At 35.5% G+C, this 72089-nt stretch overlaps 3 protein-coding genes across 3 annotated transcripts; 1 reads left to right on the forward strand and 2 right to left on the reverse strand.

The window, feature by feature from the left end:
- Positions 1 to 11811: 11811 nt before the first annotated feature.
- Positions 11812 to 12570, reverse strand: LOC109149443 (uncharacterized mitochondrial protein AtMg00810-like). The gene is made up of 2 exons (XM_019297253.1): positions 12265 to 12570; positions 11812 to 12180 (listed from the first exon to the last, which is right to left on the reverse strand). Exons 1-2 carry the CDS (start codon positions 12568 to 12570, stop codon positions 11812 to 11814), a joined length of 675 nt encoding a protein of 224 aa, XP_019152798.1.
- Positions 12571 to 18263: 5693 nt separating this feature from the next.
- Positions 18264 to 19082, reverse strand: LOC109149527. Its single transcript, XM_019297373.1, has one exon. The coding sequence runs from the start codon at positions 19080 to 19082 to the stop codon at positions 18264 to 18266; it is 819 nt and encodes a 272-aa protein (XP_019152918.1).
- Positions 19083 to 51407: 32325 nt separating this feature from the next.
- LOC109149605 lies at positions 51408 to 53855 on the forward strand. The gene is made up of 2 exons (XM_019297494.1): positions 51408 to 52631; positions 53664 to 53855. Exons 1-2 carry the CDS (start codon positions 51408 to 51410, stop codon positions 53853 to 53855), a joined length of 1416 nt encoding a protein of 471 aa, XP_019153039.1.
- The last annotated feature ends 18234 nt before the right edge of the window (positions 53856 to 72089 follow it).

Below are 72089 nucleotides of genomic sequence, written 5' to 3' on the forward strand. Positions count from 1 at the left end.
ATATATATATATATATATATATATATATATATCAGCTTCTGTGCGGTTGGGTGTGTCCAGTGCGGTTGTGCGATTAAAATTAAAAAATGGATCTTGTCTAAATCAACGTCCAGGATTAACAAAATTGTTAAAAAAAAAAAAATACAGTGGCAATTTAGTAATTTTTGCATATAGGTCAATTTTAAGGTGTGCGGTTTTCCTTTTTAAGGTGTGTGGTTTTCTTTCTTAAAGTGCATAGTTTTGGTCCTTAAGGTACGTGGTTTGTGTGCTTAAGGTGAGTAAGTTGTTAAAACTTAAGGTGTGTTGGGCTAAGCTTTAGGTGCGTGGTTTTCCTTCTTAAAGTGGGTTGTTTTACTTCTTAAGGTGCGTGATTTGTATGCTTAAGGTGCATCAAATGTTGAAACTTAAGGTGAGCCATTTTAAAACTTTAGGTGCGTGTATTATATTTCTTAAGGTGCTTTGTTTGTGTGCTTAAGGTGCTCTATTTGTGTACTTAAGGTCAACCATTTTAATGCTTAAGGTGCGTCTTTTTGAGTTAACCGCACTGGAAGTTATACCAGCACCTGAACCCACCATATATATATATATATATATATATATATATATATATATATATATATATATATATATATATATATATATATATATATATATATATATATATATATATATATATATATATATATATATATATATATATAGAGAGAGAGAGAGAGAGAGAGAGAGAGTTAATTTCAATTTTGGTTCTAGATTTATATGTGACAATCTACTTTTAGTCATTTTTCATTATAACATCCCTATTGGTCCTAATATTATTGTGGCATGACCATTTTTAATCATTCATCAACAAAAACATTGAAATATCATTAAATACAAAGACATTTCAATCCTTTTTATACAAAGAAGGTTGAACCGCTATATTTTTTATGTTTATTTTTTTTAAAACACCCATAATTGAAGACCAAAATGTCCTTGTATTTAACTATATTTAAACTATTTTGTTGATAAAAGGATAAAAAAGGGTCATGTCACGATAATACTAGAACCAAACGTGGATATTCTACTAAAAAAAGACTTAAAGTGAACTGTCACCTATAAATTTAAGAGCATAAATGGAATTAACTCATAAATAATTTTTATTTTTTTTGAAATATTCATTTAATTTTTTATCACATAGTAAATCTGTTATATAGTTACTGGATTCAATCTATGATTACGCATTTTTTTTTTTGAAGAGATAATTACGCATTTAGAATAGTTGGTAATCAGAATGACATCACATTATATGGTAATTGGCATATAATTTGTTTATAAGGGAGGATGAGCAGAATACTACAATAAAAGACTAAAAATAAAATTCCTCTTCTTCCCAAAAAATTTGGGAAATATGTTAAATATATATAGGGAAAAAAGCTATTTTTTCCCTAAGACCATTTGATCTCCAACCATCTGCATCAAACTCTGCACCAAATTCTACACCAAAAAAGAATATTTTCAGTATATTCTTACGATAAATTTTTTTAATCTCCAACCCATTACACCAAATTCTGCACCAAATTTTATTCCTACAATAAAATAATTTATATATTCATAAATTTAAATTTTATATTTATACTTTTATTATTTTAACAAAACTAATAGTTGTAATTTAATAAATTAAACTTTAATTATATTTTTAATTAAATTATATTTAATATTAGTTTTGTTTTAATCGTTTTGATAAGATCTTTCAAATGATATAATTTTATTTTAATAATATACAATTTGTGTTTAATATTTAACGAAATATGTAAATATATAAAAACCAAAAAGGATATAATATAATTATAATGTAAATATTATTTTATTTCACAATAATTAATCTATGTTCAATGTAATTTGCTTTAATTTTGTTATAATTAAGCTTTATGTGTTTTCATTTTTAATTAATATATGTTCAATATTAGACTTGTTTTAATCATCTTGATGAGATCTTTCAAATGATATAATTTATTTTTAATTATTCAAATTGTATGTTTATGTATTTAATAAAATATATAAATTCATAAAAATAAAATAATGATACAAAAGAAATTAAGGAAAAAAAAAAGACAAAGGACAAACTTGGTATTTATGCTTTTACACCATTTTGCCATTCCATCTACAGTTCAGCATCAAATATGACGCTGCATTGTAAACCAACGCTAAAATTGTAGAGCATTTAGCGCCTTCCTTGGAGAAGGATTAGCACCAAATTCTCTACCAAAATGACGTTTGGCGCCTTCGCCGGAGAAGGCCTAATTAATTATATGACCAAATCATTCATTTTGCTAAATTAAAGAAAGATGGTAATGACTAATGGGTTTGACTTTGCCATATCTTCATTAATGTAATGACACATTTGGTTCACGGAATAAGCTTGGAATTGAATAGCATTCCCAGTAATAGGTCTATTCCTTTGTTTGGTAAAACTTTTTATTCCCATGAACAATGTTCCTGGGAATGACCTATTCCCCTTGAAAGGGGAATAGAGATTCCTGGCACCCCCCCCCCAACCCCGCCCCCCGGTATTAGGCCTAATTAATTATATGACCAAATCATTCATTTTGCTAAATTAAAGAAAGATGGTAATGACTAATGGGTTTGACTTTGCCATATCTTCATTAATGTAATGACACATATGGATGTCGAAGGATTGGGAACTGCGGCTAGACCACACCCCTCGCGAGTTCAACCAAGTTGCGGACTGGGTAGCTAAGATTGCTCTGAGAAAACACTGTGGCTGGATTGAGATTCATACTCCCCCGGAGGAAGTGAGCAGCTTACTGAGAGATGAGTGTGTGAGGTTTGTTGCGAAAGGCAACTGATTCCTAGGGTTACCCCCTCCCCTTATTCCCAAAAAAATGATATAATTTATTTTTAATAATATAAAATTTATATTTAACAATTTAACAAAATATACAAATATGTTAAAACTAAAACAAGACAAAAAAGGAATTACAAAAAGAGCATGGGCCAAAATGAAAAAATAAAAATAAAAATATAGCACCAGATTTGGCGCAAGGTGAACAGTGCAGCGCGAAATATGGCGCTGCATTGTTCACCTTGTGCCAAATCTTTGGTGATTTGGCGACAAGGTTGGAGAGGGTTCCACACCAAATCTTATGGCGAAATGGTGTTTTGGCGACAAGGTTGGAGATGGCCTAAGGCCATTTCCAACCCATTAAACCAAACTTTGGGCCACATTTTACATCAAAATGAATATTCTTAACATATTTTTACACCAAATTTTATTCATCCCCAACCCATTACATCAAATTCTATTTCTACATACACTAAAATAAATTGTTTTCTCATAAATTAAAACTTTAATTTTTAATACAAAATTTAATTGTAATACAAATAATATATTTATTCCACAATAATATAACATATAACAACTATTACATTTAATTTTTAAAATTACCATATTGTACCCACAAATGCTCAATCAATTCATTACAAAGTGCATAATGCGCTTCTCTATCTTTTATTTGTCTATGTTGAGCAATAAATTTTTGAAAGAGAGCTAATGAGCAAACATATAGAGGATGGGTTGAATCAAGTAGTCAATTTAATCAATATTTTGCTAATTTGGGGGGATGGGGGGGAATGGGGGTGGTCTTGGAGACTATTAATTCTAAGTATGTTTTGTTTCAGATGTATTCTGTTTAATTTTATGAAAATTATGTTTTATGTAGTTTAATTTTTAATTAATCTATATATAATATTAGGCTTGTTTTAATCGTCTTGATGAGATCTTTTAAATGATATAATTTATTTTTAATTATTCAAATTGTATGTTTATGTATTTAATAAAATATATAAATTCATAAAAATAAAATAATGATACAAAAGAAATTAAGGAAAAAAAAAAGACAAAGGGCAAACTTGGTATTTATGCTTTTACACCGTTTTGCCATTCCATCTACAGTTCAGCATCAAATATGACGCTGCACTGTAAACCAACGCTAAAATGGTAGAGCATTTAGCGCCTTCCTTGGAGAAGGATTAGCACCAAATTCTCTACCAAAATGACGTTTGGCGCCTTCGCCGGAGAAGGCCTAATTAATTATATGACCAAATCATTCATTTTGCTAAATTAAAGAAAGATGGTAATGACTAATGGGTTTGACTTTGCCATATCTTCATTAATGTAATGACACGTTTGGTTCATGGAATAAGCTTGGAATTGAATAGCATTCCCAGTAATAGGTCTATTCCTTTGTTTGGTAAAACTTTTTATTCCCATGAACAATGTTCCTGGGAATGACCTATTCCCCTTGTAAGGGGAATAGAGATTCCTGGCACCCCCCCCCCCAACCCCGCCCCCCGGTATTAGGCCTAATTAATTATATGACCAAATCATTCATTTTGCTAAATTAAAGAAAGATGGTAATGACTAATGGGTTTGACTTTGCCATATCTTCATTAATGTAATGACACGTATGGTTCACGGAATAAGCTTGGAATTGAATAGCATTCCCAGTAATAGGTCTATTCCTTTGTTTGGTAAAACTTTTTATTCCCATGAACAATGTTCCTGGGAATGACCTATCCCCCTTGCAAGGGGAATAGAGATTCCTGGCACCCCCCTCCCCCTCACCCCGCCCCCCGGTATTAGGCTATTCCTGAGTTCTCAGGAATAGCCTAAAATTACTATTTCCTATTTTACCCCAACAAAATCTAAAACATGTCACACAACCATTGCCGCCATCATTAATCTTTAATCTTCATCTTAAACATTCAAAATCATTAGTCCAAAGCATCATCATCAAATCAATAGCCATAATCAACATCTAAGCTTCATCAACAACAACTCATATAATTTTATCATCAAAACTAAGCTCACCTACGCACTCCAACATGGTAAGCCGCCCAAGCTACAACCGCCGGAAGTTCGACTCACTGCCGGAGGAAGAAAGACGTTGCCCAACCACTGCCACTACCATTGTTGAAGGAGACCCAACCACCACTGCTTCTTCATCAACACACACACTGCCGTCGGTAAAGGAGAGAGAAGGACCGAGTCGTCGGATAAGCGCGTCGGAGACTACCTATGCCGAAAGGCGAGGGAAGACGCCACTTCTCTGCCATTCGTCGGATGCTGTTGCTCACCGTCTGCCCTGCCTTCATCGAAAATAAAGGATGGCGTTGCCAACCGCCTTCACTGATCTGATGGTCCAGTCCGCCTTCGCTGATCTGATCTTGATTCCGATCAGTGGAAACCGGCCTAGACACCTCTCTGATTCCATCTCTGCCACCTGATTGTTGATCCGCCGGTTGGATTGCCTTCAAAGGGGTGAGAGATAAAGACACCGGTTGGATTGCCTACAAAGGGGTGAGAGACAAAGACATAGATCTCTATTGTCTGCTAAGCTCCGCCGCTGCCAGTCGAGAAAAGGAGAGACGGAGGACCACCGCTTCGCCGGAGCTGCACTCTTACTGCCGTCGCTTGCTGTCCACACCTCTACCACTGGTTGTTCCGAGAGAGAGAGAGAGACGAGAGGGGAGGGGAGAATATCTATTGTTTGCCGAGGAAAATGAAGGTGGTGTGGCGGCGTAGGGTTAGGTGATATTTTGGATTTGGGAGTCTGGGACGAATGCTTGGGAGGGTAATTTATATTGAATAATATTATTTTAATTATAATTTATTTAATAATAATAATAAAATTGTGTAGAAGGGCATTTATGTCTTTTAAACATATATTCCATTTCTATTCTTTTAACTAACCAAACATTGGAATATAATTCCTAAAGTCTATTCCTCCAGCGAACCAAACATTAGAATACAATTTATATTCTATTCCTTGCCTATTCCATTCTCTATGGAATAACATTCATATTCCCTCCAAAATCATTTCGTGAACCAAACGGGCTGTAAAAGGTTAATCCCAATCAATCAATCAATTCTAAATATCAAAACTTTAAAATGAGTTATCTCAAAAAAAAAAAAAAAAAAAAACTTTAAAATGAGCAAAAATCCATACTCATATTATGTTAGGAAAATACTACATGTATTTCCATTTTCTACTCCTAACTTGTACTCTCACATTTAAAATATTAATGTAAACATTTTTACAAGGGCCCACTTGAAGAAAATAACCTATCAGAACTCACCACATCAGAGAGTAAATTTGAGGGAGTAAGATTTGGGAGTACATTAGAACTCATTATTTATGATGATATTAAATTATATAAATAAACTAACTAAAATTATTATGTTAGAATTTTTTGCACTTTTGATCCCACAACTATGGTGTCACTAACAATTTTGATCCACGACTTTCAAAACTTGTAGAATTGGTCCACGACTATTACGTTCATAGCTAATTTGGTCCTTCCGATGCATTATCCGTTCAATTTTAGCCGGAATTTTTTTTTACCTTTTTAACATGGGTAATATTGTCTTTTTTTCCGTCTCACCATCAGTAATAGTGTATTTTACTCTTTCATCTTTTTTTTTTTTTAATTTCTTCTTATATTTAACAATATTACAAAACTGATTACTTAAATGCATTTGGCGATTTATTTATTTTTTGTAGCGGTCATAATTGAATAAACAACATGCAATGTTCACTTTCACATCTCTATCGCCCGTTAGCATGTTCAACATAAAATATACTTAAACACATAGTACACAAATTACGTATACAATTTAACTACTAATTTAAACATTTAATCAACGTCGAACACACTGACTAATTCACTTGCTAAATCATAAGAACCTCTAATTTATACTGATTTTTAATTAATATTAAATTTTGAAATTTATTTCCCATTGAATATTTTACTACTTATATTTATAATGTGTCTTAATTTGTGAGATTTATAGTTTGTTACATATTAGTACGTATATTTATAATGTGCATTAATTTGTGTGATTTATAATATGTTATATGTGATAATAATTATTTGAAATGGATTTATTAATTGATATAAATATATATTTTGTGATTTAGTCATGACTATTAGGACTATATTCTTCATATTAGACTAGGGCTCTATCTAACATCTCTATATATTTGCTCCCTGTACTCTCAGACATTATTATTGAATACAACACAATTATATTCTCATATGGTATTAGTTAGCTAGGGTTTTCCTTTCCAACATCTATGTTCCACCGCACACGGCGAATTTGGAGAAATTTCAAAATTGCATGAAAAGAGATTAATGGAAGCTATGAATGCACATACAGGCATATTAACTTAATATATGTTTGATTCTTCGAGCTCGCAACACGTGGGCCAAAATAACGTGAAACACAGACCAAACTAATTTCTTGTAAAGACACGGCGTCACCTTGCTTCGTAATAGTAGCCGATGGCATCGAACCAAGATACACTGTATGAGAAGCGGTCCAGTCAATGACGTGGCGTTGATTATCCGTGTCAAATTTGTAAACGTTTTGGTCACACGGGAGCCAATTGTTTTTGGCGCTATGATGATCCTTGTCAAATTGGTAAACATTTTGGTCACACGGGAGCCAATTGTTTTTGGCGCTATGATGATCCTTGTCAAATTTGTAAATGTTTTGGTCACACGGGAGCCAACTGTTTTCAGCGTTATTCAGGGGCTCCGGGTTTTCAGGCTAATGCGGCCGTCTCTGGTGATAATGGTGATTCCAACAGTCCTCATCAGTGGTTCCCTGACACTGGTGCTACAAATCATGCTACGCCTGATTCTTCTTTGATGACTTCTGCGACACGTTATGATGGCCCGGAGACTCTGCGAGTCGGTAGTGGTACAGGTTTGCCTATTGTTAATGTTGGTTCCGCTTCGTTAGCTACTGATTCTAGGTCTTTTAAGTTACATGATGTTTTACATGTCCCTGGTCTTTCTTCTTCTCTATTGTCTGTCCAACGTTTTGCAAAAGACAATAATATTTTCTTTGAGTTTCACCCCCTTTGTTTCTATGTGAAGGACATTTTGACCAGGAAGGTTCTTTTTAAGGGACATGCGTCTGGGGGTCTCTACACATGGCCCACATCCTCCTCAGCTCTTGTTGCGTTTGTTGATGCGCGATCCTCTTACGTTTGGCACATGCGGTTGGGGCATCCTCATTCTCGAGTCTTACGTAAAATTTTAATGTCTTCGTCTATTGGTACATTTAATTCTAGTGATCTTCCCAATTTCTGTTCCTCTTGTCAATTGGGAAAATCCTCTCGTTTTCCTTTGACTTGTGTCGAAACTACTAATACGCATCCTTTGGAATTAATTTATTAAGATATTTGGGGCCCGGCGCCATTACTTTCTACATCTAGCTATAAATATTTTGTGTGTTTGTGGATGATTACACTGGTTATATATGGTATTATCCCATGCGTGCTAAATTTGATTTGTATGCTATATTTGATAAGTTTCGATCACTCATTGAACGTTCTTTTTCTCGCAAGATTATTTCCTTTCAATCTGATTTAGGGGGAGAATATAAAAAGCTTGGTTCCACTCTTGCTCCGCTGTGTATTCGCCACAGGCAATCCTGTGCGTATACTCACGAGCAAAATGGTCGAGTGGAACGCAGACATCGTCATGTTGTTGAGACAGGGTTGTCTTTAATGGCTCTAGCATCTGTCCCGTCTCGTTTTCGGGACTATGCTTTTGAAACTGCTGTGTATCTAATTAATAAAATGCCTACTCGTGTTCTTCTAATGAGTCCCATCACTTCCGTTTACATCGATCTACCCCGTCCTACTCTTACTTGCGAGTGTTTGGCTGTTTGTGCTTTCCTGTCCTACGTTCTTATAATCACAATAAACTCCAGTTTCGTTCATCTCCCTATGTCCTTCTAGGCTATCCTCCATCTTATCGTGGTGATATGAACCTTGTCCAAGATTCAAATAAGATGGAATATTGTCCCAAGGATGCTCTCAAAAGTAATGATAGAGATGGATCAAAATACCTTAAACCTCACGAGAAACCCTTTGTCTCGAATCCTCAAAGACTTAGAAGAATCCCATTGTAGCTTCAAGTACCTCGATGCTGCAATCTTCAATCAACTAGAGTCGGATCTAGTTTCCTTCGATTCAAGAACGAGTCCACAAACCTAAATCTAAGGCTGAAGAAAGGAAGATTGATTTGAGTCCACGAATCAATTTGTTAGTCGAGTCCACGAGTAGCCACTAATTGAGTCCACAATTAGCCATAAGGTTTCTTACACAAGTGTAAAGAAAAACGTAAGAATTTTATTGAATTAAAGCCTGCTTGAAACTGATATTGCTGGGCCCTATTTATATGTATAGGGGCAGCATTATAATCCTAAATACAATGGGAAAAAGAGTCCTAAACCTAATCTAGAAAACAAGTAAATATAGTCCTATTTAGAAAGGGATTTAAGGAATCCTTTCTAAATACAAACTAGTGTTTTCTCTTTTATGCCAAACAATTTAAATTAATGATGACAAAAAATAATAGGGCTGATTTGGGCCAAATTTAATCACCAAAATCAGCACTTAAACAATTATAAAAAGCCTTGAGTTCTTTTCCATCATTTGCAATTGGGCTTGAATTAGATTTCTACCATTTTTGAACATAACCAATGAAGAGTTGTCTTAATTGTTTGGACTTAGACCTTGTGATTGGCCCAACTGGTACTCTTAATGGATCTTCAGCAGTTTGGGTTGCATTACGTTGCTATCGTTGTTTGGACACTAACACTAACAAGGTTTTTATATGTCGTCACGTGCGATTCGATGAGACTGTGTTTCTCTTTGTTTCTCCTATTGCCTCGCAGGTTACTACACCGCATTCCGAACCGTGGGCTACTGCACCATAGGTGACGGGCCAAGGAAGTGATGTCTCAACCACGGTTACTGATGGCGCTTGGCAGATTTACGAGCCGTGGCGGCTTCTGGCGGTGATGTCGGTCGGTCACGAGCAGTCCGCATCGAGTGAGCAGACTGTCTCGGACCAGCAGGTTGAGCACCGCGGAAGACCACGCAGACGTCCTCGACGTGCTACTCCACCACTTCGGTCGCATAGCATGAACACTCGCAGCTCCGGCTCGCATCAACATGTTGCCTTAACCACTATTTCCACTATATTGCCTGAGTCTACCTGTTAATCTCAGGCGGTCAAGTTTCCTGAGTGGCGTGATGCGATGGATGCGGAGTTCAATGCCTTGGTCCATAATCATACGTGGCGTCTCGTTCCATCTCAACCAGGTATGAATGTTGTTGGTTACAAGTGGGTTTTCAGAACCAAACGGAAGGCCGATGGTTCAATAGACCGTCATAAAGCAAGGTTAGTAGCCAAGGGTTTTAATCAGGTTGTTGGAGAGGAATTTTTTGAGACCTATAGTCCTGTGGTTAAACCCACTACGGTTTGTCTTCTCTTATCTTTAGCCGTATCTCGTGGGTGGTCTATTCGCCAGTTGGATATTCACAACGCCTTTGTAAATGGCAAGCTAGCTGAAATTGTTTACATGCGACAGCCACCTGGTTATGAGGATAAGTCGTTACCTAATCATGTATGTTTGCTTAAAAAATCTCTATACGGTCTCAAACAGGCTCCACGTGCATGGTTCACAAAGCTACATGATTTTCTTGTCTCTATGGGCTTCTCGCCTTCTAAGACGGATGTGTCTCTTTTTATCTATTCTCGTGACAATATTCGTCTTTATTTCTTGGTGTATATTGATGACATTTTAATTGTGGGTTCTGACTCAGATCGTGTTACTGCTCTTATTGATAAATTAGCACTTGAATTTAAGGTTCGTGATATGGGTGTGCCTTCTTTCTTCTTGGGAATAGAAACTGTCCCGTTATCTGGCGGTATGCTTTTATCCCAACAACGGTACATGAAGGATATTCTCAAACGTGCTAGCATGGTGGACTGCAAGCCAGTAATCACGCCTGTCTTTTCTGCGAAAATCACAAACGACGTGGTTGTTCCCTATGCCGATCCAACACAATACAGGAGTCTGGCTGGTGCTCTCCAGTATCTTATGGTAACTCGTCCGGATCTATCTTATGCTATTAATCTTTTGTGTAAACATATGCATGCTCCCACTACTACAGACTGGGCCTCTCTAAAGAGAGTCCTACGGTATGTCAAAGGCACCCTGAATCTTGGCCTGCGTATTTCTCGATCTACATCTATGGATATTCACGCTTATTCTGACTCAGATTGGGCTGGCGATCCGAATGACCGCAAATCTACTAGTGGTTTTGTTGTGTTCTTGGGCAGTAATCTTATATCTTGGGTTTTTCGGAAGCAACGTGCTGTGGCACGTTCTTCCACTGAAGCAGAATACAAGGGACTCGCTGATGTATCTGCAGAAGTTACATGGCTCGTTTTTCTGTTACATGAAATCGGCATCCCGCCTGCGTCTCCTCCTCGACTATGGTGTGATAATTTGGGAGCTATTTATTTATGCGCCAATCCAGTGTTTTATGCCCGCACAAAGCACATTGAGATTGACTATCATTTTGTTCGCGATAAAGTAGCCAAAAAGGAGTTAGAAGTGCACTTTATTTCAACCAAGGATCAACTAGCGGATATTTCCACAAAGTGTCTGTCGTCTCTTCGTTTTAACTCTCTCCGTGACAAGCTCAATGTTTTGGCTAGCCAACCTTGTGCTTGAGGGGGAGTATTAGGATGAGACGATATGATTTCAAATTCAAAAAAATAGTTTCAATCAGATTACAGAGCATGAGATTACTAGAGTCCTATAGGAGAAATAACTGATAGTCTCCTACTATTCAGGCTAGGACTATTGACTACATTACAACCAATAATATTAAAGCATACAATATACACATGAAATATTAATATTCCTAACACACCCCCTCAAGCACAAGGGTGGATGCTGTCCACATTAAGCTTGTCCCTCAGAGTATGAAAATGTGGAGCTGGTAGGGGTTTGGTGAAGATGTCAGCAACCTGGTCCTTGGTTGAAACAAAGTTGACGACGAACTCCCCTGAAGCAACTTTATCACGGACAAAGTGAAAATCAATCTCGACGTGCTTCGTTCTGGCGTGGAGCACGGGATTAGTGGCTAAGTATGTTGCCCCCAGATTATCACACCATAGTGTAGCGGGATCGCCAGTATGTAGACCCAACTCCCGGAGTAAGGAGATGACCCAGGTAACTTCAGCAGCTACGTCGGCAAGACCTTTGTACTCGGCCTCTGTTGAGGAGCGTGCAACGGTGCGTTGCTTCCGAGACAGCCAGGAGATGAGGTTAGACCCAAAGAAGACCGCATAACCACTAGTGGATTTTCAGTCTATAGGACACCCGACCCAATCTGAGTCTGAGAAGGCATGTATAGCGGAAGACGACGACAGAGATAAACGTAGCCCGGAGTTGAGAGTGCCTTTGACATACCGAAGAACACGTTTGAGAAGCCCCCAATGATCCTGCGTGGGGGAATGCATGAACTGACAAAGCCTGTTAACTGAAAAAGAAAGATCCGGCCGAGTAATAGTCAAATACTGCAGAGCCCCAACTATCCTGCGGTATTGAGTCGGATTATCGAAAGGGTCTAGTGTCGGTGTAGCCGGTTGAGTGACTGCGGCCGGAGTAGCCAAGGGTTTACAGTCTGTCATACCTGCACGTGAGAGGATATCTGCTATATACCTCCGTTGAGACAACAAGAAGTTAACATCAACAGATAAAGTCTCAATGCCTAGGAAGAAGGTAGGCTTGCCCAAGTCCCGGATGAATGTAGACGATAGACGCCGTAGGAGGGAATCAATTAACACTTAGTCGTTGCCGAACATAATAATGTCGTCTACATAGACGAGTAAGAACACCCTGGAGTCACTGTCGGTGTAGTGGAATAACGACACATCAGTTTTGGAGGCGAGGAACTCTGTTGATATTAGAAACTCATGTAGGCGCTTGAACCATGCCCTAGGTGCCTGCTTCAAGCCATAAAGTGAACGCTGTAAGTGTCACACGTGATCCGGATGTGCAGGATCCTCGTATCCCGGGGGTTGCTTCATGTAAACTGTCTCAGATAGATGCCCATTAAGAAAGGCATTGTGGACATCTAGCTGCCGCATGGTCCATTTGTGAGACACGGCAAGAGAAAATAATATCCGAACAGTGGTTGGTTTAACAACCGGACTGAACGTGTCAAAAAAGTCTTCACCAGCTACTTGGTTGAACCCTTTGGCAACCAGACGCGCTTTGTAGCGCTCTATTGAGCCATCAGCTTTACGCTTAGTGTGGAACACCCACTTGCAGCCAATGACATTCATGTGCGGTGTTGCTGGGACTAGATTCCAAGTGTTGTTATGTAGTAGCGCATTAAACTCCTCGTCCATGGCATCCCGCCATTGCGGATGTCCCACTGCTTGGGAGTAACATGTGGGATCTGTGGTGACGGTGAGCGCATGAAACTGCTCATCCGTTCCACGAGTCTTACGCCGAGTGCGCATGACGTGCCCTTCGCTTTGGGATGATTTAGTAGCGGCCTTCCGTTGTCTCCGAGTTGGAGCTGGGGCAGCCTCTATAGCCATTTGAGGCGGTTCCTGGGTCAAGGGTAACTCCATTGGCGGTGGTGGAGCCGGGGTATTAACAACCACATGACTAGAACCCCAGGGTGTAGGGATGTCAAATGGGCCAGCCCATTGGGTTATGGACTGGCCCTGCAGGGTTGTTGGGCTTGTTGGATTGGGCTAAATGGTTTTTTATTTTTTTCTTTTTGAGCTGGGTTGGTCCTAACCCTAAACAGCGGGTTGTTGGGCTAATCCAACGGGCTCAATCACTAAACAAAAATTTACAAATAAGAGTGGATGTCCACATTCGATGGAGAGGCCGTGATGAGTTTTGAAAAATCTACCTAACACACACACACACACACACACACACACACACACACACACACACACACACACACACACACACACACACACACACACACACACACACACACACACACACACACACACACACATATATATATATATATATATATATATATATATATATATATATATATATATATATATATAATTCACATGCCACAAATCCATAATCAACATTAAAGTTCAAAACAAAAAATGTCACAAATCCACAATAAATACTAAAGTTCAAAACAAAAATGCCACAAATCCACAATCAACATTAAAGTTCAAAACAAAAAACAAATCAAATGTAAAATAACAATCTTCTTTTTCCTTATTCTTCGCCCGCAACATTTGAAGCTCCAACACTAACTTCACCAACATAATCTTCATCTTCACCTTCATCTCCATCTTCATCTTCATCTTCATCTTCATCTTCATCTAAAAACAATAACATTTATTTAATAGTACAAAAAAATAAATCAAACTTGATAAATACACTAATATTACCATTTGTAGGAAATCCATGCAACCAATTTCGTGCACAAATAAGAGCTTGTACTTTTTTTGGAAGGAGTCTATTTCTATATTTGTTCAAAATATGGGCTCCAATACTAAAGGCGGATTCTGATGCTACACTTGTAATAGGAATAGAAAGCACATCACATGCCATTTTAGCAAGCTGCCCATAACTTTGCTTTTTTCCTTTCCAATACAAAAGGACATCTATATCATCCAATTGATTCATTTGCACTTCTTCCAAGTATTTGTCTAAATTAGACTTTAAATCTTGATTGCCACTTTCAGCTTTGCTTCGATAATCAATATAACCCTACATAATTTAAGCATATACAAATATTAACCAATAACAAAGAAACAACATAAGCAACATATGATTAACAACATAAAGAAATTAACTTACAGAAATAAGAGTTTCATCCAATTTTCCATGTCCTCCTCTACTTCTCAATCCTCCTCTCCTTACTCCACAAATCTTTGGTGCCAAAGATTCTTGTGATTGAGAAGTAAAAGCTCCAGAAGATGAAGAACCAACACTCCTTTTCGTATACTCATTGTACAACATATATAATTTGTTCTTTATCCATTCAACCTTGACTTGATAAGTATGTGGATTAAGCATCTTATAACAATATTCCACAAATTGCAATTTCAATCTTGGATCAAAAATAGCCCCCATTGCAAGTATTACACTGTACTCATCCCAATACTTGTCAAACTTCAATTTCATATTCTTAGCCATATCCTTTACTACTTCATCCTCATTTTCTAAATTTTCAAGCAACAAACATTCAATCTTCCAAACTTGCAAAAAATACAAATTTGAAGTAGGATAGGATGAACCAGAAATCAAGTTGGTGATGGCATAAAATGGATACAAAAATGCACACATCCTTTCCCCTCTTGACCACTCTTCATCTGAAGGACAACACTTATAATTTCTATCCTTTAATCCAAGAGAGCAAAAAACACGACGATACTGTATAGCACTATCAAGCATCACATAAGTTGAATTCCAACGAGTTGGCACATCCAAAGCAAGTCCACAAGTTATATCAATACCAACACGTTGAGCACATTCTTGAAATGATATCATTCTTGCTTCAGACATTTTTACATACTTAATGCTCTCTCTAATTTTTCCTAATGCAACACTAGCAACTTTCAATCCATCTTGCACAATCAAATTCAAGATATGTGCACAACACCTTACATGAAAAAATTCACCACCACAAAGCAAACTATTTTGTAACGAAAGTTGCTGCTTTAGAAGTCTCACCATCACATCATTAGCAGAAACATTATCCAAAGTAATGGAAAACACTTTACTATCTATCCCCCAATCTACCAAGCAGTCATAAACTTTCCTAGACAATTCAAAGCCAGAATGTGGAGGAGGCATATCACAGAATGAAAGTATTTTATTATTTAACACCCAATTTTCGTCCACATAATGCACAGTCAAGCATATATAACCGGCATTTGTACAAGCAGTCCACACATCACATGTTAAACAAAGCATACCGGGAATATTTTTCAATATCAACTTCAACCTTTCTTTTTGTCTTTCATACAATTGCAAAACATCCGATGCCACAGTATTTCTAGAAATGAATTGAAAATCAGGATTCAAATACTGACAAAGCAACCTCACACTCCTATATTCAACCCATTTAAATGGAAGATTATGTTCAATTGTACACTGGGCAATTAACTCACGACAAACTTTTTGATCAATGACTCTATTATTCAATTTCCCCTCTTGATCAATTAACATAGCACCCGCATCTCCAAGTTCTGGTTTCTTTTTACATATCAACATATGCCGACTTAAAGTTGATGTTCCACTTCCAACATCATGCAAATATGATTTTTTACAATAATTACATGTAACCCTCCCTCTACCATCTTCACCTTTTTGAACATCTGAAAAATGATTCCAAACTTCCGATGATTTTCTTCTTTTTTGAGTAGATAAACTATCACTATCAATTGAATCAGTTTCATTCAAACTAGACATTTCTTCTATACCTAAAAATAAAATAAAAATATAGAAATTAAACAATATACTGAAAACATGTAATTTTCAAATAAATAAATTCAATGCATATAATAATTCATCATTTAAATTCATAAATGAATAAACATATAGCTGCAAAATCAAATAAACCAAATATTTAAATTATATAATAATTGCATTAAACCTATTGCAGTATAAATTATAGTATAACAGTATAAGAAATTGAAATTGAATAACAGTATTAATTAACAGTATAAGACATTGTAATTGAATAAGAAATTGTAATTGAATAAGAAATTGAAAATTGAATATGAAATTGAATAACACTATAAGAAATTGAAATTGAATAACAGTATAAATTAACACAACAGCAAATTCTAGAATAAGAAATTGAAATTACTTTGGGAGAAGAAATTGAAATTACTTGCAGAGATTCAGTTTGCAGTCGGAGATGTCGCGGTTGACCGGTGGACGTCGACGACTTTACTGCTTGTCAGATTCCAACGGGCGGAGATGCCGCGGTTGACCGGTGGACGTCGCAAACTGGGTTCGCCGCCGGTGGACGTCGCAGACTGGGTTCGCCGCCGGTGGACGTCGCAGACTGGGTTCGCCGGAGACGCAATCGTAGATGAGCAAACTGGGTTCTCGGCTTCTCGCTTCTCAGTCGCAACTCGCAATTCTCAAATTTCTCTGTTCAAAGTCGCGATTCTCAGACTTACACGGTAGATCGGCCCTACAGGGTTCAATGAATGTGAACATTTGGATATTACATGGGCCGGCTCAACAATCCAATGAGTTGGCCCAACTCAATCCAATAACCCTATAGGGCCAACCCAATGAGCTTACTTTTTTATTGGATTGATTTTTGCGGATTTTAGCCCTGCAATTTTTAGGGCTTATTGGGCCAGCCCATTGGTTCAGGGCTAAATTGACATCCCTACCAGGGTGCAGTGATAGGTTGCTCATCAGTAACCTGTACAGATGCCTGCATAGAAAAGGGGAAAGTGGACTCATCAAACCTGACATGATGGCAGATAAAGATCTTCCCCGTGGATAAGTCTAGACAGCGGTATCCCCCTGCATAGAAAAGGGGAAAGTGGACTCATCAAACCTGACATGATGGCAGATAAAGATCTTCCTCGTGGATAAGTCTAGACAGCGGTATCCCCTATAAGAGACTGGGTAACCTAAGAAGACACATGGTGCCGACCGATATTCCATTTTATGGCGATTGTAGGGCCGCAAATAGGGATAACAGCGGCAATCGAAGACACGGAAAAAGTTATATGTTGGTTGGGTGTTATATAGACGGGAATATGGTGTTTGAAACTGTATGGTTGAAGATGGTAAGTAGTTGATTAAATGGGCAGTTGTTTCAAAAGCATAGTCCCAATATTGGAGGGGGGTTGAGCTTTCAGCTAATAAAGCTAAGCCAGTTTCGACAATGTGCCGATTCCGGCGCTCAACACGACCATTTTGTTCGTGTGTATAGGCACAAGATTGCCTATGAGTTATGCCAAGAGACTCGAAAACAGTGTGTAATCGGCGATATTCACCGCCCAAGTCAGACTGGATAGCTTTGATAGAACGGGAAAATCGCCGTTCTACCATTGCCCGAAATAAATTGAACGTTTTATATATGTCTGACTTTAATCTTAGCGGATAAAACCAGCAAAACCGCGAGTAATCGTCTACAAAAAGAACAAAGTAACGGAAACCCGAATTACTAATAACAGAAGACGGACCCCAGATGTCCGTGTACAATAAATCTAAAATATTGTGACTAGTGTTTGAAACTCTATATAGTGGAAAACGTGCTGATTTTCCAAGTTGGCATGCGGTGCACATTCTTGACGAACTAGTTTTATTTGGCAAAACCAAGCAACTTTTTAAGACATGCTGGAGGACTTCATGTGAGGGTGACCCAATGCAACCGTTGATGCCACACCTGTGACAATGCCTGGGTGGACAGAAACGCAAAGTGAGCTCGGGGAACCAATAGCTTGTATAACCCGGCCGAGGTTGACCCTTTAAGCAGGGCCGTTTGAGTGTTGGAATCCTTCACAAGAAACAAATCTTTATGAAATTCGAAAAACACATTGTTTTCGTTAGCAAAACGATAAACAGAAAGCAATGGTAAAGTCAAATTCGGAACATGTAAGATATTTGACATTTGTAGATTTTTAGACCGGGATGGGATTACTGCATGACCCACACAGGAAATATCCAAACCTGCGTCGTTGCCAACTTTGAGTACGTCCCCGCCAGTGTAAGCCTCGGAATGGTGCAACATCTGTTCATCCGGAGTCACATGAGACGAGGCACCCGTGTCCGGGTACCATGCATCGGCTACCTGAGGTTCACCTGTGACCGCAACATTGGCTTGACCTGCATGCGGCTGTGGACGCTCAGCATAACGCTTAAAACAATTCACGGCCGTATGGCCGTGTGATTTGCAGATTTGGCAACGGGGTGTGCCGCCGCGCCCTCGGCCATTGTTGTTCCCCCTGCCACGACCGTGCCGTCCACGACCGCCGGAAGCAGTGCGACCACCGGATCCTTGGTCTCCGTTATTTCTGCCGTGCCCCGCAAAGAACGCCGACGGGCTGCCACCTGCGCTGGACTCCACTGCAAAGTCATCAGAGTGTATGAACTCTTGCGCCTGTAGATGATCAGCAAGTTGCGACAGGGAGACGGGACTACCGGAGACGGTGAGCGAGCTGGCCATCGCTCGAAATTCATGCCGTAGCCCACGCAGAACATACAATATTTGTTCATCCGGAGATAGAGGACGTCCGGCCAGCGCGAGTGCTTCAACAATGGTCTGGGCTTTGCCGAGATATTCCGCCGGTGAGCTTCCTCCCTGGCGCAATGTTTGAAACTGTCCGAGCAGACTCAGACAGCGGGCGCGAGTGGTTTACGCCAATGCCGATGTGACCAACTCCCAGACCTCTCTGGCGATGTTCCGACCAAGAGCGTGATGCATAACTTCGTCGGAGAATGAGGAAATCAGCAGTGATAAAATTGACTGGTCCTGCTGGACCCAGGCGGTATGCGCGGGATTAGGAGCCGTGGTGGTTGTCGTTGCCGCAGCATCACCGGAAGCCAAGGTGACGGAGATAGTCTCCGGAGGGCACGGGAGACTGTCGTCGATGTATCCCAGTAGCCCTTAGCCACGGAGAAAGGGGAGGAGTTGTGTCCTCCAGAAGAGATAATTGCGCGTGGTTAACTTCATAGAAACAAAATGATCCGCGACTGAAAAGGGGTTTGGAGTCGCCAGCATAGTGGGTGCGGCGGGGATGATTGGTTGCTCAGATGAATTCGAAGTCATCGGGAGTTTTGGTGAGAGAGCGGAAACGGAAAACGAATAGGAAAGAGACTCGCAGTCCTATCGCAACTGATACCAGATGAGACGATATGATTTCAAATTCAAAAAAATAGTTTCAATCAGATTATAGAGTATGAGAATACTAGAGTCCTATAGGAGAAATAACATGATAGTCTCCTACTATTCAGGCTAGGACTATTGACTACATTACAACCAATAATATTAAAGCATACAATGTACACATGAAATATTAATATTGCTAACAATTAGGACTATATTATTCATATTAGACTAGGATTATATTATTCGTGTTAGACTAGGATTCTATCTAGCATCTCTATATATTCGCTCCCTGTACTCTCAGACATTATTATTGAATACAACACTATTATATTCTCATCATGAAAAATATTTTTTTAAAATCTAGTTTTTAAGAATCATTTAGTCAATGTAGTCTACAAGTTTATTCAATATTTTATCGTATTCAAATTAATTTAGAAGAAAAAACATTTATGAATATAATAATATCAATAGAGAATTAGAGATGATTGGCGTGGTTTATAATGTATTTTTTATTCAAACTATTTTATCTAATTGATTGTGTTTCACATTTTATCATGAATATTTCTATAGCATTTTCAAAGTGCTTTAAAATTTCGCCCCCAAGTCAATTATATTTATGGCTCCACCCCTAGAAAAAAGACAATATTTTTTGTATATTCGTAATAAATTTGTTTTTTCTTTTATTTACATTAGGTTTCTTATCTTATGCTAGAATAATCCTAAGTCCAAAGAACCTCTTTGTGCTTCAGTTGGTTGAGGAAGTAGTTTATGAACAGATACTACATTGTAATAGAGTAAGTAGCATTCAAAAAAAAAGTCCAAAGACCTCTATTATTAGGCACTGGAAGAGGTAAAACGTGTTTTTAAAAAAATTGTTTTTGTGATATAATTAGACTTGGTGTTGGTATTTAAAAAAAAAGAAAAAAAAAAAGAGAGATAGTGATTTGATTTTAGTCAAAATATAATATTTATTATTTTTGCTTGAAATGATGAGGTGTCGAGAGGATAATGAGTAGGAAGAAAATTGGTCGTGAACCAATTTTGCAGCCACAGTGAGATGGAAAAGACAATATTATTCATGCAAAAAAGGGGGAAAAAATTTTCCGGCTAAAATTGAACGGAGAATGTACCGGAAGGACCAAATTCGCTAAGAACGTAATAATCGTGGACCAATTCTACAAGTTTTGAAAGTCGTGGATTAATTTTATTAGTGACACTACAGTCGTGGAACCAAAAGTGCAAAAAAATTCTAACATAATAATTTTAGTTAGTTTATTTATATAATTTCATATCATAACATAATGTGAGTAGGGATTTTTGCTCATTTTAAAGTTTTGATATCTAGAATTGATTGATTGAGATTAACCTTTTACCTATAATTGTTAAGCACCTTGTGCTCAGATGGCATCTGAGTTGGGTTCTCATATAGGAGGTTGTGAGTTCAAGTCTCAATAGAGGCATATTATTGGTTCTTTGTGCTTTAATAGATTGAGAAAGTAGTTATGAACAGATGTTACATTGTAATAGAGTTAGTAGCATTAAAAAAAAAAAAAAAAAACCTTTTACCTATAGTCGTGTATTCTCAATAATAAAATTTAAAAAATATTAAACTTGCTTTAGAATTAATTATATTAATTAATCACAAAAAAAAATGAGAGAATTAGAATGATTCATTACAATTGCAATTATAAATACATTGAACTAAAGATTGACGGGTGAATGAGCACATCAAGAAAAACACAAATGAGTCATCACAATAAATAGTGGAGAAAATGGTGATTGATTCCAAAAGATTTGATCTTTGATTGTTTGGATCTAATCAATTATTCTTAGGGTCCCAAATATATTTTAGGTAATTTGAAACTTTAAAGATGCCCCCTCTTCAACGGACATAATTATAGACTTAGACATGTAGTACACATGGGGCTTGCTTTATGAGTATTATTAGTGAAATTATTTATGAAAGGGCCAAATTATATATATATATATATATATATATAGGTTTAGATCAAGTGCACATGCCACTTCACGTACGAAAATGTGATTTGTGTACTTGAAGGCTTAAAACCATGCACTTGAAGGTGAAAAATGTGCACTTAAAGGTGAAAAAGTTGTATTCGAAGGCAAATAGATGTGCAATTGATGCAATTTCTGGTGCCAAAAAAGGAGGTTATTCAACTTAAGTGTTATTAAACCAATTACCCATACAAATCGTTTGTAAATCTTGCAAATTTCAGTAAAAATTTAGTTATATGTTATTGAAAAGAATGCACAAGATATAACAAATAAATACTGCCCAGAAGTTGTGCACTTGAAAGCAAAAAAACATGCACTTGAAGGCAAAATGGTTCACTTGAATGTTAAGTTTTTTTTTTTTTGTTTTTTTTTTTTGTTTTTTTTTTTATTTACACAATAGTAAGACACACATACACTTTTAGGCATTAAATTGAGCATTGAAAGCATAAAGAGGATCACTAGAAGGCAAGTGAGAAAAAAAAGGACACTAAAAGGGAAAATTCGAATGAAATTAATTATGCACTCTTAGAAAGGAAAATATGCACTTGAAGGCTACAAAACGTGCACTTGAAGGCCAAAAGATGTGCACTCAAAGGCACAAAGATGTGCATTCAAAATAGAAACTAAGAGTCCGTTTGGCAAGCAGGGAAATGACTTCTGGAAAATGTTTTCCGAAAAATGAGTCATTTTCCAGAAAACATTTTCATTTCCAGTGTTTGGTTACATTCCAGAAAACTGTCTTGATGTGTTTGTTTTATTTTTTGAAAAATGAGCAGAATTGTTTTTAATGATTTATTATTATTATTATTATTATTATTATTATTATTATTATTATTATTATTATTATTATTATTATTATTATTAAAAGATAAAAAGAAAAAAAATAAATAAAACAAGGAATTTGGTTTCTGCTCGCGGAAACCAGTGCCCACTGGTTTACGCGAGCGAAAACCAAAACAGAAACTAACTGGTTTCCACAGTCGGAAACCGCTGGTTTTCGGTGATTTCCGCAGCTGGAATTATGGTTTATGGTGGTTTTCGCAGTTATAGATCAGATCTGGAAAGATGTGGAAGAAGATGAAAAAGAAGTCTTGGAGAAGACAGTGAAAGAAGACGAAAACCAGCTGGTTTCCAGTGGTTTCTGCGGCCAGAAACTATGGTTTCTAGTGGTTTCTGCAGCCGTAGATCAGATATGGAAAGACGTAGAAGAAGTCTTGGAGAAGACGGTGGAAAAAGATGAAAATATTTTCTGCTAGTTGCCTCACTAGTTCTGCTGAAGAGGGAGTGGAAAATGACTTCCCCCAAAAATAAGGGGAAGTCATTTTCCGAAAAAGATGTGTTGTTTTCCATTGACTAAGTGCCATTTTCTTTTGACTTCCCTTTTCTTTGCCTAGACAAACACCAAAAACCCGAAAAATGATTTTCAGAAATCATTTTCCAAAGAGAAAATTACACTTTTGGTCCTATGACTATAGGGGGAGTAGTAATTTCAATTCGTGACTTTTAAAAGTAACAGATTTAGTCCTTTTAGTATTTTTTTTTTTACACATTAAGTCCTTCCGGCTAATTTGCCGGTAGATTTTCGCCGGAAAAACAAATTCATTTGTTTATTAATTTTTTTGGGGGGGTAAAATGGTCACTTTTGGTCTGAGAAAAAAGGGGATTATCAGTGGTTTCTCCTGGTGATGAAACTACCTAGAAATGCTAAGAAGCTAAACAAGATGTCCGCCATAAACATTGCAATTTTGGTTGTTCACGCTACAAAATTTATCCGAATCTGAAGAAGATGATATTCTTGGACACTGCTAAAGGAGTGACTTCTACATTTAGACCATATTGGATGGAAGCAACCTGGGAATATGCTTCTATTATAGCATCTGATTAAAAATAATTTTAAAAATAAAGAAAAAGAAATGCTCAAGAATGGAAGTATTCAAAAATGAATTTGTTGAGTGGTGCAAAGATAAATTGATTTATTTGAAGCTCATTTTTTTTATCATGGTTATATAGATAATCGCGATTGGTGATGGGGAAAACGATATGGAGATGCTTATGTGATTGGTTCCAGCAACGATGAAGATGGAGCACCGTTTATCCCCTTTTTTCTCAGGTCGGGGATTCTCATTGCACGAGGCGAATTTCGCTGAGTTTCGGGAGAATTTTCTGTGTTTTCGGTGAAATCGTGTCGAGGATCCGTTTTATTAATGTTGGAAGTTAAGGTTTCGCGGCGATAGCCATGGAAGTACAGCATACAAGCTCCCAAATTCTTCGTCTTTCCGCCAACCACAAGAAGGATCATCTCTACTGCGGCTCTTGCGTGTGCTGATTTCATATAGCTTCGCCTTTTTCTTTTTGTCGCTAAATGGATTTCAATTTATAACATTTCTTCCCATTTTATTCTTCTGATTTTGTTCTATCTTTGTGTTAGTTTTCATTCTGCACTTCCCCAGGAGATGCCCAGGAGGACGAAGAAGACCATTTTATCCCCCCCCCCCCCCAAAAAAAAAAAAATTAATAAACAAATGAATGTGTTTTCCGGCCAAAATCTACCGGCAAATTGGCCGCAAGGACTAAATGTGTGAAAAAAGCATACTAAAAGGACTAAATTTGTTAGTTTTAAAAGTCACGAACTGAAATTACCACCCACCCAATAGTCATAGGACCAAAAGTGTAATTTTCTCTTTTCCAAATTTCCAAACACACCCTAAGTACTGAAATAAAAGTGATGCACTCGAAGAAGAAAAAGTATGCACTTAAAGAAGGGAAAATGTGCACTTGAAGAATGAGTGCACTCAATTACAAAAGACAAGCTGACTTATTTGCTCAAAATTACAAGAATGCCATTGCACATTTTTTTAATTATCTTCAATCTGGACTGTTAATTTGGACTACATCTATGATTGAGACTTAACCCTATTTTTTACCTAAAGACCTCTTGCGCATTTGATCCGCATCATATATATATATATATATATATATATATATATACCCCTCCCCCTCCCAGTACTTTTGTTTTCTTCAATCACACTTCATACTTAGATAGACTAGAAAAATGTATGTAGAAAATTAAATTGTGTATTTGATTGTGTTGGAAATTAGTGAATAAATCGATACACAAAATATATATAAAATATATATTTGTCCCGAAAAATGGAATTTAATTTATAGAAAAATTAATTCCAACCAATTTTGGTACGAAACCAAAATTACACACACACACACACACACACACACACTCACACACACACACACACACACACATATATATATATATATATATATATATATATATATATATATATATATATATAACGTATATATATTAACCAAATAGGGATTTATTTTATCAAAATAATCCCACCACAACTAGTACGGGACTAGTACATGGGACTTAATTTCCACAAAATTAATCCCACCACAACTAGTACGAAACTAGTACAAGGATTTAATCTCTCCGAGATTAATCCCACCACTTGGTCCGAAACCAAGAACAAAATAAAAGCAAGAACGGGTTTCTAACCTGAGGTTTTAACCCAACGCGAAGAAAGAAGAAGCAGAGGAAGCCCGAGTCGTGTGTACACACACTCTCCTTAAAACCGATTCGCCACCTCCCGAGGGTGCTAGGATCGTTGTGGCGTCAGTCTCCCAGGATAAAACAGACTACGACTTTGGCGTTCGAGCACTCCAACCCAAAGCCCGGCGAACTAGAACACAAGCTGAGCACTCCGATGTTTTACGGAAGATGATGGCAGAATTTTTTTTTCCCCTTTGTAATCGAGCAGGAGAGTTTGAGAGAAAATAAAACAAAAATTTTGAGAGTTTCAAAACGAAGTGAAAAAACATTCTGCCAACATCCACAACTATTTGTAAGGGAAAAGGAATTAAAACATTATAATGACCATTAATCCAATCATAAATCCAAGATTTAATAATTGGATAATAACGTTTGAAACGGTCGTAATTATTATCGTAATAATTCCAACGGTCACGAACTTAATACGCGATTAATTCGTACTGACCATAACGACCCGTTTCAAAATATCTGAATGACCGAGAAGTCCATACCAACCCGAAGGTTTAACGAATTGGGACCGAAAACCACACGCGAGTGGTTCACACGTACCGAAACAGTGCAGCACGAATCAATGCATATAGCATTGACTCGTGCTCACCGAATCCATAGCACGAAAGGAGCTCACACGAAATGAACTCATAACTCAATTCACTAATTAAGCTTTAGTTCCATTTCTCAAATTAAGCTCCCAAAGCTTAATTACACAACTTTCGTGTAGCACTGAATGCTAAGCACGAAAGGAGCTCCATTCCCAATTCACTAATTAAGCAAACAATGCTTAATTACTTAAGCTTAATCAAGCTTATTTCGTGTACAACGAATCAAAGCTTAATAACAAGTTGCTAACTTAATTAGCAATTAGCTTAAGATTTTGACTTCTCCCAAATAGGTTCACTTTGAGAATCAATTTCTCATTCACCTATTACCCATTTTGAGCGTACATTATATCAAATTCTTCATCTCACTACGAAGAACCCGAATCCACTTTGACCCGACCCAAATTGGAAGTGGACCCACATATATTTGTACCACAAAATAATCACTCAAAATGCCATTTTTAGCTAAAAATTCCAACAGATTGCATCTTTTTTTTTTTTTTTTTGGGTGTAACACTGTAACCCATGGTTTCCACCGTCGGACACAGTGACTAATTCCATCGCTGAATTGTAGGCTCCTCTATTGGGTGGGACAACTGGCTTGGAGATTTAAAACTGATCTATATTCAAAGTCAAGAATCAATTCATTAACGTTTGATTAAAGATGGATGAATCCTTTCCACTTAACCACACCCCTCAGGTTATTGGATTACAAATTATGGGGTGGACCAAGCGTCACCATATGTATTTCAGATCTTGGTACTGGTTATATACTTATAATTAGCATATTATGTATATTCAATTAATATATTATGTACTTATAAATAAACTAATGTACATAATATGGACATCATCTACAATACATATGGTGAACTCTAATCCACTATAATAAACTAATGTATATAATAATGGCAAATTATGCCCTGGACCCGTGTCCACATTGAATTGTGGACACGGGCCCAAAACGACGTTGTTTTTAAAAAAAAAAACGCGTTATTTAGTTTAAAAATAAAAATTCGCGCGCGTTTTGCCGTTAACGGCGTTATTTTTTTTTGGATTATGAATGTACAGTTATGCCGTTATGAATGTACAGTTATGCCGTTATGAATATACAGTTATGCAATTATGAAATTATGAACACAGAGCTCTAACATTATGAACTTACAATTATGAACATATATAGTGATAAAATTATGACCATGAAGCTTTAAAATTGTGAATATAGAGCTTCGAAGATTATGAATGTACAGTTATGGAGTTATGAATGTACAGTTATAGAGTTATGAATCTACAGTTATGGAGTTATGAGTCTACAGTTATGAGATTATGAATCTACAGTATGGAATTATGAATGTACAGTTATTGATCGAATTATGAACAAAGAGCTCTAACATTATGAACTTACAATTATGAACATATAGTGATAAAATTATGAACATAGAGCTCTAAAATTGTGAACATAGAGCTTCGAAAATTATGAATGTACAATTATGGAGTTATGAATGTACAGTTATGGAGTTATGAATGTACAATTATGGAGTTATGAATGTACAGTTATAGAGTTATGAACGTACAGTTATGGAGTTATGAATGTATAGTTATTAACATATATTAATAAAATTATGAACATATACTCTTACAATGAAGTGGTCTGAAATTAAAAAAAAAAAAAAAAGGAAATAACAGTGCCTAACGGCACTGTTACCCGTGTCCAGCAAGCATGCTGGACACGGGTCCAACGCATAACGATTGTATAATAATCGCTATTGGATACAATAAATTGGATTTTTCCAATCAAATCTAATAAGTATTTAAAATGATTTTTATATTATATAATGTTGTCCAATTTTTATTTTTTATTTTTTAAAGCAATGTTGTCCAATTTAATTATTGTATTTGAATATTAATTAATATGATTTTTTTTTATTTTTTAAATTGAAATTGATAAATAAATAAATAAATAAAGACTTAAATAATTAACTCAAACATGTAATCATTTGTTTGGTCTCGTAACACTAAGATATCAAAGTCTACTCATATGTGTCATTGACTTTTGAATATATGAATTCTACATCCTATTTTCAACTTTAACTTTGAACTAAATTTTAAACCAAGTTTCACTCTTGTATTTTTAAAAAATATAATTATTGTGTGATTTGTTTTTTAAGTTTGTTATTAACTTAAATAAGAAACCGAAGATATAAAACATAATTTTTGAGTTAACTCCCTATCCTACTTTGTATGGTGCTACTTTTAGTCCACACCCTAAATAATTTTTATATTTGATCTTATTATTGTGGTAATGCTATTTTTGGTCTTCCGTAAATAATAATAATAATAATAATAATAATAATAATAATAGTATAATAAATCATTAATTATAGAACAACTACAAAGGTAAATCGTGAGTCGCCAATTAGCCCACATGTCATACACTAGTCTTCATGTGCACACAAGATATCTAATCCACACCTTCCATCATCCTATCTTTTTTCCCATTCATATCTTCATGTAGTCATGTAGTCAATAGAGATAACCCATATTGTGAGAAATTATTTAATGGTATTATGTCTACGACTTATAAGTCTAGACTTACCATTCCACATCTAGCTCTACACTTAACCAATTTTGGCTTGACTATCACAACGCACACAAATTGGAAATACGAGTTTATCTCTAGGAACATTCCCGAAAAATGGCATAGCCAATCGGCCTACTCGCTCGCGACACGAGTGTAAGACTCTCAGCTTTGATCCCGTCATGGATCTTAGCTATCACAAATCGTTTCGAGAATTTCAATACAACCAACTGCACTGGCCTACGTAAACACGTAGCCTTTAGCGTCCTTTGATATCTTTTTAACGTGCTATACTTTCCAAATACAGCTAGATATCCCACGTAGTGCAGTCCAATGTCACGAGCATACCTTAAGTATCTCATAACTTCCATTATTGCCTTCTAGTGCGTATCACTAGGGTTACTCGTATGTCAACCGAGTTTGTTAACCGCAAGGCAATATCCGGCGTAGTACCACCCATTTGATACAGTTAAACTACCAATAATCTGAATTTATTCTCCATGAGAAATACAATCTCCATGATTATTGGCTAGTTGTACGTTAGTATCTAACGGTGTCCAAGCCACTTGATTATCATCCTTTGCAAGGATTCAATCAACACAATGAGATTGGCTTAACACGAGACCGTACGATCTTCTCACGATTTTAATCTCGAAGATTAAATCTGCCAAACTCATATCATTCATGTCAAATCTCAAATTTAACATGTTCCTGGTAGAATTGATCCTTTGATCGTTACTACCCACGATGAGTTTATCGTGTATAAACAAATAATGATATCACCGTCTATCGTATCCATTACGTAGACACACTTTTCACTTTCGTTTATACTAAACTCGTTGGTTATCATTGCATGATCAAACTTCACGTGCCAATGCTTAGGCAATTGTTTTAAACCATACAACGATTTCACCAATCACACACTTTCTTTCTATAGCGCGGAACCACAAAACCCTCAGGTCGTTCCATGTCTATTAAGAAAGTGATTTTCCACATCCATTTGATGAACTTCCAAGTCTCGCTAAGCAGCTATGGCAAGTGTCACTCTAATGGATTTCATTCTCATCACAAGAGAATACATATCGAAGTAACCGTAGCTCTCGCGTTGCATGTAATCTACAATTACACGCCCGGCCATTTACTTCAATGTAACCAACCAGTTTTTATCTTCCGACACATGATCCAGAGGTTTTACAACCCGGAGGAAGAACAACCAGTTTCAAGTATGATTCTTTAAGATAGAATCTACTTCACCTCGGTAGCCTCTCTCGTGTTGGTCCATCTGTAGAAGTCACCCCTTCTACATATGTTCGAGGCTCATTTTCTAACAACCATGTCAGAAAATCTGGTTCATTTTCTTGTAAACAAGTTAGAATATGCGCATCACATTCTAACATGTACGTCAGAAAATATGGACCAAAGGATTTTTCAATCCTTGCTCTCTTGCTACGTCTAGCTTCGAGCTCGGGTTCTCTTTCATACCCTTCAACCATAGCTACGCCAAAAGTTCCTTTCAACGTGCTAGGTCCTTTATTGAACCTTCAAAAATACATCTTCCAAGAACGATGAATTTCTTGATTCAATTTATCGTGTTCTTATGTACGTCCAGAACATAGGACTCGTGTACTAAGAACCAAAAACCGCCTTTGGCAAGACACCCCCACATTTCAGGTATTGGTAGGAAAGCTTCCTACGTACCCATAACCCATAAGAAGCCTTATCGAGTTTCGTGCGGGTAACCTTATTTTAAAGGTACTTACTTGTCCAAAGTCTTGTCTCACCCCACACACTTTGAGGTAGACCCGAACTTATCAACGTCTTGATATTTATGTTCGGCAACAACGTTCGATTGAGGTGAATACTGTGCCGTACGCTCGAGTACGATACCAACACTTGCGCAGAATCACCAATAGGTGTTTCATATTCACTACATCGATCGTTTCTAACCGCCTTAATTCCACGATTAAGTTGGTCTTCCATTTTATTCTTATAAAGAATAAATTTATCAACGACATCGTTTTTGCTCTCAAGCAAAATTCACTTAGCACTATCGAGTGCTATCGTTGATACTCCGAGAAGTACATCCAAGATGTCACCCGAAGGTACCCAAAAGGTTACGTACCTCCACTTCTCGATAACTCGCCTATGACCGAAATGTACGTTTACTTCTCGATCACATGGCCTAGAGGTGCTTCTAGCACTTCTCAGACCCGAGATGTGCACTTTACTTCTCGGTGGTTTTGCCACATCACAAATATCATATTTGTGCTTATCATAAAATTTGGAATATGGTCCATGCTAATTAATCTACATATAGATTCAAAATTACCATGACCTTGTCTACCGTGCCACAAACACGAAGACCCAACCAGGCAAGACCAATTAATAATGTTCTTATTAATTACGGTTATTACACCGAGCTTATAGCCCAATTAGTAATTGACCATAGCCTTCATTCCAAAATTAGACAAACCCTTGTCTTAATCCACAATAGTGACAACTTTATAAATCATTACACCATTACTCGCAAGTTAGGTGGTTCAAGATTTATTTTGTTGTCCCAACACTTCCGTCATTTGTCACAAATTAATTTCATACTAGTACAATTTGGTATCTTTAATCAAGTTAATTTTCACACAATTAACAAGATTATATCAACCAAATTTTCCAACTAGTTGAATCAAGCTTATATAATCGTATTAAGAATATTATTTAAAATATTCAACACATTTGAGCTTTGACGCTCACGATTATATAGCCATCCCAATTTTGACAAATTGACTATACTTGAAATCTAGAACCGAAGTCCTTTACGAGATTTCAACCATGCAACACGTTTGTTACATACCACTATGGCCGTTAAGCCATTTAAGCATTTTCCGTGGAATTGCTTCTTGAAGTCCTTTCTGCCCAAAGGCAACAAATGGATACCAGATTCCACTTGAAAGGCTTCACTCACGATCATTCCTTCGTCAACTTGACTTAGGACGATCTCGGAATCCACCATCTTGTATTCAAGTAATCGGCTAACGACAAACACTTTTGCCTTAGCGTCATCACTCTTATACTTCAGGTCCAAAGATTCCCACAACGAGTCACACAAGCCATTAAAACATAGTTTAGGCATAGGAAAAACCAAAATTTTCCAAATCCTTACTATGCTAACGGTTTGAGCGTTAGACTCATGTTCCTTTCCACTAGGAACCATCTCGGTCAAGAACCATGACATGCCGAGAACCACTAGGCTGAACAACACTTTAAGTTGCCACCATTCAAAATTCAACTTCTTTGAATTTCCATGGTCTTTCGACCAATCCACAAGGCACCGTCCCATGTACCTTCATCGTAGGGATATACCCATTGATGCCACCACCGGTCTCCGAACCAAAGTTCACCGAGGTTTCGGATTGTGCAACTACGTTGCCAATCCGACCAATTGAATGTGCAGCACGAGCAACATTCACAGTTCCACCACTCGTGGAATCCATCGACTTTATTCACCAAAAAATATTAATCGGTTTTAAGATTGTTGGAAATTATTGAATAAATCGATACACAAAATATATATAAAATATATATTTGTCCCGAAAAATGGAATTTAATTTATAGAAAAATTAATTCCAAACAATTTTGGTACGAAACCAAAATTACACACACACACACACACACACACACACACACACACACACACACACACACACACACACACACACACACACACACACACACACACACACACATATATATATATATATATATATATATATATATATATATATATATATATATATATATATATATATAACGTATATATATTAACCAAATAGGGATTTATTTTATAAAAATAATTCCACCACAACTAGTACAGGACTAGTACATGAGACTTAATTTCAACGAAATTAATTCCACCACAACTAGTACGAAACTAGTACAAGGATTTAATCTCTCCGAGATTAATCCCACCACTTGGTCCGAAACCAAGAACAAAATAAAAGCAAGAACGGGTTTCTAACCTGAGGTTTTAACCCAACGCGAAGAAAGAAGAAGCAGAGGAAGCCCGAGTCGTGTGTACACACACTCTCCTTAAAATCGATTCGCCACCTCCCGAGGGTGCTAGGATCGTTGTGGCGTCAGTCTCCCAGGATAAAACGGACTACGACTTTGGCGTTCGAGCACTCCAACCCAAAGCCCGGCGAACTAGAACACAAGCTGAGCACTCCGATGTTTTACGGAAGATGATGACAGAATTTTTTTTTCCCCTTTGTAATCGAGCAGGAGAGTTTGAGAGAAAATAAAACAAAAATTTTGAGAGTTTCAAAACGAAGTGAAAAAACATTCTGCCAACATCCACAACTATTTGTAAGGGAAAAGGAATTAAAACATTATAATGGCCATTAATCCAATCATAAATCCAAGATTTAATAATTGGATAATAACGTTTGAAACGGTCGTAATTATTATCGTAATAATTCCAACGGTCACGAACTTAATACGCGATTAATTCGTACTGACCATAACGACCCGTTTCAAAATATCTGAGTGACCGAGAAATCCATACCAACCCGAAGGTTTAACGAATTGGGACCAAAAACCACACGCGAGTAGTTCACACGTACCGAAACAGTGCAGCACGAATCAATGCATATAGCATTGACTCGTGCTCACCGAATCCATAGCACAAAAGGAGCTCACACGAAATGAACTCATAACTCAATTCACTAATTAAGCTTTAGTTCCATTTCTCAAATTAAGCTCCCAAAGCTTAATTACACAACTTTCGTGTAGCACTGAATGCTAAGCACGAAAGGAGCTCCATTCCCAATTCACTAATTAAGCAAACAATGCTTAATTACTTAAGCTTAATCAAGCTTATTTCGTGTACAACGAATCAAAGCTTAATAACAAGTTGCTAACTTAATTAGCAATTAGCTTAAGATTTTGACTTCTCCCAAATAGGTTCACTTTGAGAATCAATTTCTCATTCACCTATTACCCATTTTGAGCGTACATTATATCAAATTCTTCATCTCACTACGAAGAACCCGAATCCACTTTGACCCGACCCAAATTGGAAGTGGACCCACATATATTTGTACCACAAAATAATCACTCAAAATGCCATTTTTAGCTAAAAATTCCAACAGATTGCATCTTTTTTTTTTTTTTTTTTTTTTTTTTTGGATGTAACACTGTAACCCATGGTTTCCACCGTCGGACACAGTGACTAATTCCATCGCTGAATTGTAGGCTCCTCTATTGGGTGGGACAACTGGCTTTGAGATTTAAAACTGATCTATATTCAAAGTCAAGAATCAATTCATTAACGTTTGATTAAAGATGGATGAATCCTTTCCACTTAACCACACCCCTCAGGTTATTGGATTACAAATTATGGGGTGGACCAAGCGTCACCATATGTATTTCAGATCTTGGTACTGGTTATATACTTATAATTAGCATATTATGTATATTCAATTAATATATTATGTACTTATAAATAAACTAATGTACATAATATGGACATCATCTACAATACATATGGTGAACTCTAATCCACTATAATAAACTAATGTATATAATAATGGCAAATTATGCCCTGGACCCGTGTCCACATTGAATTGTGGACACGGGCCCAAAACGACGTTGTTTTTTAAAAAAAAACGCGTTATTTAGTTTAAAAATAAAAATTCGCGCGCGTTTTGCCGTTAACGGCGTTATTTTTTTTTGGATTATGAATGTACAGTTATGCCGTTATGAATGTACAGTTATGCCGTTATGAATATACAGTTATGCAATTATGAAATTATGAACACAGAGCTCTAACATTATGAACTTACAATTATGAACATATATAGTGATAAAATTATGACCATGAAGCTTTAAAATTGTGAATATAGAGCTTCGAAGATTATGAATGTACAGTTATGGAGTTATGAATGTACAGTTATAGAGTTATGAATCTACAGTTATGGAGTTATGAATCTACAGTTATGAGATTATGAATCTACAGTATGGAATTATGAATGTACAGTTATTGATCGAATTATGAACAAAGAGCTCTAACATTATGAACTTACAATTATGAACATATAGTGATAAAATTATGAACATAGAGCTCTAAAATTGTGAACATAGAGCTTCGAAAATTATGAATGTACAATTATGGAGTTATGAATGTACAGTTATGGAGTTATGAATGTACAATTATGGAGTTATGAATGTACAGTTATAGAGTTATGAACGTACAGTTATGGAGTTATGAATGTATAGTTATTAACATATATTAATAAAATTATGAACATATACTCTTACAATGAAGTGGTTTGAAATTAAAAAAAAAAAAAAAAAAAAAAAAAAAGGAGATAACAGTGCCTAACGGCACTGTTACCCGTGTCCAGCAAGCATGCTGGACACGGGTCCAACGCATAACGATTGTATAATAATCGCTATTGGATACAATAAATTGGATTTTTCCAATCAAATCTAATAAGTATTTAAAATGATTTTTATATTATATAATGTTGTCCAATTTTTATTTTTTATTTTTTAAAACAATGTTGTCCAATTTAATTATTGTATTTGAATATTAATTAATATGCTTTTTTTTTTATTTTTTAAATTGAAATTGATAAATAAATAAATAAATAAAGACTTACCAGGACTATGTGGTCCAATGGTACCCGGGTTGGACTTCCATTTGGAAGATTATGAGTTCGAGCCTCTGTGGAGGCGTTATTGGTTCTTTGTGTAGGTTGAGAAAGTATATGAACAGATACTACAATGTAATAGAGTCAGTAACTTTCAAAAAAAAAAAATAAATAAATAAAGACTTAAATAATTAACTCAAACATGTAATCATTTGTTTGGTCTCGTAACACTAAGATATCAAAGTCTACTCATATGTGTCATTGACTTTTGAATATATGAATTCTACATCCTATTTTCAACTTTAACTTTGAACTAAATTTTAAACCAATTTTCACTCTTGTATTTTTAAAAAATATAATTATTAAGTGTGATTTGTTTTTTAAGTTTGTTATTAACTTAAATGAGCAGAATTGTTTTTAATGATTTATTATTATTATTATTATTATTATTATTATTATTATTATTATTAAAAGATAAAAAGAAAAAAAATAAATAAAACAAGGAATTTGGTTTCTGCTCGCGGAAACCAGTGCCCACTGGTTTACGCGAGCGAAAACCAAAACAGAAACTAACTGGTTTCCACAGTCGGAAACCGCTGGTTTTCGGTGATTTCCGCAGCTGGAATTATGGTTTATGGTGGTTTTTGCAGTTATAGATCAGATCTGGAAAGATGTGGAAGAAGATGAAAAAGAAGTCTTGGAGAAGACAGTGAAAGAAGACGAAAACCAGCTGGTTTCCAGTGGTTTCTGCGGCCAGAAACTATGGTTTCTAGTGGTTTCTGCAGCCGTAGATCAGATATGGAAAGACGTAGAAGAAGTCTTGGAGAAGACGGTGGAAAAAGATGAAAATATTTTCTGCTAGTTGCCTCACTAGTTCTGCTGAAGAGGGAGTGGAAAATGACTTCCCCCAAAAATAAGGGGAAGTCATTTTCCGAAAAAGATGTGTTGTTTTCCATTGACTAAGTGCCATTTTCTTTTGACTTCCCTTTTCTTTGCCTAGACAAACACCAAAAACCCGAAAAATGATTTTCAGAAATCATTTTCCAAAGAGAAAATTACACTTTTGGTCCTATGACTATAGGGGGAGTAGTAATTTCAATTCGTGACTTTTAAAAGTAACAGATTTAGTCCTTTTAGTATTTTTTGTTTTACACATTAAGTCCTTCCGGCTAATTTGCCGGTAGATTTTCGCCGGAAAAACAAATTCATTTGTTTATTAATTTTTTTGGGGGGGTAAAATGGTCACTTTTGGTCTGAGAAAAAAGGGGATTATCAGTGGTTTCTCCTGGTGATGAAACTACCTAGAAATGCTAAGAAGCTAAACAAGATGTCCGCCATAAACATTGCAATTTTGGTTGTTCACGCTACAAAATTTATCCGAATCTGAAGAAGATGATATTCTTGGACACTGCTAAAGGAGTGACTTCTACATTTAGACCATATTGGATGGAAGCAACCTGGGAATATGCTTCTATTATAGCATCTGATTAAAAATAATTTTAAAAATAAAGAAAAAGAAATGCTCAAGAATGGAAGTATTCAAAAATGAATTTGTTGAGTGGTGCAAAGATAAATTGATTTATTTGAAGCTCATTTTTTTTATCATGGTTATATAGATAATCGCGATTGGTGATGGGGAAAACGATATGGAGATGCTTATGTGATTGGTTCCAGCAACGATGAAGATGGAGCACCGTTTATCCCCTTTTTTCTCAGGTCGGGGATTCTCATTGCACGAGGCGAATTTCGCTGAGTTTCGGGAGAATTTTCTGTGTTTTCGGTGAAATCGTGTCGAGGATCCGTTTTATTAATGTTGGAAGTTAAGGTTTCGCGGCGATAGCCATGGAAGTACAGCATACAAGCTCCCAAATTCTTCGTCTTTCCGCCAACCACAAGAAGGATCATCTCTACTGCGGCTCTTGCGTGTGCTGATTTCATATAGCTTCGCCTTTTTCTTTTTGTCGCTAAATGGATTTCAATTTATAACATTTCTTCCCATTTTATTCTTCTGATTTTGTTCTATCTTTGTGTTAGTTTTCATTCTGCACTTCCCCAGGAGATGCCCAGGAGGACGAAGAAGACCATTTTATCCCCCCCCCCCCCCCCAAAAAAAAAAAAATTAATAAACAAATGAATGTGTTTTCCGGCCAAAATCTACCGGCAAATTGGCCGCAAGGACTAAATGTGTGAAAAAAGCATACTAAAAGGACTAAATTTGTTAGTTTTAAAAGTCACGAACTGAAATTACCACCCACCCAATAGTCATAGGACCAAAAGTGTAATTTTCTCTTTTCCAAATTTCCAAACACACCCTAAGTACTGAAATAAAAGTGATGCACTCGAAGAAGAAAAAGTATGCACTTAAAGAAGGGAAAATGTGCACTTGAAGAATGAGTGCACTCAATTACAAAAGACAAGCTGACTTATTTGCTCAAAATTACAAGAATGCCATTGCACATTTTTTTAATTATCTTCAATCTGGACTGTTAATTTGGACTACATCTATGATTGAGACTTAACCCTATTTTTTACCTAAAGACCTCTTGCGCATTTGATCCGCATCATATATATATATATATATATATATATATATATATATATATATATATATATATATATATATATATACCCCTCCCCCTCCCAGTACTTTTGTTTTCTTCAATCACACTTCATACTTAGATAGACTAGAAAAATGTATGCAGAAAATTAAATTGTGTATTTGATTGTGTTGGAAATTAGTGAATAAATCGATACACAAAATATATATAAAATATATATTTGTCCCGAAAAATGGAATTTAATTTATAGAAAAATTAATTCCAACCAATTTTGGTACGAAACCAAAATTACACACACACACACACACACACACACACACACACACACACACACACACACACACACACACACACACACACACACACACACACACACACACATATATATATATATATATATATATATATATATATATATATATATATATATATATATATAACGTATATATATTAACCAAATAGGGATTTATTTTATCAAAATAATCCCACCACAACTAGTACGGGACTAGTACATGGGACTTAATTTCCACAAAATTAATCCCACCACAACTAGTACGAAACTAGTACAAGGATTTAATCTCTCCGAGATTAATCCCACCACTTGGTCCGAAACCAAGAACAAAATAAAAGCAAGAACGGGTTTCTAACCTGAGGTTTTAACCCAACGCGAAGAAAGAAGAAGCAGAGGAAGCCCGAGTCGTGTGTACACACACTCTCCTTAAAACCGATTCGCCACCTCCCGAGGGTGCTAGGATCGTTGTGGCGTCAGTCTCCCAGGATAAAACGGACTACGACTTTGGCGTTCGAGCACTCCAACCCAAAGCCCGGCGAACTAGAACACAAGCTGAGCACTCCGCTGTTTTACGGAAGATGATGGCAGAATTTTTTTTTTCCCCTTTGTAATCGAGCAGGAGAGTTTGAGAGAAAATAAAACAAAAATTTTGAGAGTTTCAAAACGAAGTGAAAAAACATTCTGCCAACATCCACAACTATTTGTAAGGGAAAAGGAATTAAAACATTATAATGACCATTAATCCAATCATAAATCCAAGATTTAATAATTGGATAATAACGTTTGAAACGGTCGTAATTATTATCGTAATAATTCCAACGGTCACGAACTTAATACGCGATTAATTCGTACTGACCATAACGACCCGTTTCAAAATATCTGAATGACCGAGAAGTCCATACCAACCCGAAGGTTTAACGAATTGGGACCGAAAACCACACGCGAGTGGTTCACACGTACCGAAACAGTGCAGCACGAATCAATGCATATAGCATTGACTCGTGCTCACCGAATCCATAGCACGAAAGGAGCTCACACGAAATGAACTCATAACTCAATTCACTAATTAAGCTTTAGTTCCATTTCTCAAATTAAGCTCCCAAAGCTTAATTACACAACTTTCGTGTAGCACTGAATGCTAAGCACGAAAGGAGCTCCATTCCCAATTCACTAATTAAGCAAACAATGCTTAATTACTTAAGCTTAATCAAGCTTATTTCGTGTACAACGAATCAAAGCTTAATAACAAGTTGCTAACTTAATTAGCAATTAGCTTAAGATTTTGACTTCTCCCAAATAGGTTCACTTTGAGAATCAATTTCTCATTCACCTATTACCCATTTTGAGCGTACATTATATCAAATTCTTCATCTCACTACGAAGAACCCGAATCCACTTTGACCCGACCCAAATTGGAAGTGGACCCACATATATTTGTACCACAAAATAATCACTCAAAATGCCATTTTTAGCTAAAAATTCCAACAGATTGCATCTTTTTTTTTTTTTTTTTTTTTTTTTGGGTGTAACACTGTAACCCATGGTTTCCACTGTCGGACACAGTGACTAATTCCATCGCTGAATTGTAGGCTCCTCTATTGGGTGGGACAACTGGCTTGGAGATTTAAAACTGATCTATATTCAAAGTCAAGAATCAATTCATTAACGTTTGATTAAAGATGGATGAATCCTTTCCACTTAACCACACCCCTCAGGTTATTGGATTACAAATTATGGGGTGGACCAAGCGTCACCATATGTATTTCAGATCTTGGTACTGGTTATATACTTATAATTAGCATATTATGTATATTCAATTAATATATTATGTACTTATAAATAAACTAATGTACATAATATGGACATCATCTACAATACATATGGTGAACTCTAATCCACTATAATAAACTAATGTATATAATAATGGCAAATTATGCCCTGGACCCGTGTCCACATTGAATTGTGGACACGGGCCCAAAACGACGTTGTTTTTAAAAAAAAAACGCGTTATTTAGTTTAAAAATAAAAATTCGCGCGCGTTTTGCCGTTAACGGCGTTATTTTTTTTTGGATTATGAATGTACAGTTATGCCGTTATGAATGTACAGTTATGCCGTTATGAATATACAGTTATGCAATTATGAAATTATGAACACAGAGCTCTAACATTATGAACTTACAATTATGAACATATATAGTGATAAAATTATGACCATGAAGCTTTAAAATTGTGAATATAGAGCTTCGAAGATTATGAATGTACAGTTATGGAGTTATGAATGTACAGTTATAGAGTTATGAATCTACAGTTATGGAGTTATGAGTCTACAGTTATGAGATTATGAATCTACAGTATGGAATTATGAATGTACAGTTATTGATCGAATTATGAACAAAGAGCTCTAACATTATGAACTTACAATTATGAACATATAGTGATAAAATTATGAACATAGAGCTCTAAAATTGTGAACATAGAGCTTCGAAAATTATGAATGTACAATTATGGAGTTATGAATGTACAGTTATGGAGTTATGAATGTACAATTATGGAGTTATGAATGTACAGTTATAGAGTTATGAACGTACAGTTATGGAGTTATGAATGTATAGTTATTAACATATATTAATAAAATTATGAACATATACTCTTACAATGAAGTGGTCTGAAATTAAAAAAAAAAAAAAAGGAAATAACAGTGCCTAACGGCACTGTTACCCGTGTCCAGCAAGCATGCTGGACACGGGTCCAACGCATAACGATTGTATAATAATCGCTATTGGATACAATAAATTGGATTTTTCCAATCAAATCTAATAAGTATTTAAAATGATTTTTATATTATATAATGTTGTCCAATTTTTATTTTTTATTTTTTAAAGCAATGTTGTCCAATTTAATTATTGTATTTGAATATTAATTAATATGATTTTTTTTTTATTTTTTAAATTGAAATTGATAAATAAATAAATAAATAAAGACTTAAATAATTAACTCAAACATGTAATCATTTGTTTGGTCTCGTAACACTAAGATATCAAAGTCTACTCATATGTGTCATTGACTTTTGAATATATGAATTCTACATCCTATTTTCAACTTTAACTTTGAACTAAATTTTAAACCAAGTTTCACTCTTGTATTTTTAAAAAATATAATTATTGTGTGATTTGTTTTTTAAGTTTGTTATTAACTTAAATAAGAAACCGAAGATATAAAACATAATTTTTGAGTTAACTCCCTATCCTACTTTGTATGGTGCTACTTTTAGTCCACACCCTAAATAATTTTTATATTTGATCTTATTATTGTGGTAATGCTATTTTTGGTCTTCCGTAAATAATAATAATAATAATAATAATAATAATAATAATAATAGTATAATAAATCATTAATTATAGAACAACTACAAAGGTAAATCGTGAGTCGCCAATTAGCCCACATGTCATACACTAGTCTTCATGTGCACACAAGATATCTAATCCACACCTTCCATCATCCTATCTTTTTTCCCATTCATATCTTCATGTAGTCATGTAGTCAATAGAGATAACCCATATTGTGAGAAATTATTTAATGGTATTATGTCTACGACTTATAAGTCTAGACTTACCATTCCACATCTAGCTCTACACTTAACCAATTTTGGCTTGACTATCACAACGCACACAAATTGGAAATACGAGTTTATCTCTAGGAACATTCCCGAAAAATGGCATAGCCAATCGGCCTACTCGCTCGCGACACGAGTGTAAGACTCTCAGCTTTGATCCCGTCATGGATCTTAGCTATCACAAATCGTTTCGAGAATTTCAATACAACCAACTGCACTGGCCTACGTAAACACGTAGCCTTTAGCGTCCTTTGATATCTTTTTAACGTGCTATACTTTCCAAATACAGCTAGATATCCCACGTAGTGCAGTCCAATGTCACGAGCATACCTTAAGTATCTCATAACTTCCATTATTGCCTTCTAGTGCGTATCACTAGGGTTACTCGTATGTCAACCGAGTTTGTTAACCGCAAGGCAATATCCGGCGTAGTACCACCCATTTGATACAGTTAAACTACCAATAATCTGAATTTATTCTCCATGAGAAATACAATCTCCATGATTATTGGCTAGTTGTACGTTAGTATCTAACGGTGTCCAAGCCACTTGATTATCATCCTTTGCAAGGATTCAATCAACACAATGAGATTGGCTTAACACGAGACCGTACGATCTTCTCACGATTTTAATCTCGAAGATTAAATCTGCCAAACTCATATCATTCATGTCAAATCTCAAATTTAACATGTTCCTGGTAGAATTGATCCTTTGATCGTTACTACCCACGATGAGTTTATCGTGTATAAACAAATAATGATATCACCGTCTATCGTATCCATTACGTAGACACACTTTTCACTTTCGTTTATACTAAACTCGTTGGTTATCATTGCATGATCAAACTTCACGTGCCAATGCTTAGGCAATTGTTTTAAACCATACAACGATTTCACCAATCACACACTTTCTTTCTATAGCGCGGAACCACAAAACCCTCAGGTCGTTCCATGTCTATTAAGAAAGTGATTTTCCACATCCATTTGATGAACTTCCAAGTCTCGCTAAGCAGCTATGGCAAGTGTCACTCTAATGGATTTCATTCTCATCACAAGAGAATACATATCGAAGTAACCGTAGCTCTCGCGTTGCATGTAATCTACAATTACACGCCCGGCCATTTACTTCAATGTAACCAACCAGTTTTTATCTTCCGACACATGATCCAGAGGTTTTACAACCCGGAGGAAGAACAACCAGTTTCAAGTATGATTCTTTAAGATAGAATCTACTTCACCTCGGTAGCCTCTCTCGTGTTGGTCCATCTGTAGAAGTCACCCCTTCTACATATGTTCGAGGCTCATTTTCTAACAACCATGTCAGAAAATCTGGTTCATTTTCTTGTAAACAAGTTAGAATATGCGCATCACATTCTAACATGTACGTCAGAAAATATGGACCAAAGGATTTTTCAATCCTTGCTCTCTTGCTACGTCTAGCTTCGAGCTCGGGTTCTCTTTCATACCCTTCAACCATAGCTACGCCAAAAGTTCCTTTCAACGTGCTAGGTCCTTTATTGAACCTTCAAAAATACATCTTCCAAGAACGATGAATTTCTTGATTCAATTTATCGTGTTCTTATGTACGTCCAGAACATAGGACTCGTGTACTAAGAACCAAAAACCGCCTTTGGCAAGACACCCCCACATTTCAGGTATTGGTAGGAAAGCTTCCTACGTACCCATAACCCATAAGAAGCCTTATCGAGTTTCGTGCGGGTAACCTTATTTTAAAGGTACTTACTTGTCCAAAGTCTTGTCTCACCCCACACACTTTGAGGTAGACCCGAACTTATCAACGTCTTGATATTTATGTTCGGCAACAACGTTCGATTGAGGTGAATACTGTGCCGTACGCTCGAGTACGATACCAACACTTGCGCAGAATCACCAATAGGTGTTTCATATTCACTACATCGATCGTTTCTAACCGCCTTAATTCCACGATTAAGTTGGTCTTCCATTTTATTCTTATAAAGAATAAATTTATCAACGACATCGTTTTTGCTCTCAAGCAAAATTCACTTAGCACTATCGAGTGCTATCGTTGATACTCCGAGAAGTACATCCAAGATGTCACCCGAAGGTACCCAAAAGGTTACGTACCTCCACTTCTCGATAACTCGCCTATGACCGAAATGTACGTTTACTTCTCGATCACATGGCCTAGAGGTGCTTCTAGCACTTCTCAGACCCGAGATGTGCACTTTACTTCTCGGTGGTTTTGCCACATCACAAATATCATATTTGTGCTTATCATAAAATTTGGAATATGGTCCATGCTAATTAATCTACATATAGATTCAAAATTACCATGACCTTGTCTACCGTGCCACAAACACGAAGACCCAACCAGGCAAGACCAATTAATAATGTTCTTATTAATTACGGTTATTACACCGAGCTTATAGCCCAATTAGTAATTGACCATAGCCTTCATTCCAAAATTAGACAAACCCTTGTCTTAATCCACAATAGTGACAACTTTATAAATCATTACACCATTACTCGCAAGTTAGGTGGTTCAAGATTTATTTTGTTGTCCCAACACTTCCGTCATTTGTCACAAATTAATTTCATACTAGTACAATTTGGTATCTTTAATCAAGTTAATTTTCACACAATTAACAAGATTATATCAACCAAATTTTCCAACTAGTTGAATCAAGCTTATATAATCGTATTAAGAATATTATTTAAAATATTCAACACATTTGAGCTTTGACGCTCACGATTATATAGCCATCCCAATTTTGACAAATTGACTATACTTGAAATCTAGAACCGAAGTCCTTTACGAGATTTCAACCATGCAACACGTTTGTTACATACCACTATGGCCGTTAAGCCATTTAAGCATTTTCCGTGGAATTGCTTCTTGAAGTCCTTTCTGCCCAAAGGCAACAAATGGATACCAGATTCCACTTGAAAGGCTTCACTCACGATCATTCCTTCGTCAACTTGACTTAGGACGATCTCGAAATCCACCATCTTGTATTCAAGTAATCGGCTAACGACAAACACTTTTGCCTTAGCGTCATCGCTCTTATACTTCAGGTCCAAAGATTCCCACAACGAGTCACACAAGCCATTAAAACATAGTTTAGGCATAGGAAAAACCAAAATTTTCCAAATCCTTACTATGCTAACGGTTTGAGCGTTAGACTCATGTTCCTTTCCACTAGGAACCATCTCGGTCAAGAACCATGACATGCCGAGAACCACTAGGCTGAACAACACTTTAAGTTGCCACCATTCAAAATTCAACTTCTTTGAATTTCCATGGTCTTTCGACCAATCCACAAGGCACCGTCCCATGTACCTTCATCGTAGGGATATACCCATTGATGCCACCACCGGTCTCCGAACCAAAGTTCACCGAGGTTTCGGATTGTGCAACTACGTTGCCAATCCGACCAATTGAATGTGCAGCACGAGCAACATTCACAGTTCCACCACTCGTGGAATCCATCGACTTTATTCACCAAAAAATATTAATCGGTTTTAAGATTGTTGGAAATTATTGAATAAATCGATACACAAAATATATATAAAATATATATTTGTCCCGAAAAATGGAATTTAATTTATAGAAAAATTAATTCCAAACAATTTTGGTACGAAACCAAAATTACACACACACACACACACACACACACACACACACACACACACACACACACACACACACACACACACACACACACACACACACACATATATATATATATATATATATATATATATATATATATATATATATAACGTATATATATTAACCAAATAGGGATTTATTTTATAAAAATAATTCCACCACAACTAGTACGGGACTAGTACATGAGACATAATTTCAACGAAATTAATTCCACCACAACTAGTACGAAACTAGTACAAGGATTTAATCTCTCCGAGATTAATCCCACCACTTGGTCCGAAACCAAGAACAAAATAAAAGCAAGAACGGGTTTCTAACCTGAGGTTTTAACCCAACGCGAAGAAAGAAGAAGCAGAGGAAGCCCGAGTCGTGTGTACACACACTCTCCTTAAAATCGATTCGCCACCTCCCGAGGGTGCTAGGATCGTTGTGGCGTCAGTCTCCCAGGATAAAACGGACTACGACTTTGGCGTTCGAGCACTCCAACCCAAAGCCCGGCGAACTAGAACACAAGCTGAGCATTCCGATGTTTTACGGAAGATGATGACAGAATTTTTTTTTCCCCTTTGTAATCGAGCAGGAGAGTTTGAGAGAAAATAAAACAAAAATTTTGAGAGTTTCAAAACGAAGTGAAAAAACATTCTGCCAACATCCACAACTATTTGTAAGGGAAAAGGAATTAAAACATTATAATGGCCATTAATCCAATCATAAATCCAAGATTTAATAATTGGATAATAACGTTTGAAACGGTCGTAATTATTATCGTAATAATTCCAACGGTCACGAACTTAATACGCGATTAATTCGTACTGACCATAACGACCCGTTTCAAAATATCTGAGTGACCGAGAAATCCATACCAACCCGAAGGTTTAACGAATTGGGACCAAAAACCACACGCGAGTGGTTCACACGTACCGAAACAGTGCAGCACGAATCAATGCATATAGCATTGACTCGTGCTCACCGAATCCATAGCACGAAAGGAGCTCACACGAAATGAACTCATAACTCAATTCACTAATTAAGCTTTAGTTCCATTTCTCAAATTAAGCTCCCAAAGCTTAATTACACAACTTTCGTGTAGCACTGAATGCTAAGCACGAAAGGAGCTCCATTCCCAATTCACTAATTAAGCAAACAATGCTTAATTACTTAAGCTTAATCAAGCTTATTTCGTGTACAACGAATCAAAGCTTAATAACAAGTTGCTAACTTAATTAGCAATTAGCTTAAGATTTTGACTTCTCCCAAATAGGTTCACTTTGAGAATCAATTTCTTTTTCACCTATTACCCATTTTGAGCGTACATTATATCAAATTCTTCATCTCACTACGAAGAACCCGAATCCACTTTGACCCGACCCAAATCGGAAGTGGACCCACATATATTTGTACTACAAAATAATCACTCAAAATGCCATTTTTAGCTAAAAATTCCAACAGATTGCATCTTTTTTTTTTTTTTTTTTGGGTGTAACACTGTAACCCATGGTTTCCACCGTCGGACACAGTGACTAATTCCATCGCTGAATTGTAGGCACCTCTATTGGGTGGGACAACTGGCTTGGAGATTTAAAACTGATCTATATTCAAAGTCAAGAATCAATTCATTAACGTTTGATTAAAGATGGATGAATCCTTTCCACTTAACCACACCCCTCAGGTTATTGGATTACAAATTATGGGGTGGACCAAGCGTCACCATATGTATTTCAGATCTTGGTACTGGTTATATACTTATAATTAGCATATTATGTATATTCAATTAATATATTATGTACTTATAAATAAACTAATGTACATAATATGGACATCATCTACAATACATATGGTGAACTCTAATCCACTATAATAAACTAATGTATATAATAATGGCAAATTATGCCCTGGACCCGTGTCCACATTGAATTGTGGACACGGGCCCAAAACGACGTCGTTTTTAAAAAAAAACGCGTTATTTAGTTTAAAAATAAAAATTCGCGCGCGTTTTGCCGTTAACGGCATTATTTTTTTTTGGATTATGAATGTACAGTTATGCCGTTATGAATGTACAGTTATGCCGTTATGAATATACAGTTATGCAATTATGAAATTATGAACACAGAGCTCTAACATTATGAACATATATAGTGATAAAATTATGACCATGAAGCTTTAAAATTGTGAATATAGAGCTTCGAAGATTATGAATGTACAGTTATGGAGTTATGAATGTACAGTTATAGAGTTATGAATCTACAGTTATGGAGTTATGAATCTACAGTTATGAGATTATGAATCTACAGTATGGAATTATGAATGTACAGTTATTGATCGAATTATGAACAAAGAGCTCTAACATTATGAACTTACAATTATGAACATATAGTGATAAAATTATGAACATAGAGCTCTAAAATTGTGAACATAGAGCTTCGAAAATTATGAATGTACAATTATGGAGTTATGAATGTACAGTTATGGAGTTATGAATGTACAATTATGGAGTTATGAATGTACAGTTATAGAGTTATGAACGTACAGTTATGGAGTTATGAATGTATAGTTATTAACATATATTAATAAAATTATGAACATATACTCTTACAATGAAGTGGTCTGAAATTAAAAAAAAAAAAAAAAAAAGGAGATAACAGTGCCTAACGGCACTGTTACCCGTGTCCAGCAAGCATGCTGGACACGGGTCCAACGCATAACGATTGTATAATAATCGCTATTGGATACAATAAATTGGATTTTTCCAATCAAATCTAATAAGTATTTAAAATGATTTTTATATTATATAATGTTGTCCAATTTTTATTTTTTTATTTTTTAAAACAATGTTGTCCAATTTAATTATTGTATTTGAATATTAATTAATATGATTTTTTTTTATTTTTTAAATTGAAATTGATAAATAAATAAATAAATAAAGACTTACTAGGACTATGTGGTCCAATGGTACCCGGGTTGGACTTCCATTTGGAAGATTATGAGTTCGAGCCTCAATGGAGGCGTTATTGGTTCTTTGTGTAGGTTGAGAAAGTATATGAACAGATACTACAATGTAATAGAGCCAGTAACTTTCAAAAAAAAAATAAATAAATAAAGACTTAAATAATTAACTCAAACATGTAATCATTTGTTTGGTCTCGTAACACTAAGATATCAAAGTCTACTCATATGTGTCATTGACTTTTGAATATATGAATTCTACATCCTATTTTCAACTTTAACTTTGAACTAAATTTTAAACCAAGTTTCACTCTTGTATTTTTAAAAAATATAATTATTAAGTGTGATTTGTTTTTTAAGTTTGTTATTAACTTAAATAAGAAACCGAAGATATAAAACATAATTTTTGAGTTAACTCCCTATCCTACTTTGTATGGTGCTACTTTTAGTCCACACCCTAAATAATTTTTATATTTGATCTTATTATTGTGGTAATGCTATTTTTGGTCTTCCGTAAATAATAATAATAATAATAATAATAATAATAATAATAATAATAATAATAATAGTATAATAAATCATTAATTATAGAACAACTACAAAGGTAAATCGTGAGTCGCCAATTAGCCCACATGTCATACACTAGTCTTCATGTGCACACAAGATATCTAATCCACACCTTCCATCATCCTATCTTTTTTCCCATTCATATCTTCAGTGAGATTCGAACCACACACTGCCATCTTCAATCGTGACATCAAATTAGACGACAAACTACTATGCTAAGAATCGTTTTTTTTTTCTTTTTTTTCTTTTTTTTTTTTTTTTGGTATGGAGGTCAAGGCTATGGTGAGGTCCAAATCTAGAGGATGGAAGGGGAGGAACAAAGGAAATGACTATAAGCTACCCCCTATTATACGCAACCAAATGATTTTTTTGACGGATAACTAAAAGTTGCCATGTCACAACAAATGAGAATCAATCGTATAAATTATTTAAGTTGTGGACTAAAAGTAGACATATCACTATTAAAGTAAGACCAAAATTGGAATTAACTCTAAACTTTTCATACGTAATTATTAATAGTATCTTATTTATTGAATGTTTATTAACTTGATGTAAAACAATAATCATTGATTAAAGTACTTCAAGAGCTTTCTACCATAGTTCATTATCATCATTCCAATTGTTATCATCTTCTAATCCAAATTTTTATTTGGTTTCAAACATTTCGTGTGGTACAAATGAAAATATCGATGAATAATTGTTGTTGCACTTATTATAGTTGAAATGGTGATTTGATCATTTAATGTATCACAATTTTTACCGCTTTTGGAATGATATCTTCATATTAAAAAAAAAAAAATATCTTCATATTAATTGGTCATAACTACACAAACACTCACTATTAATTAACGCGCAATGTGACGCGTTAAACACAAAAAAGTAAACTTTGTATATATTTCACAAAATTTTTTGTATTAGGACTCTATTATCCATATTAGACTAGGACTATTTTATCCATATTAGACTAGGACTATATTATTCGTGTTAGATTAAGATTATATCTAGCATCTCTATATATTCGCTCCCTGTACTCTCAGACATTATTATCAAATACAGAAAATATATTCTCATCTGGTCCAAATCTAGAGGATGGAAGGGGAGGAACAAAGGAAATGACTATAAGCTATCCCCTATTATACGCAACCAAATGATTTTTTTGACGGATAACTAAAAGTTGCCATGTCACAACAAATGAGAATCAATCGAAATGACACTTTTTCCCCCTGAGTTATATACTTATAGCATTTTTTCCACCTGAATTATTGAAGTGGCTATTTTTCCCCCTGAAATGTTAAATAGACATATTTACCCTTAAAATAAATATTTCATTTATTTTTTCTCCAACAAATTATGACCATAATTTGGTTCAAACCAATCAAACACTATAGCAACCAAATCGAAATATTTCCAATTACAATTTAGAATCAAAACCCGATATTTAGAGTTTATTAAAATCGTGAACCGGAACGGACGGTTCATGTTCCAAACTGAAAAAATAAAATACATTTATTATTGAATTTAGACTATTTTAAAATAAAAACTAAAAATTTAAAAATAAAGACAGTTCAAAATCACAAACCGGATCCGGAACCGCCGGTTTACGGTTAAAGATTCAAATTTTTTATACATAATTTTAATAAATTGACATCTAAATATTGGGTTATAGATCTGAATCATAACCGAAAACTTTTAATTCGATTGCTTTAGTGTCCGATTCAGTTCATACCGAACCGTGGTCATCCCTACGTATACGCAATAATTTGTTGGAGAAGTAAAAATAAATAAAATGTTTACTTTAAGGATAGAAATGTCAATTTAATATATTAGGGGGAAAAAACACCACTTTTAGAATAATTGAGGGGACTAATGTGCTTACCTAAATAATTGAGGGGGGAAAAGCGCTATAAGTATATAACTCAGGGGGAAAAAGTGCCATTTTCCCTATAAATTATTTAAGTTGTGGACTAAAAGTAGACATATCACTATTAAAGTAAGACCAAAATTGGAATTAACTCTAAACTTTTCATACGTAATTATTAATAGTATCTTATTTATTGAATGTTTATTAACTTGATGTAAAACAATAATCATTGATTAAAGTACTTCAAGAGCTTTCTACCATAGTTCATTATCATCATTCCAATTGTTATCATCTTCTAATCCAAATTTTTATTTGGTTTCAAACATTTCGTGTGGTACAAATGAAAATATCGATGAATAATTGTTGTTGCACTTATTATAGTTGAAATGGTGATTTGATCATTTAATGTATCACAATTTTTACCGCATTTGGAATGATATCTTCATATTCAAAAAAAAAAAAAAATATCTTCATATTAATTGGTCATAACTACACAAACACTCACTATTAATTAACGCGCAATGTGATGCTGTAAACACAAAAAAGTAAACTTTGTATATATTCCACAAAATTTCTTGTATTAGGACTCTATTATCCATATTAGACTAGGACTATATTATCCATATTAGACTAGGACTATATTATTCGTGTTAAACTAGGATTATATCTAGCATCTCTATATATTCGCTCCCTGTACTCTCAGACATTATTATCAAATACAGAAAATATATTCTCATCTGGTATCAGCTAGGTTTTCTTTTCTCATGGAAAACGTCGGTGTTAATGACGACTCTGTTCTTGGTTTTTCGGAACGGACTGTTACCGAGGTTCCTACGATGCCTGCGAGTGGTAGCCTGTCGTCGGCTCATCACTTCGTTTCTTTAAAGTTGACCTCCCGAAATTATCTATTCTGGCAAACTCAGATGCTTCCGTTTCTTGAAGGCCAAGGGCTTCTAGGGTTTGTTGATGGTACAACACCCTTTCCGACGGCATCGCCGGCCCTAACGTCGACCGCGGACAGCACCCCGGCGGCGGTTTCCGATCTCCCCGACCGGCAGCTCGCTTGGCGTTGGCAAGACAAGGCAATCCTCTCCATGCTCATCTCTTCTTTGTCCGAGGAGACTCTTCGTTTCGCTGTCGGCAAGGGCACCTCTCGGCAGCTTTGGCAGGTAATCGAACAAACCCTAGGTTCGTCTACTCGCTCTCGTGCACTCCGGTTACTCGGCGAACTTCAGGGGCTCCGTCAAGGTGATTCCTCGATATCTGATTACCTTGGTCGTGCCCAGATGTTGATTGATGAATTGGCCCTCGCCGGTCGTCATGTTGAGTTGGATGATCAGAATTTATATGTGTTTCGCGGTTTACACCCGGAGTTCCGACCGTTGGTGGCAACTCTAGCCCGTGGTGCGCCAGTTCCCCTCCCGGAGGTTGCAGATTTTCTTGTTTCGCAGGAGTGGATCTGTTCGGACGATGGTGCGACTCTCGGCGCAGCGGCGGCCTTGGCCGTAAGCCGTGGTGATCCTGGCGGTCGCTGTGGCAGCCCGCAAAACCGAGGCGGTGGCGGCCGCGGCAGGGGGCGCGGCAGTCGTGGCCGGGGGCGGTCCAACTCGGGCCCTCGGTGTCAGATTTGCAACAAGCAAGGGTATATAGCTAAGGCGTGTTGGCGTCGTTTCACTCCTGATTCGGATCCTCAAGCGAATGTTGTCGTTTCTGGTGTTGATGGTTCTATGGACGACTCTCATCAGTGGTTCCCAGACACTGGTGCCACAAATCATGCTACTCCTGATCCCACATTATTGACGTCCTCTATTGCATATGATGGTCTGGAGACACTTCGGGTCGGCAATGGTACATGTTTGCTTATTGTTACTGTTGGTTCTACTTCGTTAGCCACTAATTCTAGGTCGTTTTGTGTGTCTGATGTTTTGCATGTTCCTGGTCTATCTTCTTCGTTATTATCTGTTCAGTGTTCTGCTAAAGAGAATAATGTCTTTTTTGAGTTTCACCATTCGTGTTTCTTTGTGAAGGACATTCAAACCAGGAACACCCTTTTTAAGGGGCATGCGTCCGGGGGTTTATATGTCTGGCCTGCCTCGCGTCCGACTCCCGCTACTTTCGTTGCTGCACGGTCTTCTTTCGTCTGGCATATGCGGCTTGGGCATCCACACTCTCGTGTCCTGCGTCAAGTTTTAGCCTCTTCTAGTCATAGTTCGTTTAATCCAAGTGATCTGCCCAATATTTGTTCCTATTGTCAATTAGGCAAGTTGTCTCGTTTTCCTTTATCGCGTGTTGAATGCACTAGTTCGCATCCTTTAGAATTAATATATTCAGATATTTGGGGCCCTGCGCCGATACTTTCTGCAAATGGCTTTAAATATTTTGTATTATTTATGGATGATTACACTCGTTACGTGTGGTATTATCCTATGCGAGCTAAGTCTGATTTATATGCGATATTTGATAAGTTTCGGTCACTTGTTGAACGTTCCTTCTCTCGTAAAATTCTGTCCTTTCAGTCTGATTTAGGGGGAGAATACAAAAAGCTTGGTTCGACTCTCGCGTCACTGGGTATTCGACACAGGCAGTCCTGTGCATACACTCATGAACAAAACGACAGAGTAGAACGCAAGCATCGCCATGTTGTCGAAACGGGATTAGCGCTAATGGCCCAATCCTCAGTTCCGTCACGTTTCTGGGATTATGCCTTCGAAACTGCTGTGTATCTTATCAATAAAATGCCCACTCGTGTCTTGTCTGATAAGTCCCCTCACTACCTCTTGCATCGGTCTTCACCCTCTTACTCATACTTACGGGATTTTGGGTGTCTGTGTTTTCCTAATATGCGGCCCTATAATCGCAACAAACTGCAGTTTCGGTCGTCTCCTTGTGTCTTTCTAGGATATCCCCCATCCTTTCGTGGCTATCGTTGTTTAGACACTAACACTAACAAGGTTTTTATCTGTCGCCATGTGCGATTCGATGAGACTGTCTTTCCTTTTGTTGCTTCTGTTGATTCACAGGTACCTGCACCACGCCCGGAGCCATGGGGTGTTGCGCCGGTTGTGCCTCCTGGTGAGCCGAGTGATGTCTCGGCCTTTGATCCTCCTACCGTGCCTGAGCCACACCGCCAGCAGCCCGTTCCTGCCAAGCCGTCCGTGACCGAGTCCGAGCGGACAGTCATGGACCAGCCGCCTGCTCGGCCGAGGGGTTGACCCCGTGGTCGATCTCGTCCCGCGCCCTCGCCCGTTCGCATGATCATGTCGCTCTATCTACTGACATCACTACTGAGCCTACATGTTTAACTCAAGCGGTCAAATTTCCTGAATGGCGGGATGCAATGGATTTGGAATTTAATGCCTTGGTGCACAACAATACGGAGGCTTGTTCCTTTTAAATCAGGTATGAATGTGGTTGGTTGTAAGTGGGTGTTTAGAACCAAGAGGAAAGCTGATGGTTCGATTGAACGTTACAAGGCTCGTTTGGTTGCCAAGGGATTCAATCAGGTTGCTGGTGAGGATTTCTTTGAGACCTTTAGTCCAGTGGTTAAACCGACTACGGTACGTCTTCTTTTATCCTTAGCTATTTCTCGTGGATGGACTATTCGACAGTTGGATATACGCAATGCTTTTCTAAATGGCAATCTCGCTGAGACGATTTATATGCGCCAGCCCCCTGGCTATGAAGACAAAACGATGCCCGGGCACGTTTGTCTTCTTCAACGTTCTTTATATGGGCTTAAGCAAGCTCCCCGTGCTTGGTTCACTCGTTTGCATGATTTTCTGGTTTCTCACCTTCCAAGACGGATGTCTCTCTATTTATATATTCACATGGCAATACTCGTCTATATTTTCTGGTTTATGTGGATGATATTTTGGTTATGGGATCTGATCCGGCTCATGTGACTGCTCTTATTGACAAGTTGGCTCTTGAGTTTAAAGTTCGTGATATGGGTGTGCCCTCGTTCTTTCTGGGTATTGAGACCGTTCCGTTGTCTGATGGCATGCTTCTGTCTCAACAACGGTACATGAAGGATATTCTAAAACGAGCTGGTATGGTTGATTGCAAGCCCGTGGCTACTCCGGTTTCAACCACGAAGGCCGAGACTGATGCTGTGGTACCATACGCTGATCCCACTCAGTATCGCAGCTTTGCAGGTGTTCTGCAATATCTTACGGTAACTCGGCCTGATCTTTCCTATGCAGTCAATCGTTTGTGTCAGCACATGCACTCTCCTTCTACTGCGGATTGGGCGGCTCTCAAGAGGGTGTTACGGTATGTAAATGGGACACTACATCTTGGTCTTAAGATTACATCTTCTCCTTCTCTAGATATTCATGCATATTCTGATTCGGATTGGGTTGGCAATCTTGATGATCGCAAATCTACTAGAGGTTTTGCTGTATTTTTGGGGACCAATCTTGTCTCATGGGTTTGTCGAAAACAACGTACTGTGGCTCGTTCATCAACTGAGGCTGAATACAAAGGACTGGCTGATGTCTCTGCAGAGGTTACTTGGCTTGTCTTTCTGATGAAGAAAATCAGGTTTGTGCCACCTTCTGTGCCCAAACTCTGGTGTGACAATCTGGGAGCTACTTATCTGTGTGCTAATCCGGTGTTTCATGCTCGCACCAAGCACATTGAGATCGACTACCACTTTGTTCGTGATAAAGTCGCGAAGAAGGAATTACAAGTCAATTTTATTTCTACTAAAGATCAGATAGCAGATATTTTTACTAAGTCTCTTTCGTCTGTACGTTTTAATTTACTCCGTTGCAAGCTCAATGTTTTGGCTGACCAACCTTGTGCTTGAGGGGGAGTATTAGGACTCTATTATCCATATTAGACTAGGACTATATTATCCATATTAGACTAGGACTATATTATTCGTGTTAGACTAGGATTATATCCAGCATCTCTATATATTCGCTCCCTGTACTCTCAGACATTATTATCAAATACAGAAAATATATTCTCATCCCTTGTACAGTGTATGTATAATTTAATATGCAGGTACAAAATCTCTGTCTAGTCCTCTGATTCTTCACTGACGTTATCTATGGAAGTGCCTCCGGGATTCAAATAGCGTAGCCTCCGGGATTTAAGTGGCGCGTGCCGCCGGGATATAAGTGGCGTAGCTTCCAAGATTTAAGTGGCGTGACTTCCAACAACGAGCGTCAAGAATTTAGAAGTAATCAACCCTGCAAAGTTTCAAAACACATGCAATGGATTCAAGCTGCTTTAAGATCCTCAAATGCCTTCAAAAGACTTCAAGATCTTCGAGACAATCAATTCTGCAAAGCTCTAAAAGTAATCAACCCTACAAAGTTTCAAAACACATGCAATGGATTCAAGCTGCTTTAAGATCCTCAAATGCCTTCAAAAGACTTCAAGATCTTCGAGACAATCAATTCTGCAAAGCTCTAAAGTACCTGCAATGGATTCAAATTGCCTGCAAAATCAACAAAAATGCCTTCAAATCTTCAAGCGTTCTTCAATGCCTTCAAGCTCTTCAAATGCTCTCAACTCCTTTAAGTCTTCAAGTTGTTCAATGCCTTCAAGCTCTAAGCCTTCAAGTTCTTCAAGCTTTCAAGTGTGTTTTGGAATGAAAATGAAGGCCCTATTTATACTAAAAGCTTAACCAAAATTTCTCAATCAACTCCCCTTTTTAGTTAACTAATTAATTAATTAATTAATTAGGAAAATTAACCTTGTCCAAGATCAAGTCCAGGTTCATTATTGTATAATCTAATTCAAATTCAAATTAAATTATAATTATCTAATTCAAATATAATAAAATTAATATTATATTTAAATTCAAATATGTAGTGGGCTTGGGCCAACTAATTAATTAATTCAATAGCCCAAATCAAATTCTAATTGGGCTAATTAAATTAAATTAATTTATATGATCCAATTAATTAAATTGACCCAATAATTAATCTCAACGTCGGTCCAATAACAATTGTATCAGACCACTTGTCGGGTTCAAATTTTCTGTGTCTACAAATTGCCCCCTCGAGACTTGCCGGGACACGCCACTTGATATTCTTGGAGCGAGAAAGTCTCGAAACTTAACAACGGTCCTTTAAATTTATCGTAGTGCATCTCAATTACATGACCCCAAATGTTTGCTTGGACATTTCGCGAACCCAAATCAAAGATTAAATTGGCACAAAATGAGCCCAATTATGTGCTAGGATATTCCATGAACTTAAGCTATTTTAATCACAAAAGATTAAAGTGCACTTTAATTTTATGAGCCACTCTCTGTAGTATTATGCTAATTTAACATATTCCATGAATACTTATGTTAATAACATATTCCATTGTGTTGAGACTGCACTAGTGAAAGTTTTAAGTCAATTCTTCTATGCCATTATATCAATCATGCAAGGGAATAACAGAACTAACACTTAGCCTTATCTCATACGTAATTTCAGCACATAATCAACTCCAACCATCCAACAACTTCGCTCAATCAGGATAGCATCATCTCCTCGCGATTCAGTATAAATACCATCCATCTCAATCACCCCCAAACCCACAGCAATCAACAAGAAAGAAGATCAAGAACAATCTGCTTTTTCTATCAAGTCCGGGAGTAGCGCTTCTTGGAGTTTCTTTTCCATCAGGTAAATTCTTATATTCTATCTTCTTTCATATATGTTCTATTTGCAGGATTTGTACGGCTGCATCGAACAGCAAAAACAAAAAAAAAAACAAAAAAAAAAAAAAAACAAAGGGGAGTTTGGGAACAACATAAACTGGGAAGCAACCTGGAAGCACTTGGTTTTTTTTTTTTTTTTTTTTCTTAAGAGGTTGCCGGAGTTCTTCACAGAAGCCGCCGGTCGTAAATCGCCGCTGGAGTCTGCTACCCAACTCCATTTCTTCACCGTGAACTTCGTCGGACGTTTTTTTGTTTTTTTGTTTTTTTTTGAAGTCGCCGGAGACTACTACTGCGCTAATCACACGGAACCACAAGCAACGAGTCGCCGGAGGGTTTTTGTTGTTGTTTTTTTTTTTTGAATCGCCGGAGACTACTACTGGGCTGATCACACGGAACAACAAGCAACGAGTCGTCGGAGGGTTTTTTGTTGTTTTTTTTTTCAGTTGGAGGATGCCGGACTGTTGCCCGCCGGAGTACTTTTTCGTCTACCGCAGGTCGCCGGAGCTCTTTTTCGTCTGTTGCAGGAGATCCGTTGCTGCCAAAGGTTGCGCCATAGGTGCTTTGCAGCTGGAGTTCGCTACTGGGGATGGCTTGAGGCTTATCACTGAAGCATTGTTTTCTTCTTTTTTTTTTTTTTTGCTCATTCCCCTGAAAACTGACGCTGCGAGACCAGAAATCATGGATGTTGATCTCTGCCACTGCAGGATGCCGATCGTCGCCGCTGCTGGGGATTGATTGGAGTTCTTTTCCGTCTGTTGCAGGAGATCCATTGCTGCCGAAGGTTGCGCCATAGGTGCTCTGCAGTCGTTGTTCGCTACTGGGGATAGCTTGAAACTTATCACTGGAGCATTGTTTTCTTTTCTTTTTTTTTTTCCATGCCCCTGCAAACTGACACTGCGAGACCAGAAACCATGGACGTTGATCCCTGCTACTGCCAGATGCCGATCGTCGCCACTGCCGGAGTTGTTGAGGGTCGAAGCCGCCTAAATTTGTTCTTCATCGAAATCACCGTAAACCGTTGTCGAGGACTATTTTCATTGTCTTTGAGTTGCCGCAGGTGCTTTGTTTCTCTAGGGTCGATGCCTCCGAAGGTAGATTGGAGTCTGATGCTGCCTGTTGGGTCCTTACCGTAGCTGGAATCGTCGAAACTCTTCGCCGTTGACGCTGAGGTTGCAGGAGTCCGTTCTCTTGCCCCCATTGCACTGATAGATTCACAGCTTTTTTTTCAGAGTAATTAATGTCAAAGGCGCAAAGATGGAGTCTAGAGTTTGAAAATTACATTGCTACTGTCAGCTTTATGGGAAATGCAAGACACCACTAACTCTAATGGGTCCCACCATCACCTCCACAAACAAAATATATATACACCATGTTCCATCTTTTCCTTTTTGTTTTTGTTTTCGTTCTTTTGTTTCATGGTTTTTTTTCCTTTTTATTTTGATCCTCGTTTGGTTTTTTTTTTCCTTGTTTTACTTTCTGTTTCGTTTTTACTTTTTTCTGTCTCTTTTCTTTTGTTTTTTTTCTTGTTTCTTTTATATCATTTTTTTTCACACTTTTTTTTGTTTCTTCAATATTCTAATAGCACTAAGAATAATAGTAACAATAATAATAACATTAATTATTACCGCACTTCTTGCCGCTTTTTTTAATTTGGTATAATTTTAACACAAACGGTTTAACGGGACTAAAGAGCCTAGCCCCTAACAACCCCCCTGAACACAAAAGAGAAGTTCGAAGAAATTCATGATCAACAATTGAAACTCTTTTTACCCATGCTCAACAATAACTCGATGCCACGCAAATTGTCATTCCATTAGCTCGCTTTTTCTTTATAGCTTCGAATCTGTATTGTCGCTTCGATTTAGCTCGTTCCTTTATGGGATTGTTAAAGCAAACTTCTCTTGCATTTTAATATTCCTGAACATTAAAAGGAACCATGAAAACTACTCATAAACCTTCTCCTTGAAAGATTTAAATGAGATATGAAGGTAGGAAATTCTGGACAGATTCATGACTTCATTTCCCCTCAATTTTGATCCTTCAAAAGTCATATTCAAGTTTAGATGTCTTCATAAAAATCGTAGCACTGTAAGTTATCTTTCCAACGATACCCAGATCACCTCAATCGGACTATTATAGACCGAGATATGACCAAAATACCGAACAGTGACTGATTGTTGCGAAAATGCATGCTTTGACAATTATTTTCCATGACTTGCAATGCTTCCTAGACTTGTTCTCCTCCTTCCTATGCCAATAATTAATGCGTGCTTGAATAGAGTCACTATCTTGGACGAAAGTATAAAAATTTTGTTATGACTGAACTTAGACAATAAAATTTCTAAGCTGCCTACGTACTCTTGAAAAGGAGATCAAGTCAAACGTAGTTCAATTTTTTTTTTTTTTTAAAGTAAAGCCGTTCACAGTTTAAGCTCATGCGGGCCAGGAGCGTCTATGACTTGGGCCCACCCATAGACAAGCGAGATGCATTATGCATTAGCAGTTTAACCACATGCTGCATTTTTGGTGGATCATCCCATAGTCTCGTTTACTTAATAGGGGCAACTTGCGCATCATTTTCATCAACCAAGTTGTACATGCCCCCTACAACTGGGATCTCGTCATGTCAATTAATGTGGAATGAAGACGCCACCTCATCTTGGGTTGGTGTCACTCTATAACCTGAATCAAGGTTTTCTTCTTTTCCTTCACGGGTGTATATAATGGTCTTTGGCTGGACCTTCAAGACTTCGCTGCATGAAACATGGACATCAACTTCTCGTCTCATGCGAGAGGGAACTATACTTCTAAGCCTTTTTGAAGACTCTATTTCAATAGAAGTGCTGGTGTGTTCTTTTAAAACTCGAGAAGCTCCGAGCCTGTCATGTACGGACTTCCTCTTAGCAGGTTTGGGATTTGACCCGAGCCTATGAAAGGCTGACCGTCGTGGTTCTACCTCGCCAATCCTATCAAAGACTGATTGCCTCTTATGTTGTTCCTCCTCATCGGTAGAAGTGATGCAGTTACTTGTGGCTCTGTTCATGAATATTCGCACTAGCTTAGGGGTAACATAACCCAATCTTTTGCGTCCATGCGGTTCCTGCTGATGCGACTTGCCTTTACCACCACCGGCTTCTGGGATAAGCTTCCCCAAATTTTGTGGCTCTTTGGGATTATATCCTGCTTTAAATAGAAGTTTATAGGCATTGGGGTCGAAGCTGCCAGTGCGCTTAGCGGGCAACGTTTGACTTGTCCCAACTTCATCTTCAAGCGGTTTAACTGGAGCTGTTTTTAATGTTTCAATTCTTGCGAGTGGAAAAACAAGTTCCTTGTCGCAATGAGCTTGGTCTACGACTTGTTTGCCTTTCCACTTTGGATTATGAGGTGTGTCAACATCGGCGTGGTCAGCCTCTTCTACAACAGCTTATTTCTTCAAGTAAAACTTCACATCTGCAAAGTACGACTCTGCTTCGGTAAATGGAGTCTCATCGGCGACAACCTTTTCTATCACACCGCTTTTCTCAAACATGAGGCATTGGTGCCAGGATGAGGGGACTACTCCGTTCTCATGTATCCAAGGTCGGCCTAACAACAAGTTGTAAGATGTCCTTGCATCTATCACATAACATAGGGTACTTGAGGTCAACGTTCCAACCCTGAGGTCGAGTCTGATGGTACCTAGTGCCCTTTGACCACCTTGATTAAATCCTTGAATCATTAAGCGGCTTTGAGAGAGCTCGTCGATAGAGATGCCAAGTTCTTTCATAGTTCGGAGTGACAGAATGTTCACAGCCGATCCTTGATCAATCAAAATCCTCTTGATTCTTTGCTCGCAGGCATAACCTTCAACAAATAACGGACGATTATGTGGTGTACTACCAAGCAATAGATCTTCATCTTTAAAAGTTATCTCGGCGGTATAAGATGCGGCTTTGCGAGTTTGGACCTCGTTGCTTCCTTCAATCAAGGGGAATGAAGATTTTCCCACTTCAACATGTTCTTCATTGGTATTCAAACAAGTTCCAAGAATGTCTGTTCTACTCAGGAGAAACCTCTTTGGCATGTATCGAGCTAGGGTAACTGGTGCCCGTGGCTTGTTGGGAAGTCCTTTCTTCTTCGAGTCATGGATAGGGTCCCTTGCCGACTTCTTCTCAACCCATTGCTTTGTCATTTTCTTTAATGGTTTAATATGACTAGCAGGATCAACTTGTAATGGTTTTAAATACTGGACGCCAGCATGCTTTACTCTAAATGGAAGTGTGCATTTATGTTGCTTGCCCCCATTATTATCCTCATCTTCTATAAGTAATGGAGCAAACCTCCCACATGAAATTTGGTTTGTGCTTGCGCTAGCATCCGCAAGCTCTATCTTTCCATCACGAGCAAGCCCCATCACTTTATCCTTAAAGACGAAGCATTTTTCAATCGGGTGTCCGAGGAGACGATGATACTTGCAATAGTTGGGGTCATCCACCCTAGAAGCTTCTTCGGGGCGCTTCATCTCATGCAACTCAATTAATTTGAGTTTTAGCAACTCGTCAAACATAGGAGAAACGTCAGAATCCAAGAATGGATATTGTTTCTCCTGCCACTCTTCAACAATTGTTTTTCTAGCTCCTCTTGATGGGCCAGGGAATGATCTTTGTTTGGGCTTCTCAGCCACTTTCGTGAAAACCCGCATTGGTCCTGTCATCACGTTCATCGTCTCTTTCTTCTCTTGCTTTGGAAAGAACTTCCCCCATTTGTTGACATCTTGGTGTGCAGGTGCCTTTGATGAGCTGGGCATACTTGACATGTTTAGTCCCCCATTGGATTCAATACTCAATTCCATGTCATGAGCACGACTAGATAGTTATTCAAATGTCCTGGGCTTGATTCCCTGCAAGATGTAAGAGAGCTCAAAGTGCATGCCTTGGATGCACATTTCAATTGCAGAGCTTTGTGATATCCTCTCTTTACAGTTGAGACACAACTCCCTCCATCTCTCGATGAAAGCGCCTGCATATTCACCCTTCCATTGGTGGGTAGTGGTGAGCTCCAAGAAGCTGACAGTCCTTCTTGTGCTGTAGAAGCGGGTCAAGAACTCGCGCTCCATATCATTCCAGCTATCAATGCAACCATGCTCCAGGTCGGTGTACCAATCAAAGGCAGTGGCCTTCAGAGAGCGGACGAACTGCTTGACGAGGAGATCTCCGTATGTTCCTGCATCATTGCAGGTTTCAACAAAGTGGGTGATGTGTTGCCTTGGGTTGCATTTTCCATCAAACTGCTGGAACTTGGGAGGTTGATAGCCCAGCGGCATCTTCATTTCTTCAATCCTCTGAGTATAGGGCTTAGTGTAAGTGTATGAAGATTGTCCTCCCTCGAGCTTCCCCTTAATCGCTCCCATGATGTAGTCATTCAATTGCTCGACAGGTATCATGCCCTCAGAAATTGGAATAATCTTCTCAGCGGGTGGTGGACGAGAGATTGTCTCTTCCATTCTTGGCCTACTTTGATGACGCAGTGACTCGACATCAATCTCATCTTCTTGGGTTTGAGGCTGCTTCTCGGAAGCTCGACTTGTTTCGCCGTTTCTTCCGCTTTCAACTTTTTTGCTGAGCTCATTGATTCTCCTTTCTTGGTTATGCATGAACGTAGTTATCCCCTCAAGAGCTTTGGTAATGTTTGCTAGTTGTTCCTCCACCGAAGCTGCGTTCGTCGTCATAACGGGCATGACTGTGTAGCTGTGAGTCAATTCCGACGATGTTTTCTGGGAAAGTGATGATTGAGATGTAGGAGACGAGCTACCGCTGCTAGGGGTTCCTTTTGGGGGAGTCATACTCTTGCTGCTGGGAGTTCCTTTTGTGGTAGTAGGGCCCATATGACTCTTGTCGCCAACAATTTCCCTCGTCGAAGATGAACCCTTGTCATATGCAGCTTTCCATGACTTGGTGGAGTTGCTTTCAATCCTTCGGACGATGTTACGAACCATTTTCTGGGTCTCGTTCAGTTGCACCCCTAGGTTCCTCACTCGGCTCTGAGTCATTGCTCCTTCCACATTTTGGCTATCACCGGAACCGACCACGGATGATGCCTTGGAGCGGGTAGCTTGAGCATAGGTCATCTTGGAGGAGGGATTTCTTGATGCCATTTGGATTCCTTCCTTGTAGTGCTCGTGAATCAATAGTGAAGAGATGAGAGGCAGAGTGGTCCCACTGGGCGTGCCAAAATCTGTAAACACAAAAAATTAAACTTTGTATATATTCCACAAAATTCCTTGTACAGTGTATGTATAATTTAATATGCAGGTACAAAATCTCTGTCTAGTCCTCTGATTCTTCACTGACGTTATCTATGGAAGTGCCTCCAGGATTCAAATAGCGTAGCCTCCGGGATTTAAGTGGCGTGACTTCCAACAACGAGCGTCAAGAATTTAGAAGTAATCAAACCTGCAAAGTTTCAAAACACATGCAATGGATTCAAGCTGCTTTAAGATCCTCAAATGCCTTCAAAAGACTTCAAGATCTTCGAGACAATCAATTCTGCAAAGCTCTAAAGTACCTGCAATGGATTCAAATTGCCTGCAAAATCAACAAAAATGCCTTCAAATCTTCAAGCGTTCTTCAATGCCTTCAAGCCTTCAAATGCTCTCAACTCCTTAAGTCTTCAAGTTGTTCAATGCCTTCAAGCTCTAAGCCTTCAAGTTCTTCAAGCTTTCAAGTGTGTTTTGGAATGAAAATGAAGGCCCTATTTATACTAAAAGCTTAACCAAAATTCTTCAACCAACTCCCTTCTTTAGTTAACTAATTAATTAATTAATTAATTAGGAAAATGAACCTTGTCCAAGATCAAGTCCAGGTTCATTATTGTATAATCTAATTCAAATTCAAATTAAATTATAATTATCTAATTCAAATATAATAAAATTAATATTATATTTAAAGGAAAATGAGAATTTTCCCCCCTAAGTTATATACTTATAGCATTTTTTTTCCCTTGAGTTGTTTATGTAAGCACATTAGCCCCCTCAATTATTTTAAAAGTTGCAATTTTTCCCCTTGATATATTAAATTGACATTCTTACCCTTAAAGTAAACATTTTATTTATTTTTCTTCTCCAACAAATTATTGTTCATACGTAGGGATGACCACGGTTCGGTTCGAACTGAACCAGACACTATAGCAATCGAATTGAAAGTTTCCGATTATGATTCAGATCCAGAACTCAATATTTAGATTTCAATTTATTAAAATTATGAATAAAAAAAACTGGATTCTGAACCGTGAACCGGCGGTTCCGGATCCGGTTCGTGATTTTGAATCATATTTATTTTAACATTTTATTTTTCTTTTTAAAATAGTCTAAATTCAACAATAAATGTATTTTATTTTTTTCAGTTCGGAACTTGAACCGGCCGTTCCGGTTCGCGATTTTAAAAAACTCTAAATATCAAGTTTTGATTCTAAATTATAATTGGAATATTTCGGTTTAGTTGCTATAGTGTCTGCTCAGTTTGAACCGAATCGTTGTCATAATTTGTTGGGGAAGAAAAATAAATGAAATATTTGTTTTAAGGGTAAATAAGTCCATTTAACATTTCAGGGGGAAAAATAGCCACTTGAATTATTCAGGGGAAAAAAGTGCTATAAGTATACAAGTCAGGGGGAAAAGTGCCATTTTTCCTATATTTAAATTATAATTATAATTATAATTTAAATTCAAATATGAAGTGGGCTTGGGCCAACTAATTAATTAATTCAATAGTCCAAATCAAATTCTAATTGGGCTAATTAAATTAAATTAATTTATATGATCCAATTAATTAAATTGGCCCAATAATTAATCTCAACGTCGGTCCAATAACAATTTTATCAGACCACTTGTCGGGTTCAAATTTTCTTTGTCTACAGACGCGATTAAAAAATGTCCAATAAAAAAATTAATTGTCAAATTATATAGATAAAATATATAAAAGATTACATAATTTTATAAATATTATATATGAAAAATATTATAAAATATAATATAAATAATTAATACATTACATATAAATAAAAAATAAAAAATAAAAAAATTAGAAATATTTTATTAGTGCACAAGAAAGTAAGTATAATGTATAAGTTATTATATTTAAGGGTTATTTAACAACGTTAACAATTTAGGTGGGAAAAGAAAAAAAAAGACTAAGGGAAAAATTGAAAAGAATTTGTGAGTGTACCCAAAAAAAAAAACACAATATACAACTTAACATTACATCTAATTACGCTAACACAATATATATATATATATATATATATATATATATATATATATATATATATATATATATATATATATATATATATATATATATATATATATATATAGGGAAGGGATCAGGTGCATTTGTTGCTTCCTGTGCAGATGTGGGTGGATTAATGTGCGTGAGGTTTATACTTAATGTGTGTGAGATTTGTACTCAATGTGCCTGAGATTTGTACTTAATGTTCCTGAGATTTGTACACTAACACATCACTGCACGGGAAGCACTCACGCACATTGAGTATTTACGAACACTGTGTGGTGCATTTATGTATACCTAATGGTGTATGCCGCACTGACCGCACGGGAAGACCTGACCTCATAGGAACCTGACCATATATATATATATATATATATATATATATATATATATATATATATATATATATTTGCTGTTAGGCCTTTATTATCGTTAACTTTTATTATATTTTAAGATAAGATTTTCTTTTATATGTGATCTTCATTATTCTATATTTTCTATTTTCTCTTTTTTAAAAAAATCTTTTAATTACGATGAGGAACCAACTAGACCAATATTAGAATTATAAATTAAATATATAATATACTTTTTGTATATTCAAAAAGATTTTAAATAATATGATAAAATTTAAATTTATTCAATAGGACAATTCATAAATAACTCCATATTCACTACAAATTATTCTCAATAGATTGTTATAATAGAAATAATAGTTTTAATTTTGTTTTTTTTTTAATTATCTACTAATCTAATAAGAACTAATAAAATTAGGCCTACAACGGTAACTACAAAATATTGATTCAATTGTTTGTTGAAATGAATGGTTCATATTATTTTAATTTTAGTATTTCTTTTATTATTTTTCCTACATAGCTTTACCCTCAATTATATCATTTACTTTTCCCTTGCATTTCTTCCGTGTAAACTTTAGTAACGAAATATTCGGTTAACTATATATTATTTTAAGTTTCTCATTGATTTCTATAAGGAACGTCTTAGGTTTGAACCTCATTTCAATCAGACATAATTGTTGAACATATACTATAAATATGTTAGAGTGTATTAATTAGTACTAGTATTTGCGCCCGTGCGATGCACGGAATAGATTTGTTGTAATATATTAAGAATATTTGGATCGATATATAATTATTTAAATTAGAACATCAAATATTATATAGTTCAATTGAATATACGGGTTGGATTATTTATGTGTTTTTATATTATCATTGTATGAATTTAAGCAAATAATTGCTCAAATTAATAGCTAATGTGTAGATGTATGCATGTAGTGTTATAACTTTGGAGATTTTTTTTTATCATTGTTTAGTATTTTTTTTATAAATTATACAAATGTGTTCGTTTTCTAGCAACTCAGTTATATGAATGAATTGTTATCTTAATTCATTTGTATGAAGGATATTTTTTTTGTCTATACATATAGCAATTTTGTCATTTAAAAAATATAATATCAACGATTTTATTTACACATTGTTGAAACCTCTTTGTAGACGACATTGGTAGTAGCAACACAATCTTGTCCATCATCGTCTAGAGCTAACACCTTCAATTGATCAGGATGGGTGACTCGGTGAAAATATATAATGGTATAATATTAGTCAATTAGCGATCCTTTTATATTTTAAATAAATTAGTAATATCATATTCATTTTCAGTCAATTATTCTTTTATATTTTTAGTCAATTAGAATATTACATGGAGTGATATTTTTACCTAATTTGTGTTCCATTTTTAATTGAGGATGTATAATATTATTATTGAAATATTTCTGTTCCATTTGTAATTTACCTTTACTATTGTTTAAAATATGCATTTACTATTTATGATGTAGAATATTATTATTGAAATATTGGCGTTCAATTTTAGTTTCCCTTCCATTTTAATTAAAATGCAATGGTCTAACCATTTATTTTTTTCATATTAGTCAATTATGAATAATTTTTTATTTGCAGTCAATTATTAATATTCATTTCCTTTTAAATTTTCAATCCATTAGTAATATCATATTTATTTTCATCCAATTACTTCTCTTTTATTTTTAGTCAATTAATCAATTAGCAAACTAAAATATCAAATGCAATGATATTTTTATCAAATTTTCGTTTCATTTTTAATTGATGATTTAGAATATTATTATTGAAATATTTCCATTTCATTTTTAATTTTCGCTACATTTTTAATTTACCTTTACTATTGTTTAAAATATGTCTTTAGTATTGATGATGTAGAATATTATTATTGAAGTATTTCCTTTTTATTTTTAATTTACCTTTACTTGATAGTGTAGAATATTATTATTGAAATATTTCCATTCTATTGTTTAAAATTGTGTAAAATTTATGACATACTTGCGATTTGATGTATTATACTGTGTAATATTATTGTGAAAAATTAAAATGTAATGATTTGACCAATTTTTTTTTCTATTTTAGCCAATTATGAATTTTTTCTTATTTTCAAACAATTGTTAATATTCATTTCCTTTTTCAATTAATCTAATGTTTGTTGCCAAGCACCTTGTGCTTAGATGGCATGTAGTGACCTCTCTTATGTGGGAAGTCATGAGATTGAGCCTTAGTGAAGGTGTTGGTTGAGAAAATATGTTTGAACAGATACTTATTTATTTACCTAATTTTCATTCCATTTTTAATTGATAATATAGAATATTATTGTGAAATATTTTTGTTCTTTTTTTTTCATCATTTTTTTTTAATTTACCTTTACTATTTACTATTGTTTGAGCGATAAATCAAGTAAATAGAATTTTGTTTTTAATTATATTATAGATTTTTTTTTTCTTTTTCTATTGTTTGGGTGTGAAAGTAAGGAAGAATGATTTTCTTTTTAATAATGGTATAGATTGAGAATCTTTTTATATTTACCTATTTAACTTATTATTATAGTATTAATCAGTGACTTTCGTTTCTTTTTATATTTTTAGTGAATTAAGGATCTTTTTATATTTTTCTATTTTAATGTTAACTTTTAATTTTACTGATTATTATTAGTATTAATTATTCAGTGAATTCCATTTCATTTTCTATTTTTCGTAAATTATGAATCTTTTTTTTTTCAATTTTTTTGTAGGATTGTTTTTACTGTTATTTTTATTATGACCCCTTTTTTTAAAAAAAATCTTTCTTTTTCATTGAATTAAGAATCTTTTTTTATTTTCAATTTTACTGATTATTATTAGTATTAATCAATAAATTTCGTTTATTTTTCCATTTTTAGTGAAGTAAGGATCTTTTTTTTCTTCATATTTTACTGCTTATTTTCTGACTGATTATTATTACTATTAATTAATCAGTGAATTTCATTTCCTTTTCTATTTCTCGTGAATTAAGAAACTTTTTTTATTATTCTAATTTTTGGTAGAATTTTCTTTTTTTATTGTTATCCTTATTATGACTTCTTCTTTTTTTCACACCCTTATGTTTCTTTTTTTCCATTTTCATTGAATTAAGACTTTTTTTTTTTTTTACCAATTATTATTAGTCATAATCAGTAAATTCCGTTTATATTATCATTTTTAGTGAATTAAGGATCTTTTTTTTACTGATTATTGTTAGTTTTAATTAATTAGTGATCCGATTTCCTTTTCTATTTTTTGTGAATTAAGGATCTTTTTTTTTTTTCTATTTTACTACTAACTTTTTTACTAATTATTATTAGTATCATTAATTGGTAATATTTTTTTATTGTTTGGGCGGGTAAGTAAGAAATGAGGGTTTAGTTTTTAAGAATAATATAGAATTTTAGTGAGTTAAGGATCCTTTTTATAGAATTCTCTTTCAATATTTAAATACATTAGCATAGTAAGTACACCAAAGAAGGAAAGAAAAATTATTAGAATAATAGTATTTTCACCCGTTCGATGCACAGAATGGATTTGTTGTAATATATTAAGAATATTTGGATCAATATATAATTATTTAAATTACAACATCAAATATTATATAGTGTAATTGAACATATGGTTTGGATTATCTATGTGTTTTGATGTTATCATTGCTTAAATTTGAGCAAATAATTGCTCAAATTAATAGCTAATGTGTAGATGTACGCATGCGGTGCTGTAATTTTGGAGATTTTATTTATCATTGTTTAGGATTTTTTTTTTTATATAAATTAGTCAAATGTGCTCATTCTCAAGCAACTCAGTTATAGGAATGAATTACTATCTTAATTCATTTGTATGGAAGATATATATTTTTTTGTCTAGATATATAGCAAATTTGTCATTTAAAAAAATATCAACGATTGTATGTACACATTATTGAAACATCTTTCGACATTGGTAGTAGCAACACAATCTTGTCCATCATCGTCTATAGCTAACACCTTCAGTCCATCATGATGGGTGACTCGAGTGAAAATATATAATTGTAGAATATTAGTGAATTAGGGATTTTTTTATATTTTAAGTAAGTTTGTAATATCATATTCATTTTCAGCCAATTATTCTTTTTTAGTTTTAATCAATTAGTCAATTAGAATATCATATGCAATGATATTTTTACCTAATTTTCGTTCGAGTTTTAATTGATTATGTATAATATTATTATAGAAATATTTCCGTTGCATTTTTAATTTAACTTTATTATTGTTTAAAATATGCCTTTATTATCTATGATGTAGAATATTATTGTTGAAATATTTCCGTCAAATTTTAGTTTCCATCAATTTTTAATTAAAATGCAATGATCTAACCATTTATTTTTTTCATATTAGTAAATTATAGATCATTTTTTATTTGCAGTCAACTATTAATATTCATTTCATTTTATATTTTCAGTTAATTAGTAATATCATATTCATTTTCAGCCAATTATTCTTTTTTATTTTCAGTCAATTGGTCAATTAGAATATCAGATGTAGTGATATTTTACCCAATTTTCGTTCCATTTTTAATTAATGATGTAGAATATTATTATTAAAATATTTCTGTTTCATTTTTAATTTTCATTGCATTTTTAATTTAACTTTATTATTGATTAGAATATGCCTTTATTATTGATGATGTAGAATATTGTTATTTAAATATTTCCTTTTCATTTTTAATTTACGTTTACTTGATGATGTAAAATATTATTATTGAAATATTTCTGTTCCATTTTTAAAACTGTGAAAGATTTATGAAATAATTATGGTTTGATGTACTATATTGTGTAATATTATTGTAAAAAAATTAAAATGTAATAATTTGACCATTTCCCTTTTTCATTTTAGTCAATTATGGATCATTTTTTATTTTTAGTCAATTATAAATATTTATTTCATTTTTCAATTAACCTAATTTATGTTCCTTTTTTCATTTTTAATTTTCAGTCAATTATTAATATTCAGTTATTTTTTAAGTTTACCTAATATCCATTCCATTTTTAACGGATGATGTAGAATATTATTGTGAAATATTTATGTTCTTTTTTTTCATTCTTTTTTTAAAATTTACCTTTACTATTTACTATTGTTTGGGTGGGAAATCAAGTAAATAGGATTTTGTTTTTAATTATAGTATAGATTGACTCATTTACGAATTGGTTCAATAAATCGTAAATATTACCAATTGTTTGGTCACAAAATAAGCTTTATCTAATTATATCTATATTAAATTATATATATATATATATATATATATATATATATATATATATATATATATATATATATATATATATATATATATATATATATATATATATATATATATATATATATATATATTATTTAATAAATTAGAAATTATAAAAATAAAAAATGATTAAATTGTGTAAAGTATATCATGGAATATTACGAATTATTTGCTTAGAGGAATTACTTACTGAAAAAAATGTAGTGAATTATTTTATTAAAAGTAGCAAAAAATTGTGTATATAAATTAATAAATTAGTTGTATAAATTAAAAATGAAAAAACAGGAAATACATACTTAAAATTAGATTTCTAACTTATTTAATTTTCAGAATTTCGAAATAAATTTGTAATTGTATATAGTAAGGTAAGAATAATTCTTATGCAATATACGATTTGACAACTCAATTAATATTAAGATTTCGTGCAATGAACATGTATATCATCTTGTGTACTCATTTGAACGGTAATTTATTTTTATACAGTAATTATGCATAATAAATTAATATTATGCTAACTAATAACTAATAAAATTTATTATTAATTTGACCATTAAAATTAGTTTGGATGATAAAAAAACATATATGAATTGGTTCAATAAATCATAAATATTACCAATTGTTTGGTTAGAAAATAATCATTATCAAATTAAAATTGATTAATTTGACAAATTATACTTAAGATAAATATTACAGATTATTTACTTATATAAAACTTTTATTGAATTATTATTTTATAATAAGGAGTGAAAAATTATATATATATATATATATATATATATATATATATATATATATATATATATATATATATATATATATATATATATATATATATATATACCATATTGGTTATTGGTTATAT

The sequence above is a fragment of the Ipomoea nil genome, unplaced genomic scaffold (assembly GCF_001879475.1).
Source record: "Ipomoea nil cultivar Tokyo-kokei standard unplaced genomic scaffold, Asagao_1.1 scaffold0114, whole genome shotgun sequence".
Lineage (NCBI taxonomy): Eukaryota > Viridiplantae > Streptophyta > Magnoliopsida > Solanales > Convolvulaceae > Ipomoea > Ipomoea nil.

Bases quoted from the DNA above. Each gene is read 5' to 3' on its own strand.
- LOC109149443 (XM_019297253.1), bottom strand. From the start codon at position 12,570: ATGACAGACTGTAAACCCTTGGCTACTCCGGCCGCAGTCACTCAACCG. The intron at 12,181-12,264 runs GTCGGGTGTCCT...CTGTCTCGGAAG, and splicing joins CCTTCTCAGACTCAGATTGG to CAACGCACCGTTGCACGCTC.
- LOC109149527 (XM_019297373.1), bottom strand. From the start codon at position 19,082: ATGGCCAGCTCGCTCACCGTCTCCGGTAGTCCCGTCTCCCTGTCGCAA.
- LOC109149605 (XM_019297494.1), top strand. From the start codon at position 51,408: ATGGAAAACGTCGGTGTTAATGACGACTCTGTTCTTGGTTTTTCGGAA. The intron at 52,632-53,663 runs GTCTTTTTTGAG...GTTGATTCACAG, and splicing joins GTTCTGCTAAAGAGAATAAT to GTACCTGCACCACGCCCGGA.